The following is a 53686-nucleotide window of genomic DNA, read 5'->3' on the forward strand; positions in this document are numbered from 1 at the left end:
TCACCCCTCCTGCATCCCAACCCCCTACCCTGAGCCCCCTCATAGCCCCTGAACCCCTCCTGCACCCCAACCCCCTGCCCTGAGCCCCTTCCTACACCCCACACCCCTTCTGCACCCCAACCCCCTGCCCTGAGCCCCCTCATGCACCCTACAGCCCTCCTCTGCCCCAATCTCTTGCCCTGAGCCCCTTCCTGCACACCGCACCCCCTCCTACATTCCACACTCCCTCCTGCCCTGCATACAATTTCCCCACCCAGATATGGCCCTTGGCCCAAAAAGTTTGCCCACCCCTGTTCTAAAGGATTGGCAACAGTGTGATTGGTGGGTAAGATCTGACCTGTATATTGACCTGGGTCTAGGGCTTGGTCCTTTGGGATCAGGAGAACCTTTTTTCCTTTATTGGAGTGTTGGTTTTCATAACCAGTCATCCCCATGATGAGTGGCACTGGTGGTGATACTGGGAAACTGGAGTGTCTGATGGAATCACTTGTGTGACTTGTGGTTAGCCAGTGGGGTGAGACGAAAGTCCTCTCTGGCTGGTTGGGTGCCTTGGTGTGCAAAGGGACCCCAGCCTGGGGCTGTGACTGCCCTGCTCTGAGCAATCTGTCCTGAATTGGTACGCTCGGTTGAGTCCCACCAAGGGCAGCATCATTACAGCACCTCAGTCTCTCTCCTGGTCTGGGTTTAGACTGGGTAACTGGGTGAAAATTACTGGCCTGTGCTGAACAGGGGCCCTTCTGGCTCAAGAGTCAAGGAAACAATTTCATCCCCAAGTGCTTAGCAGAGGCAGGAATCCTTTGCACTGAAATGCAGCTGCCTCTGGGGTGGAGCGCAGCTGCTGTGCAGCAGCCTGCACCAACATCCCAGTGTGAGGTGGAGAAGGAGGAATCCTGCACCGGGGTTTCCCGTTTGCAAGGTTAAATGCAGACCGAAGGTAGAAGGGTGAGAACAAGGTTTAAATATAATTCAGGTAGTAAATTGTTATGTAAACACTGAGAGGCAGGTTTCGCCCAGCCCCAGGGCCAGAATCTGCCTGGAATTAAATACAGCAAATCAGAGCTCCCAGACTTCCGGAGATCAGAGAGATGCAGGCCCCCCTAGCTCAGCCTGTCCTAGGGGCTGACAACTCGCTGGGCAAGGAAAGTGCATGCGCCCTCCCAGGGGCCCGAGTGATGGGGTGTCTTGCTGGGGCAGCACTGAGTGTGAGGAGACAGCGCCCCCCAGTGCCGAGCTAGGACGTCGAGGTCAGTGCTGGAGGTGGGGAACCCCACCTCACTCCCTGCAGCACAGCACCCCCGGCCTCTGCCCTGGGGCTGGCACTGAGTGCATGGGGGCCCTCTGAGGCAGTGGGGGGGGGAGATTTGAAGATGCAAAGGGAGGGGCTGTCCAGCGGCAGAATCCCCCAACCCACATTGAGTCAGAGAGGAGTGACCCCCCGGCAGTAGCAGCAGCTGGGTGCCCCCTGGCTCTACCCCTCAGAGGCGGTGGGAGGCCATGGGGGGGTCTCCGGGCCCCCGGCCCTTGCTCTGCTCTTCCTTGTCCTGGAAGCTGGGGTTCCTCGTGGTCAGACTACCCTCAGGGCTCCTCTTCTCCGGCTCCAGCTGCGGGGCCTCAGCCAGGGCTGCAGCGGGGCTGGAGCTGGGCCCTAGGGTACAGGAGGGGCAGGTTAGAGCCGGGTGGGATGGCGGGCGCCATGGTTAGCAGCATAACAGGCAGCTTCCCCCCCCCCCGCCAACCATGATGCCCCGTGCCCTGCCCCCTTCCCCCCAGCTCCCACCTCTGGGGCAGGATCCCTGGGTGTTGGACTGCATTCCTGAAGATTTGTTCCTCCATGGGGCTGCATGAGGGGGTCCCTGGGGAGGAGGTTGGGGCTCGGGGTGGCTCCCCTCAGAGATGGAGCTGGGAGAGCATGTCAGAGGGTGGCGGGGGGACAGTGAGTGGAGCCGGGCTGTGAAGCATACTGGCAGAGCCTGAAGGGATGAGGGCAAGGGGTGCTGGGGAAAGCCAGGGGCTGGTGAGCAGGCAGGGGCACTGGAAGGGTGGGCAAGCAGCGAGGGGTGGCTGGGGTGCTGGAGGAGATGGGAGGGGTGCGGGGGGCCCTGGGGGGGATAAGTGAGCAGTGTGAGGGGGCTGGGGGGCCAGTGCGGGCGGCCGGGGGAGGTGGTGCTGGGGCAGGCAGGCAGCCGGAGGGCGGGCGTTGGGGGAGGCGGGAAGTGCAGGGTAATGGGGCGGGCGCTGTGGGATGCGGGCAGCCGGAGTGGGCACTGGGGGAGGTGGGCAGTGCAGGGTAGTGGGGCGGGCGCTGGGGAGGCAGGCAGCATGGATGGGCACTGGGGGAGGTGGACAGCACCGGTGGGCGCTGGGGGGAGGCGGGCAGTGCAAGGTAGTGAGGCAGGCACTGGGGAGGCAGGCAGCATGGGCGGGCACTGGGGCAGGTGGGCAGCACTGGCGGGCACTGGGGGAGGCGGGCAGCATGGGCGGCCGGGACGCAGGCGTCAGGCACCGAAGTAGCTGAGCAGCACAGGCAGGAAGACCAGGCCGTGCAGCAGGCCCAGCAGCGTGATAAGCAGGTTCAGGCGGAAGAAGAAGATCTGGATGAGCTGGGCCTTGGCGAATGCCAGCACCACGATGCCCGGCAGGTTGGTCATGGCCACGCCTGCAAAGACCTGCAGGGAAGGGGGTTGGTCAGAGATGGCCCTGGCCACCCCCACACTGTCCCTCCCTCCCCGGGGCTGGCTGGCCCCTGACCCCCCCTCACCTTGCCCTGCGGCCCCCCACTCACCGCGCTGCCCATGTTGATGGTGGCCTCCTTGGCCCTCTCCAGCCGAGTGGGCTGGGTGCTGACAGCAAAGGCCCGGGTCAGGTGGGACACGAACTCCACCGAGATGCCCACAGCCTGCAAGGGGCACAGGGCAGTTAGCGGGGCTGGGGCAGGCTCAAAGCGCCACCCCAGCACTCTGTGGTCCCCAGCACCTGCACCGTCTGCCCACAGCACCCAAATCCCATGCCTGGGATCAGAGATCCCGCCCCGCTAGACACAGTGGCAGAGGGCAGCGAGGGGTCACTGGGCCTGCTGGGTAACGGGTTCTCCATGCAGCACTGAATCAAGGACCCACCTACTCACAAAGTCCTATCCTAGCATGCAATGGGCTTCGGAGCATCACAGCCATGCCCTCCCCTGCCCTGGCTGGGTCCTGTGGGCATCTGTGAATGGCAGCCTGGGGCAGGGTTGGAGGATGCTGGGAAGCAGGCACCTGGGGCTGGAGGTTAGGTACGGGTGCTGGGAGGCGGGGGCTAGGAGATGGGGGCCCAGGAGTGGGATTGGGGGGCTGGATGCCAGGCACCTGGGGCTTGGTGTTGGGCTCCTGGTGATGGAGGCTGGAAGCTGGGTGCCCAGGTCTAGGTGCCAGGTGCCGGAGGCTGGGTGCCTGGGGCTGGGTGTCAAGGGCTGGGTGCCAGGTGCCCGCGGCTGGGTGTCCAGGGATGGGTGCTGGGTGCCCAGGGCTGGAGGCTGGATACCCAGAGCTGGGTGCCCGGGGCTGGCACGCACCGTCACCAGATTGATGAGGGAGATGGCATTGTAGCTGATGTCCCAGAGCGTCATGGCGCCCACAGTGTCCACCAGGATCATGAGGATGGTGAGCAGGTTGATGAGGCCCGAGCGCAGGTCCATGCCCAGCAGCACGCAGCAGACGGCGAAGGTGGGCACCAGGCAGAGCGCCAGGTTGAAGAGCCCCTCATTGACAATGGTGAGGTACTGCTCGTAGAACACGTAGGTGACCCTGGGGGCCGGGCACAGTGTGAGACAGGAGCTCCCCCCCCCCCCCCAGGACCCTCCCTGCCCTCAACCCCTTGGACATGGCCGTGACAGCCCCCCCCCCCGGACCCTCCCATCCTCCCCTGGACAGCCCCCTGACGGATCTTCCCTGCCTCCCCCCTGGGACATGGGCCCCTAGACAGCCCCTCCACCAGATCTTCCCCGCTTCCCCCCTGGGACACAGGCCCTTGGACAGCACCCCCCCACCCCCCGCATCCACCTGGGATGGCCCCCCGGGACCTATTCCCCTGTGCCTGGGACATGGCCCCCCAGGCTCCCCTTGGGACCCCCACCCATGCCCAGGACATGGACCCCTGGATGGCCCCCTGGACACAGGCTCCCCGGGACCCTCCCCTGCCTTCCCCTGGAACACGGGTCCCTTCCACAGCCCCCCGCCCACCAGACCTATCCCCATGTGCCTGGGACATGGGCCTCTGGACGGGCCCCCAGGACCATCCCCTCCCTGCCTCAGGGACATGGGCCCCATTGCGCTGCCCCTCTGTCCCTGCTCCCACTGGACTGGCCTCAGCCCCAATCCCTCCAGACATGGGCCCAACCAGGCTGCCCCCCACAGGGAACCCAATGGGCATCCCCTCCCCCTTCTCCTCATGGGACAAGGCAGAGACATCCTTATGGGAAACACCCTCCAGCGTGCCCTCCCCGACCCCAGGAACCCCAGACGCCCCCGACCCCTCCATGCCATCTGCCCCCTCACGTATAAGGGAAGACCCGGAAGTTGGGGTCGGTGCCCGGCACCCGCCGCATGGAGTTGGTGATGTTGGTCGCCAGTGCCCGTGCTGCCCGCAGCGCGGCTGTGTATTCCTGGGAGTTAGTGAGGGGGGTGTGGTAGGCCATGAACCGCGAGGCTGGGGAGATGTGGGGGTAAGACACTGCCTCCTGGCCTGGAGAGCTCCTCTGGGACCACCACCCCTCCCACTGCTCCCCTCCCCGAAATCCTGGGACCCCCTCCCCCACTGTGCCCTCTCCCCCATATGCTGGGACCCCCTTCCCCCAGTATGCCCTCCCAGTACCCTCCTCCTCTCCCCACCACCCACACTGGCTGGATCCTGCCTCCAGTGTGGTCCCACAGGGCCCCTTTGTGCCCACTCTTTCCCCAGCACGCGACAGGCAATGGGGCCGGACCCCCAGCGCTCTGTGGCGTGGGAGGGCAGTGCAGTCCCGGCGCCCACAGGGGGCAGAGTTCTGTGTGCCATGCCCCCCTCCCCTGGTGGCCAGGCCCTCCCCGCCCATCTCACTGCAGAGGGGGTCTCCCCTGCCCCTTGTGTGGGTGTCCCTAGTGAGGCTGGCACTTACCCTGGATCTCACCGTCTGGGCCCAGCTTCACAGCGGTGTCGTAGGCTCCCAGCCCCCTGGCGGGGACAGGAGAAGGGTGGGTGAGAGCGGGGAGGGGCAAGGCGAACCCCCCACTTCATGGGAAGCCCTCCCCCCACCTGAGTTTGCCGACAGCCTGAGCTGCCCGCTATGGGGCAGAGGGTGCCTGGAGAGGTCGCCAGTGGGGCAGATGTGGGGTCCCTGTGTGGGGCAATGCTGGGCGCCAGGGGGCTGGCATGGGGCTTTGAGTCCAGCCCCATCATCCAGGGTACATGTGTCCTGCACTGCTAGCCAGAGTGGGGACAGAGGGGTGGCTGGGGGGTGCTGCTAGTTGGTCCCAGAAAGGGCAGGGGACCCCCCCCCCCCTGAGGTGGTGGCTTCCCAGGGCAGAACGTCCCTAGAATGGCAAACTGGGGGGGAGGGGTCAGTTGGAAACATTTCCCCATAGGTCAGGCCAGAGCTCATGGCTAGCGCCCCCGGGTCCTGCCAGGAGCCTGTGCCCCACCCGCCCAGGACAGCTATGGGCACAGCTGAGGGCCTGGTGAGCCGCAGCCCCCTGGGACTGTCAGTTACTCTGTGTGTGTGTGAGACACCCCTGGCCAGCAGGGGACGCTGTGTGCCTGACCCCCTCACCAGCAGGGGGCGCTGCGCGGGTGCATGTATGTCTCAATCTCACCAGCAGGGGGCGCTGTCTGCCTGTTTGTCTGACCCCTCACCAGCAGGGTGTGCTGCATGTGTGTATGTCTCACTCTCACCAGCAGGGGGCGTTGTGCGGGGCATGTGCTGCACCCCAGTCCCAGCCCCTGTGCCCACAGGGCATGTTTCCAGCAGGGGCGGCTCCAGGCCCCAGCAACCAAGCACGTGCTTGGGGCAGCAAGCCACTGGGGGCGCTCTGCCGTCACCATGAGGGTGACAGGCAGACTGCCTTCGGCGGCTTGCCTGCGGAGGGTCCGCTGGTCCGGCAGCCTGCCTGCCGTGCTTGGGGTGGCAAAATGCCTAGAGCTGCCCCTGGTTTCCAGCCCCCAAGGACTGCCCCATGCCTGGCCCCTCCCCCGCTGCCCCTGCCAGCACCTACCCCTTGGGGCAGTTGAGGTTGGGCATGTCGTGCAGGAACCAGGGCAGGAAGTGGTTGAACTGCTCCACCGAGGGGCGAATGACCTCACTCAGGTTCCTCATACAGCTGAGCGGGCAGCTGGCGGTGGCTGTGGGGCAAGAGGCTGACATGGTGAGGGGGCCGCAGGGCATGAATCCTGGGGGGGGGGGGCATGGGGAGCTCTGCTCACCCAGAGGAATTCCCAGGGCAGATCAGACCTGGCTCTGCCCGCACCTGTCTCCTCTCCCACAGGGCCAATCCCAGGGACGTGCCAGATCCCCCATCCCATGGCTTTTCTGGAATCACCGGCCCCCTGGAACTGTTTCTCCCAGACCCCATCAGGCCAGGGCCGGCTCATGGCTAGGGGTGGGAGAGCTCAGATTCCTGCTGCTGCTTTATCCCTCCAGGGAGCTCCAACTGCTTTTGCTGCCCAGATCAATGCAGGGCTCTGCTCAGCTCTTGGCCTTGGAGATCTAGTGGCTGGGAGTTCCACAGGCTCTACTGGATTGAAAACCAGCGGATTGTGCCCTTTATTGCTTGCGTCTGATGAAGTGGGCTGTAGCCCACGAAAGCTTATGCTCAAATAAATTTGTTAATCTCTAAGGTGCCACAAGTACTCCTGTTCTCTTTGTAGGATGAGCTTTGCACCCAGCCGTGCCCTTTGCCATCCCACTACGGCCAGACTCCTCCCTCACCCTTTGCCTCTCACTCCCACCTCCCAAACACACACTGATCAGAACTGAGTCTGGCAAGCGCTGGCGAAGTCACTTTCGGCTGAAACCAGCTTTCCGGTGTGGCTGGGGAGCTGGCCAGACCCCACTGACCCTACCAGCAAGCTCGCTGCCCCAGTCTGCCCCCACCAGGATCTCACGCCGATCTGAGGGGAAATCCGGCTTTTCCGCCCTGCCCCAAACCCCTGGGGTTCTGGCCGGCCCCTCGCATTGGAATCGCCTGGCCGCGGCATTCAGCAGTGGCAGCCAGATGCCATTGGGGCGCGCAGAGCCCCTCTGTCTGAGGTGTGGTCCTGTCTCGCTGAGGGGCAAGCCCTCTTCTCCAGTCCTCCCCCTCCCCAGACTGCAGCGTCCCTGCCTTGCCCTGCCCCACAGGGGGTCCCCAGCCCATCTCTGACCCCTCTCTCTACAGTGACCACCTGTCCCCTTGGTTGGGGGGTCACAGTGCCACGCCTGCCGGGGGAGCCCTTTCTGTGCCCAGCTCTGGGCAGCACTGTCAGGTTAACCCCTCGAGCCCTACGGGCGAGACCTACTGTTGGTGGATGGGCAGAACTGGCTGTCGCTGGAGCTGATGCGGCAGCATCTCGACAGCGGGTGGAGCCAGTCAATGAAGTCATCCACCCAGGACGAAGCAGGGATGGCCAGGTAGGATCTGCAAGAGGAGCAGGGGCTGGACGATTAGATGCTGGGCAGCGGGGAGCCCTGCCTGCTGGGACGCAGTATGGAGGGGGCCTGGCAGGGGGTTGCAGGCCTGGCTGTAGGGCACCACGGGCCCACCCAGGTCAGGCTAGGGTGGCAGGTCAGAGCGAGGGCCCTGGCAGAGCTTGGGGGGCAGAGGCAGCGGGTTGGAGCGAGGGTCCTGGCAGAGTTTGGGGGGCAAGGGTGTCAGGGCAGAGCAAGAAGCCCTGCAGAGCCAGGGGGCAGGGGCTGTGGGTCAGAGCGAAGGCCCCGCAAAGCCGAGGGGCAGGGGCTATGGGTCAGAGTGAAGGCCTTGCAGAGCCGGGGGGCAGGGGCTGTGGGTCGGAGTAAGGGTCCTGCAGAGCTGTGTGTGGCCCCACGGCTGGGCACCCCTCTCCCAGCCCCAGGGGCACTCACACATTGGGGAATCTTGTGGCATACTGGATCTTCTGGGTCAGGGAGCTGTTGTCGCAGCCGGCACTGGAGCAGACGCCGTTCATGCCGGGACCGGTGGAGAAGTTGTAACCGCCGGTGGTGACGAAGTAGGTGGGCAGGCCCACCATGAAATATTGGTTCAGGTACTGGAAGTATTGCACCATGTAGGAGTCCTAAGGAGACACCGCAGGACCCGTCATGCCAGCTCCCTGTCTCTGCCACCCGGAGCGGTGGGGTAGCTAGGTTGGCTCGGAGACTGCACCACCCAGCCATGGCCTCACCCGCCATCATCTCCGCACCTCGCGCTGCCACCGACCTGGGCACAAGCCATGGCTAGCGTAACAGCCCCCTCCACTGGCACCACAGAACAGAAGGCAGTGCCAAGATGTGGCCTGCCCTCCCAGGCGCCCCCAGCCTGGGCCCCCCAGAGATGCCAGGCCCAGAGCACCCAGTGGGGCTGCAGCCCAGGAACCTCCTGCCCAAGGGCAAGCTGGTGTCTTTGAGCAGGAGATGGAGCAACCTCAGGGCTATGGGGCACCCCCCACATCCCTAGCCCCCGCCCAATCCACCAGGCGCCCACTTCCAGCCAGCCTCCTCGGAGCCCAGTCCAGGGCAATGCCCCCAGGGGAGAGCAAGCCACGCACGGCTGGAACCCACCCCGGTGCCAAAGGCACGATGGGGAGGTGCCCAGATACCCTGGTGATGGGGCAGCAGAAAGGCCTGGGCAGAGCAGGACCGAGCTGCCCTGTTGGGGCTCCTGGGAAGCTGCCAACATGGCCGTGGTGGGGCGTGACTGCCCAACGGCCAAGGGGCATCAGGGCCAGGCAGCGCTTGGACAGGGCCTGCAAGCAGCCCAGGCTACGGGCGCCCTGTGAGAGCCGTGCAGCCCGGGCAGATACTGGGCACGTGCAGGGGGAGGAGGGGTTCTCACCTTGGGCATCGCCAGCTCCTGGTCCAGCCCCACGGGCACCTGCAGCGCCAGGTAGATCCCAGCACAGAACATGAACAGGAAAAACAGCATCTGGGGGGTTGGGGGGCACTGTGGTGAGGACAGCTCTACCGTTCCTCCCCCCGCCCCTCCCCTCCCTGCCACAGAGCATCCCAGCCCCAACACAAGGGCCCAACCCCGCCTGCGTAGAGGATCCCCCACCCTGGCACCTGGGCCCTCTCCCCCAACCTTGGACCCATCACCCTATCTGCCCCTTCCCCACCCTGGCACCTGGGCCCCCTCCCCCAACCTTGGACCCAACACCCTCCCTGCCCCTTCCCTATCCTGGCACCTGGGCCCCCTCCCTTTCCCTCTCCCCCCACCCCACTCACCACCAGGGCCCTGACGGCACAGTTCAGCAGCACGGGGGTATAGATGAGCCGCATGAAGGGGCGCAGCAGCCCCTCACTCCGCGCTGGGCACCCCGCCTTGCTCAGGCGGTGGCAGCAGCAGAGGTCGAGGCGGGCGGCCTGGGGGCAAAGGGAGCGTCAAATCTACCTGCTTGGTGTAGATGGGGAACGGCCCCGCCCCCTCCATCCCTGTGCCCCCCAGCAGGTGCCCCTCCCCTCCTGCCCCCCAGCCCTGTTCCCCCCAGCGGGCACCTCTCACCTCCTGCCTGCGGGCATCAAGAGAGACCAGCGCCACGAACATGGACATCTGGAGCAGGAAGTCAAAGAGCACAGCCAGGGCGGCGTTTAGAGCAAAGGTGCGAACCGCTGGCATCCGCGTCAGGGAGCCTGTGGGCATGAGAGCTCATGAGTAGGGGGGTCCTTGTGCCCGGGGGGAGCAGCTCGTGGGTGTGAGGGACGGGCCCTGTGGGCACCTGGAGCCACCCTGCCCAGACTAGCATTTCCCGGGCACGGGACCCGACACCCCAGCCATGGCCTGGTGGCATGCCAGAAAGGGCACAAGCAGCCATGGTGCTGGGCACCCCCAGGTGCCCCATACCTGGGCCCAGCCCTCTCCCAGCTCAGGCCCCCTTGTCCTGCGCCACAGGCACTCACCCAGGAAGAAGCAGGTGGCCTCGGAGAAGCTGCACAGGAGCATGCTGGGTGCCACAGTGCCTAGCACCCGCCCGATGTGCTGTTCGCGCCGCTCGCCCGGCTCCCGCACTGACCTCTGCAAAGCACCCACTGGGGTGAGGGGAGGGATTGGGCAATACCCCCCAACTGCCCCACCCTGCCGGGGGCACCCCCACCTAGCACCCTGGCCCCTTACTGTCCTGCCCTGCCAGAAGCACCCCCACCTGGGCCCCTGTCTCCCATTGCCCTGCCAGGGGCACCTCCACCCAGCCTGCAGCCCCCCCAACTGCCTTGCCCTGCTGGGGCACCCCCACCTGGCCGCCTGCCCCTCAACTGCCTCGCACTGCTGGGCCCCCCCACTGTCGTGCCAGGGGCACCCCCACTCAGCCTGCTGCCCCTGAACTGCTTGGCTCCACCGGGGGCACCTCCACCCAGCCCCTGCCTGCCTTGGGCACCCCACCTGGCCACCTGCCCCCCAACTGCCCCACCCTGCCGGGGTACCCCCACCTGGCCACCTGCCCCTCAATTGCCCTGCCAGGGGCACCCACACCCAGCCTGCTGCCCCCCCACCTGCCCTGCCTTGGCAGGGGCACACCCCTTGCCTATTGCCCTTCCCCCATGTCCTGCTGGTGTACACACACACACACAGACCCTCCCCCCCACCCCGGCCTGGTTTTCTTCATTTATCACTTGCTCCCGCAGCCAGACAGGGTTGATTCCCCCCACCCTCACCCCTGCTGCTGTGGGAAGGGCCCCTCTGACCCCCATGTTCATGAATGTCAGACCCTGACCCCAGCTTCCTGAGCCGGGCCCCAGTGGGACACCCCAGCCCATGACTGATGGGATGTTCCCCAGCAGGCCCCAGGAGCCTATGGGATGCTGCCCAGTAGGATGTGCCAGGAGGGGACACTGCCCTGGGGTGTGGGCGATAAAAAGGATTCCATGGGGGGCTGGGTACTCTGGGGGGGCTGGGCTGGGTGTTGGGGGGGGCTGGGTGCCCCGGCTCACCTGGTACTCCAGCACAAAGATGAAGATGTTGTCAGCGCCCACCGCCAGCACGAGGAAGGGAACCACCTCGATGATGACAAGGGAGGAGGGCAGCCCCACATAGGCGTAGAAGCCCATGGAGGAGAACACGGCGCCCAGCACCACCAGGATCCCGCCCAGGCCCAGCGTCACCTTGGAGTCCACCTGCAGGGGGCAGTGCAGTGGCTCAGGGCAGCTGGCACCCGTGGGAGGCGGGGCCTCTCGGGACTGACACGGAGCCTGGGGGAGATGCTACAGAGACCTTCTAGGGGTTGCAGGGAGCGGGGTGAGGGGCTGAGCCAGGCTATGGGCAGGCTATGGGCCTGGGGCTGTGCATGGCAGTGCCAGGGGATGGCTGCGGGGTTAGTGGGTGGCCAGGGGTGGCTCCAGGCACCAGCACGCCAAGCGCGTGCTTGGGGCAGCAAGCCACAGGGGGCGCTCTGCTGGTCCCCGTGAAGGCGGCAGGCAGGCTGTCTTCAGCGGCTTGCCTGCGGAGGGTCCGCTGGTCCCGCAGCTTTGGCGGACCTCCTGCAGGCTGCCGCTGAATTCGCAGGACTGGGGACCTCCCACAGGCAAGTCACCGAAGGCAGCCTGCCTGCTGTGCTTGGGGTGGCAAAATGCCTAGAGCCGCCCCTATGGGTGGCGCTCTGCCCTGGTGCTCAGGGCAGGCTATAGGGCTGGGGTTGTGCGTGGCAAAGCCAGGGGGCGCTGGGCTGTGGAGCAGGCGAGCCGGGGCTCTGTGGAGGTGCAGAGTACATGCAGTGGACCTGGTCGTTCTGTGGCAGCTGGTTGAGTCTGTTCCAAGCTGGACAAAGGACCCAACCGGGTCTAGAGACTAAGGGTCCCCAACAGGCAGCCCCCGACTCTGCAGGGAGAGGGCAGCCCCCTCTCCAGGGTCCCCTCAGCCCCAGGGGGTGCCAGCGAGGGGTGGGCGAAGGACTGCTTCGCTACTAGAGCCTGGCATGAGACAGGCCAGCAGACAGGCACTGCCCTCACCACAGGCTCATGCCAGGGCCCCACCCCAGTCCCCTGCTTCCCAAAGCAAGCACCATAGCCTCCCACCAGCCCCGCTGCCCCCGTACCAAGATGCGCCTGCAGCTGGAGTACTCGCCCAGGGCCAGCGCGATGTAGAGGAAGATCACCAGGTAGCTGATGGCGAAGATGGGGATGTCCTCGGCCGTGGTGCGGTTAATCTCGTCTTCCAGGGAGCGCTGCGGGGGCCAGGAGTTAGACACAGGCAGTGCCACATGAGGTAGGGGTAGCGCCTGCTTCCCACTGCCACTGGCTGGAACTGTGCCCGCTGGAGCCAAAAGCTGTGCCCAGGGGCCTCCTATGGGGCTAGAGGACTGGGCTGTGCCCTCTATTTGCCCCTGCCCTGACTGTGGCTGTCACTTCCCTATCCCTTCCTGCTGTCCCCCCTCTCCTCCCAGCCCCAGTCTGGCATCAAGAAATGCCCCGTGCCTGTCCCCGTCTCCCACACATATGCCCCCAAACCAGAGCTTGCCCACTGTGCAAGCAGCAGAGGCTCATCGTTGGCCTTTAATGGGGCAAGGAGAGGGAGCAACAGGATGGGGGGAGTCACTCTGAGCTGGGTGCTGCTCCGGGCTGTGCAGTGTTGGGGGTCCCAGCTCCAGAAAGCAGTGGGGGCTGAACAGCCCTGAGCCATAAGAGAGTTCTTTGAGCCCTCATCGTGCAGGGCTGGCCCCCAGCCGGTCTCTGTGATGGCCTGGCGCTGCCCCCGGTACCTCGGCCATGTAGGCGATGGTGTAGGTGTGGGCATGGGTCTGCTGGAACTCCCCCACCACCTGCAGGAAGCGCTGCTCCCACAGCAGCACCCAGGCGTAGCGCAGGTCACTGCGCGGGTAGTTGTTCAGCGAGAAGGTAAGGATCAGTGCCTGGGCCTCCGAATAATCTTCACCTGGCGGGGGGAGGGCAGTGAGAGCCAGCAGGCACAGACATCCCCCTCCTCCCGCCAGCCCCTGGCAGCCAGCCTCCTGCCCCCGCCCACTGCAGCACCCGGTCCACAGGAAAGGAGCGAGTCTGATAAGGGAGATCATAAATATCCAGACTTTGCCACCCCGCCCCACCTGGGCACCTTCCAGCTCAGGATCGAGGGCCACTTCTCGAATCCCAGTCCCCGGGATCAGTGCGGGAGTGGCATGGAGCCTTCCACCATCACTGACAGGCAGCCACCTCTGGGTTGCAGCGCAGTAGCTGGCTAACCCCACCCCGCAACGCCTGATGACTGTTTAGGACAGGAAGTGACAGTTCTGTACCCAGCTGATACTTCCACAGGGTGGAGGGAGGTCAGGGAGGCAGGCTGGAGTCCCTGGAGCACTGGCCAGGATCCTTAGCACAGGGTCCTGGGATCTTCAATGGCCCCAAGCAGCCAGGGCCTCAGTTCCTGTCTCCTCTTCCAGACAGCACCTCCAGGAGCATAGCGCCCTCGCTGGACTGAACCAGCAAAGTCATGTGCCAGGGGCTGGGGGCTTCTCACCCACATGCCAGGAGCCCCGCAGGGCCGATGCTCCAGAGTGGACCTGGAGTCACCCTGGGCTGGACGGGCACAATCCCCACTCAGTCCCACCAGGCCAGATGCAGAGAAGCAGCTCCATGGCTCCCTGCTGCCCCCCACGCCAGCCCCACTACCAGCTACCCCATGATCCAGCCCTAGAACGGGGTTCCCTCGAGGCTCAGCCCTCTCCTGCTCATTCTTTCTGCAGACCATCTCTGGCTGGACCTTGGCCCCTCAGCGGCTGGCACTGCCACTGCTCAGACCTGCCCCGCTCGGACACTGCTGCTCCTCTCTGCCTCACACCTTCTTCGGCGCATCAGACACCCACCGCTGGTCTTCTCTCACTAGGTCCTGCTTGGTTGTCCCCCCTCTGCCCATCACTTCTCCTGCGCTGGCGAGCCCTGCTGTGCTTTGCCAGTCATGCCAGCTGGCACCGCTCATGTGGTACATGCCCAACAAATACCACTGGGCATCGGCTGCCCCTCACGCTGGGGAAAAGCTCCCTGCGAACATCCCCAAAGCTGCCTCATTATCCACCTTTCAGCCCCTCCATCACTGTGCCCCCAGCCGCAGTGCCATGCTGCTGGGGCGCTGTACCCAACACCTGCCAGGCTGACTCACCACATGCTTCCCTTGTGTCCCCCTGCCCCACAGAGCTGTGAACCAGTGGAGGAGGCGGGCAGTCACTGCCCGTGAAGCCGCAGGGCTGGGTGCCCACCTGGCACTGGTGCCCCTTACCTGTGTAGCCACCCACGGCCAGGAAGGGGAAGACGGGTGCGCCGTAGTCGGCCATGCAGCTCAGCTGCAGGTTGGTGATATCCTTGAAGGAGAGAGGCGAGCTGGGGAGGCAGAAGGAGTGAGTGAGGGAGGGATGCTTGTCAGGGGCTCTATGGGGCCCCTGTGCCCTGGTCCTCCTGCTGCCACGGTCCCATTGGCTCTGCGACACTTTGTCTGCGCACAGCGCTCTGCGAGCTGCAGCCTGTGCCAGGAGCTCCCCCTAGGGACGGACCCAGGGTGGCAGCAGAGAGAAAGGGGGGCTGGAGGCAGACTGCAGAGTGGGAGGGGAACTGCGAAGCGGAAGGGTGGAGAGATCAGAGATGGAGGAAGCCAGTGATAGGGGAGGAGCTGGCGGTGGGCATGGCAGGGGCTGCAGGAGAGGAAGGTCAGCAGCCTCTAACCACCCCCATCTTCAGCCTTTCTGCAGGGGGCGCCCAGCATGGCAGAGCTACTGCCCCACAGGGAGCTTCCCACCCCAGGACTGAGCTGCTGCCTGTCTCCCACGGCCCTCCAGGGAGAGACCGCCAGTGTAGATCCAGAGCCTCCCAGCACACATCCCAGCAGGAGAAGCACCCTGTGAGGAAGTGGGAATTTTTGGTAGTATTTTTGTGATGCCTACCTGTGACTCAGTTTCCCCCGTACTTTTCATGGCAACCCCATGGGGGCAAAAGAGTTAAATCTGCCCTTGGGGGTGGGCAGTAGCCGGAGAAGTGGGAGTGGCCAAGGCCGACCCAGGTCTATGGGAAATCCAGGCAGGGAGTGGTGTGTAACAGGCCCGGGGCTGGAGGGGGCAAGGGATGGGTTCCTCCAGCTCTCACCAGGGATGCTGAGCAGAGGCAGCTGGAGAACAAAGTCCCAGGGGCCTGGGCTGGGGATACAGAGCTAGCTTCAGAGACAGGCAATGGGGCAGCAAGGCAGAGCTTGGCAGGCGCCCATGGCCGCGTGGCTGGGGGGCACCGGCTTGGCCAGCACCACATCTCTGTGCTGAGTTCATCCCGGCCTGCGCCCAGCTGACCAATAAACCCTGCTCTGCTGGGACAGGCTGCCTGGGGTCCCTGCACACCCGGCTGGCTCGGTCACGCTCCTGGGCAGAGCTCTGGGTGCAACGCAGGAGGGCTGCGATGCCATGGCCCACCCTGAAGGATGAGGGGGACCGCTGGGAGGCTGGCAAGCTGAAGGGGTCCCTGGGGCTATTTAAAATTCAGGGTGCACCCATGATAACCCCCTCGTCCCCAACATTGGTCCAGCTACCCCCACTGCCATTGCCAGGCCGGTGCCCCCCACCAGCACTAGCCCAGTCTGCACCACCAGTCCTACCCACCCCAGGCCACCCCCGTCCAGGGCCCATCGCTCCCTCCCCCAGATGACTGCTTGAGCGCCCTGGAAGACCGCCATGCTCTGTGGAGACCTGGTGCCATTTCACGCCCTTCCTCTGGGTGGGCATCAGGGGGCAACAGGCAGTGGCACTGCTGGACTCTCTCCCCTCAAGTGCCCAGCCACACCGGGCATTTGTGATGTGGCTATTGGCTTAGGAAGTAACCATATCCCCATGAAAACCAGATGCCATGGCAATGCCAGCCTCAGGACCTGGTGCTCGGCGCCTGAGCACAACAGCAAAAGGAATGGCACCTAGACCAGCCTGGCAGCAAATGCCAGCCTGTTGGCCCCCAGTATGGACCCCATGGGGAAGGGGATTGACTAAGCCAATCCAGGTGACTTCCAGCATCAGACAAGTGGGAATTTTTGGTAGTATTTTTCTGAAGCCTGTGTGTGCCTCAGTTTCCCCTGTATGCTTTGGGAGAAAGGGCTGTGAGCTCTCTGGCAGGCTACGACGCAGGTGTGAATGGCTCCTAGCATCAGGGGAGCTCTGGAGAAGAGTACGCAAATCCGATTGCCTGGGCATGGAGCCCCAGAGACCAGCACTGCCCGCCTCTCCCAGGGGCTGAGCCACAGCTCAGGGAGCTCAAAGTGGTCTGTGGGAAGCAGTTGGGGCACCTGACCTGGGATAAAGGGAGGTCAGAGGGACGGTGCTGAGGGCTCTGGGCTAACCAGGATGGACAGGGCTGGATCTTTGTTTTCTCTCGGCTACCCAAGGCCTTCCTGTGCTGTGTCCAGCCGAGTGCCCACGCTGACTGGGTGTCCCTGCAGAGGTTGGTGGAGGGGCGTGTGCTGCTCCCCAAGATCGTCCCAGTCTCCCTCAGGGGCTGCCTGGGTGGGACTCGCTGAATGGAGCTCATGGTGGGAAGCTCGGGGGCTGACGGCCTAAAGAGGTGGTGAAGCTGCAGGGCTTGTCCAGGTGGAACCGCGAGACCACCGGGGGTCTGGCTCACTGAAGGGGGCCTTCCAGAGACTGTGCCACAGCTGGGGCCATAGCCTCGGTCTTGGGGATCCGTGACACTAAGATGTCAGGGAGCTTCCTCCTAGGGACGGACTGGGAAAGGAGAGAGGCACCAAAGAGCCAACACTGAACTGTCACTGGATTGACTGTGGCGTCTGACACTTCGCCGAACTCGGCAGCGCTGTAAGCACAAGCGGCGGCCAGACGGAGACATTAAAGGCAGAATAGCGAAGCCAGACGTGATTCGCAACCCAAACCAAATGCCACATGCTGGGCCCAGCTGCGTAGGATAAATCCACACTAGCAGACGGCCAGCAAAGCTCCCAAACGCAGAACCTGGTGGGAGGATGAAAAGGAAAGTGATGGGCCAGGAAATGCTGGGTGAAAACAGAGGTGGTAGAACATGTGTGGAGGGAAGAGCTGAGCCAGGGGATGAGGCAGGAGCTGGGCTGGAATCCCGAGGCTGACAGGCAACGGGGTGAACTGAGGAGGGCTTGGAAATGCACGAGAGAAGCAGAGTGGAAAGCCATCAGTCCTGCTCTGGAAGGAAAAGGCCACAGATGGGGAGTTGGGGGGGACATGGAATAAAGGGGCATCAGTCAAGTCCAAGTCTCTACAGACCATTAGCAGGTATGGAACCATGACCTTCTGTGTTGACTCCTACCCCCTGAGCCAAAGGGGAGAGCTGTGGCGGGGAGCCCAGGGCTGGGCTAGTGGGGGGCTGCAGATTGGGAATGAGGGGCATTGGCAGAGCCGTGCGGGAAGTGTGCACATCCCCTGTTCTCACTGTCATAAACAGATAGCTAAGGGTTAATGTTTCTTTTACCTGTAAAGGGTTAACAAAGAGAACCAAACACCTGACCAGAGGACCAATCAGGAAACAGGATTTTTCAAAGCTCAAGGGATGGAATTTGTGGGTGTTTTTTTTCTTGGGTCTTTGTCTTCTTCTGTTGCTCTCTCAGCTATGAGAGGATCTATCTCCAGCCTTTCTAAATCTTCTGTTTCCCAGTTGTAAGTACAAAGGTAGCAAAACAATAGGCTTTTATATGTTTTGTTTTGTATGTACATGTGTGTAATTGCTGGAATGTTTAAACTGTATTTCTTGTTGAATACGGCTGGTTATTCATATTTTTCTTTTAAGCAATTGACCCTGTATTGTCACTTTGATACAGAGATTAATTTTTTTTGTCTTTTTCTTTCTTTTTATATAAAGCTTTCTTTTTTAAAACTTGTTGACTTTTCTTTTTCTAGTTATGGTAAGGGGATAGGAATCTCAGTGCCAGGATTACTGTCTCTCTCAGGGAAAGACTGGAAGGGGGGAAAAGAAGGAGGGGGGAATGTAAATTGCCCTCTCTGTTTTGTGTTTCAAGGGATTGAAGCAGGGAAATCTACTAGAACACCGCCAGGGGGGAAAATCGGCAGGAAGTAAAGAACAGGAAGGGAAGGTTATTTCCCTTTGTCTTGAGACTCAGGGCATCTGATCTTGGGGTTCCCCAGGGAAGGTTTGGGAGACCAGAGTGAGCACAGCACTGATCCTGTCTGGTGGCAGCGATATCCGATCTAAGCTGGTAATTAAGCTGGAGGTTTCATGCAGGCACCATTTTTGACTCTAAGTTCAGAATTGGGAAATAGCTAGATACCCCACGACTGGAGCCTTGCACTACTTGACCCAGAGGAAGTGGCTTTCCATCCACCATGCCCATCTGCCCCCCTGTGTCTGGCTGGCCGTCATCTCCAGGCGAGTGGCGTGTTCTGGAAGTACTGGCGCAGCCGTTGACCGCAGCAGCACTGGTGCGGCATGAGCTGGGGTCCAGGGGGGCGTACAGACACTCCTTGAGTGTCACATCCTGCCGTCCTTCTCTCACCAACGCCTGATCCTTGCAGCCGCTCTGCAGGTCCAGCAGGTCCAGCAGGACAGCCATGGAGAGGATCCCGCTGAAGTTCTTCCTGCCTAGTAGGAGGGACATAGGTGTAATTGGGCCGCCCTTGGCTGTGAGGATCACCGTTGGTCTGAAGAAGTGCCACAAGTTCTGGTCATAGAACTCTCTCTCGGCCGGCCGCTGTCGGGCGAGACCAGAGCTCCAAACGGTCTGGTGAGTCTGAGATAAAGACCATCCCACCAGGAGAGCCTCACACCACCACAGCTGAGATCAAGATGACCGAGACTGGGTGGGAAGCCAACCAGGTGCCCCATCTCCTGAACATTCCCCAAGACGCGGTGGTGGCCTGGCTGAGCCTCTCCGAGCGTGTCATCTGTCCCTCTGGCGCTGCCGCCCTTGCCGCTGGCCTGCTTGGATCTGGAGATGCGCCCCACACCAGGAAGGCCCCGAAGAGCACGGTCAGCAGGCAGAAGAGAAGACAGCACACAAACAAGACCCCATTCGGCTGCCCACTCGAAGGCGGGGCTGGCAGTGGATGTGGTGATCTGTGGGCAGGACTCGCACGTCCAGGCAGGGCATGCGTCTCCCGTCAGCATGCCGCCTCGCCGCACGCGCAAGTCTTGCCGTTGATGGCACTATGCCTCCCACAAGACATTGCGCGGTCCAGCTGGACGTCGATATCCAGGCGGGGCTAGCCATTGCTGCTGTCCCCCTGAAGTCCACCAGCGCTGCTCGTGCACAGGTGGCACCGACTTGCCGCACATGGCAGTGATGCATAGCCACTCATCTGCAGGGATCCGGCCCTTGCAGAGTCGTAGGACTGGTCATCGAAGCTCGGTTTAGAAGCACGTACCCACCACGCCACTGCTGCCGTCCCAATGGGTATCGGTTGAAAAGCGGTGACAATGAAAGAGGCCTCTGGTTGGGGCTGCAGATGTCTTTCGGCAGTAGATGCTGCGACGTCTCGAGCAGGAGGGGCAGCGGTCACGGACACCTGGGAGATGCCAGCGACTGCAGGGCCACCATCTGGGTAGAGCAGCAGGCATATGTGGGTTCTCGCCTGTGTAAGCTGGGGCACAGCCTCCTCACTTGTTGAGGTGGTGTCTTGACAGCCGGCCAGGTGTGTTGGAGAGGGGCAGGCCAAGAACCGGTGACCACAGCAGCTCACGTGAATCTCGGGGTCCGCCCGCAGTCACCGTAAAGGACAGTACCCTGCTTTGTGGATTTCGTCAGCGCGCGCAATGCGGCCTGCTCCCCACAGGAAGAAAGAAACAGGTACGCAGACCGGCTGCGAGCAGCTGGGACGTCACGGGATGGACTCACCCTATAGCACCCAGCCCTATACCAGCGACATCCCAAGACAGACTGACCCCCACACCCAACTCCCCTGGGGACCCCACTTGTGACCTAACTGACTGTACCCTGACCCCCAACTCCAGGGACACGCCCACTGTAGCCAACCACCTCACCTGACACCGCAACTCAGGGACACCCCACTGTGAGCCCCACCTACACCCCACCCCCACTCAGGAAGCTCCCAGTGGATACCAATCACCTGCACCCTACCCCAACTCAGGGACACTCCCAGTGTGAGCCAACCACCTGCACCCTGACCCCCAACTCAGGGACACTCCCAGTGTGAGCCAACCACCTGCACCCTGACCCCCAACTCGGGGCCACCCCCAGTGTGAGCCAACCACCTGCACCCGACCCCCAACTCGGGGCCACCCCAGTGTGAGCCAACCACCCGCACCCCGACCCCCAACCCAGAAACTCTCCCAGTGGGAGATCAACACCCCCACCCTGACCCTCAACATGTGACTCTGACACAGTGCCTTGACAGCACTACATGACCCCTCCTAGAGTGCGACTGACCCCCAACCACACAACCCCCAACCTAATGAGACCATAGTCCTCACCCCAACCCCCATCACTGTGATCCCCCCAGCATGAGATCAGCACCAGGCCCTGCACCTGCCTTGCCCTCCCACCCCGCTGAGAGCTTTCACATCACCTGGCCAGCTGCTCCCACCGCCCCCTATTTCCAAACTGTCTGTGAATTCTTTTCAACCCCCTCAAGATCATTTTTTGACCCAACATCTTTCTGAACTTTAAAATGGGGAATTTTCCAGATCAAGCGAGTTTGAGTTTGGAAAACTGTCGGGTGCCCAAGCTGACCAATCAAACTGGCAGCGGCCCCACTGTGCCCAGCCCTGGACCTCCGGCAGGATTCAGAGGGAGCTAGGAGCTGGCCCTGGCAAGGTGCTTAATGACTTCTTTGTTTCGGTTTTCACCAAGAAGATTGGTGGTGATTGGACTTCTAGCACAGTGAATGCCAGTGAAAATGAGGTAGGATAAGAGACTAAAACAGGGAAAGAACAAGTTAAAAATTATTTAGACAAATTAGATGCCTTCAAGCCACCAGGGCCTGATGAAATGCATCCTAGAATACTCAAGGAGCTTCCTGAGGAGATATCTGAGCCATTAGCGATTATCTTTGAAAACTCATGGAAGATGGGAGAGATTTCAGAGAACTGGAAAAGGGCAAATATAGTGTCAATCTATAAAAAGAGAAACAAGGAGAACCCGGGGAATTACAGACCAGCCAACTTAACTTCTGTACCCAGAAAGATAATGGAGCAAATAATTAAACAATCAATTTTTAAATATCTAGAAGATAATGAGGTGATAAGTAACAGTCAGCATGAATTTGCCAAGAACAAATCCCGTCAAACCAACCTAATAGCTTTCTTTGTCAGGGTAACAAGCCTTGTGGATATGGGAGAAGCGGTAGACGTGGTATATTTTGACTTTAGTAAGGCATTTGATATTATCTCACATGGCCTTCTCATAAACAAACAAGGGAAATGCAGCCTAGATGGAGCTACTATAAGGTGGGAGCATAACTGGTTGGAAAACCGTTCCCAGAGAGTAGTTATCAGTGGTTCACAGACAGGCTGGAAGGGCATAACCAGTGGGGTCCCACAGGGATTGGATCTGGGTCCGGTTCTGTTCAATATCTTCATCAATGATTTAGATAATGGCATAGAGATTACACTCATAAAGTTTGCAGACGATACCAAGCTGGGCGGGGTTGCAAGTGCTTTGGAGGATAGGATTAAAATTCAAAATGATCTAGAAAAACTGGAGAAATGGTCTGAAGTAACTAGGATGAAATTCAATAAGGACAAATGCAAAGTACGCTTGGAAGAACAATCAGTCGACACACCAAAATATTGGGCAATGACTTGCCTAGCGAAGGAGTCCTGCGGAAAGGGATCTGGGGGTCATTAGTGGATAACAAGCTAAGCTATAGAGTCAACAGTGATGTTAACGCTGCTTGCAAAAAAGCGATACATTCATTTGGGGCTGGATTAGCAGGTGAATGTTGTAAGCAGACACAAGGAAGTAGATTCTTCCACTCTACTCCACTAACTGATTAGACCTCAGTTGGCAGCTATTGTGTCCAGTTTGGTGCACATTCAGGAAATTCATTTGCGGACAAATTAAAGAAGTCCAGAGAAGAGCAACAAAATGATTAAAGGTCAGAAAACATGACCCTATGAGAGAAGATTGACAAACTGGTTGTTTAGTTGGAGAAAAGGAAGACTAAGAGGGTGATATGATTAGAGTTTTCAAGTACATAAAAAGTTTGTTTAGGAGGAAGGAGAAATTGTTTTTCTTAACCTTGAGGACAGGTAAAGAAGCAATTGGGTTTAACCTGTTGGAAAGGGAGGTTTAGGTTGGACAATTAGGGAAAAGTTCCTAACTGGTCAGAGTTGATTTGAGTGCTTGAATAAATTTCTCAGGGAAGTTGTGGAGTCTCCATCCCGGAGATTTTTGAGCAGGTTTATTACAAACACCTGTCAGGGATGTTCATAGATAATACTAGTTCCTGCCATGAGCAGGGAATGGGATAGACTGGCCTCTTGGGGTCCCTTCCAGTCACTAGCATTTCTATGAATGCACCCTCCACACACAGATGAATGCACCCTGCCACAACATCCTCGCGATGCCAGCGTTAAGTCCCATTCTGGTGCTGGGGACAATGCCAGGTCCCAAACAGGGCCAGAATTGGGCACCCCTTAACCATGGAAGCAGGGGCAGCACGGCATTGAGATTGCCCCTCCGCACCGCACCCTCGGCCCATTGCGGTCGGAGAGAGATTCCCACTGGTGGGCAGAGGGCAGGCATCTTTCGGCCCAGTGGGCTGTGATTCACCCCGCGCCGCAGACTATTGGGCTCAGACCTGCTAGGGGACCCCTCAAAAACTCCGTCAGACCTTTGCACACTTGAAAGCATTGGCCGGATCGAGGCCTGTTTTCCCCTATGAGGGAAAGTCCCCATGGTTCCCTCCCCTGCCCCCCTTAGCCAGCCGTCCCTGCCCTGGGGTGGATCGGAGCCTGCCCGTTCCCTGCCATCCTTGAAGCTGTCCCAGACTGGCACAATCACCTGTTTTTGGAAGAGGACCAATGCCAGAGACACCAGCCCAGCCAGTTCATGGGTGCTCCAGAGCGGCCTTTCCAGCAGTGTTTCTGTATAAGGAGTTCCCTGCCCTCCCGAACTCCCCAGATCCCGCCAACAGCTGTGGCAGTGGGGGAGTGACTGGCATGCCCAGGACTTCACTCACAGGCGAGGGTTGGCAGCAGGACCAGGATGATGCGGGAAGCGGCCCCAGCATCCTTTCAGTGTCACCAGCCTGGAGGAAGCAGGTGGCAGTGGGAGCTCGAGCAGGTTGCCCACCCCCACGACCCGGCATTATTGCACGCTCTGGCCTGCTATTAGCCCGCTGGCCTGAATTGTTCAGAGAGCCAATCAAACTGCACCACAGCTGTAAATCCACTTGTATCATTAACTTGGGGGCCAGGTCGTGCTTGGGCCAACAGGAGCTGCTGTTACACATATTTTTAAGGGGATTTTTTGAGGGAGGGGGAATGTCTTTAAAATAACAAACTAGAAAAACTAGAAATCTTAGCATTGTGGGTCATGTTGACACCTCTGGGTTTCACAGCAAGCTGCACCTTCAGTTCTCTGAACCTGAGCTAGCTGCTCAGGAAGTTGACAGCAGTAGTATGGTTGCATCCTCTGCATTGGAACCAGCACTAGCAGTGGACAGTGACAACACTCTGCCATGGGGTTAACAGTTTTTTGCTGACAGCAGTTAGGAAGTGTGAGACTCAGGACTCTTGGGTTCCATTTGCCAGGTCTTTTGGAGGGGAGCGTTCTGTAGTGGAGCACTTCTGCCATTTCTCCCAGATCAGTTTTGACCTCCTGCCCACCCTCCCAACTTGTCTTGGCCAGTCCTGTCTCCCCGCCCCGCTGACTCATGTCCGACCCGCGTCTTCCCCGTCCATTCAGCCGACCCTCAGGGAGAAGCCCAAACAACAACTAACTGACGAGCACAAGGGACGCCTCGGGCAGCAATTGTTCCTCGCGTTTTTCGCGGTTCCACATTAGGTTGAGATAAGGCCATGCTGCTCTTTCCAGCTAGCTTTGCATCAATCGAAATCCCCCCCGGTGCCCTGCAAAAATTGCTCTGGGGATCCCTTGCTCATCACACCAGCTGTCCTGCCCCAATACAATTTGGCTTGGCTGCTTCATCTTCCGACCCCAGGGATCTCTTGGGGGAATACTGCAGCGTTGGGTGCATGAGCTTTCGCCATTAGTTGTGCTTGAGGATTGCAGCAATTGCCGGGAGTGTGCCAGTTCCCCAGGCAGAGGAGCTCTAATTAGCGCCCTGCCTCCTGCGCCCTCCCATCCCAGACTCCTTGTCCCAGTCTGACAGGCAGAAGCAGGCTCCTTGGCCTGCCCTTCACGCTGGCCACTACCGAGGGCGGGCAGGATGGGGGTGGGTGGTTGTGGTGGCCGGGGGTAGGTGTGGGGCTGGGGATGCGCAGTGTGTGTGGGGGGTGTGGTTGTGGTGGCTGGGGGTAGGTGTGGGGCCAGGCATGTGCACTGTGTGTGTGGGGGTGAGTGGATGTGGGTGGTGTTGGTGTACGGCTGGCAGCTCCCCACACTGCTGAGGGATTCAGCGGCTGAGTCCCCGGGCGCTTCTCCCCTCTGGTGTCTGTACAGAGCCGCAGCCTGGCATCCCGTGGGGTCCCCAGCACATGCACGGCGTGTGAGCCACCTGACCTGATCGCACAGAGCATGTGAGCCCCTGCGCTGACAAGCAGCCTCCCCGGTGGCCGAGCACCATCTCGCAGAGCATCCTGGGGCCCCCGGAGCACCCGGCCAGATGTTTTGCACAGAGCCTAGCCTGTCATTGCTCTTCACTTAACAGCGAACCAGAGAGATCACCTGAACCTGCCCCACGCAGGGCCCCACCTCGCCCTGCTTCCCTGGGCAGCGTGGGAGGGCCAGGTGTGACCCCCTCCCCATCTGGCTCCTGCACTCAGCATGGGCAGGGGAGAATGGCTGAAGAGATGGAGGCCCTCCAGGCCCTGCCACTCTGGGACAGTCCCCACAGATGTCCTCCTTTTGCAACCCGGCTCCGCGGTTACATTGCAATGGGCGAGCACTTAACTCAACGACTCTCTCTCGTTAGCCCTTTGCCACCGGCCTTGGGGGTCTCCATAGGGTTGCCAGGTTTCTACTTGCACAAAACCAAACACCCTTGGGCCAAGAGGTCACCTGATCTCTTTGTTCACCTTTAACTATCCCTATTTGGAGGGTGGAAAGGGGATCAGGGCAGGGGGTTGGGGCAGGGTCTGGGTGCAGGCTCCGAGTGGCGGTTACCTCAAGCAGCTCCCGGAAGCAGTCCCTTCTCCGCCCCCCAGTTCCCAGCCAATGGGAGCTGTGGGGAGAGTGCTTGGGGCGGGGGCAGCATGCAGAGCCCCCTGGCTACCCCTATGCACAGGAGCTGGAGTGGGGACATGCCACTGCTTCTGGGAGCCACGCAGAGCCACGGCAGGCGGGGAGCAGGAGCAGCAGCAGGAGACCCGCTGCTGACCGGAGCTGCCAGGGTCCCTTTTCGACCAGGTGTTCCGGTCAAAAACTGGAGATCTGGCAACCCTAGATCCCCATCCAACATGGAGCCCCCTGCCCCACATTCCCAACAGGGTTTGCCGCTTTGGGGGGTCCATATAATGCGTTCACAATGGCCCCCGTACAGGTGTGGGGCTGGAGGGATGGTTTGTTGTATGGTGTGTGCGGCTATGGGAGGTTGGTTTGTTGTATGGTGGGTGGGTGTGGGGCTGTGGTGGGACCATGTTGGAGGGTGGGGGCTGGTTGCCCCTCTTGCCCAGGGCTCGTCCTGGTCTATGATTCATGCCCCTCCTTGGGTGTGATGCACTGCAGGGCCAAAATAGGACATTCTGAGGCCCTAAACTATGTCAAGTGTAAGAAGGCCCATACTGTTAAAAAAATCATCATAATTTATTATTTTCACAGAAAGGACATCAAATATTTAAACACGAAGGCTTTACAGTAGCATATATACAAAGGCAAAGTTGTAAAAATAGAATAATAATCAAACTAAAACACGTCTTGCAATATTCCTGTTTGCATTATAAAATAGTTTCAAATTAACGTATTTTCATCTATGATTTCTTAATTAGTAGATATGAAAACTTTATAGGTACAGCAACAACAAAGCAGTTACAGTTACACAGACCAGCTTACTTAAAGAAGGCAGGACAACCTGCAGGATGTCTGTTTGCACATCACATTCATTTTAATACTCACTGTAATGGAGTCCCCGGGCGATGCTCTGAAGCTGCTCCCCACAAAGCCAGTCAGGACTTTGGGGAGCCTCCTCTCCCTTGGAGCAGACTCTTCAGGGCAGGAAGCTCACACGGATTCACCTCCTGGGTCTCTCCTTGGAGCATTCAGCATATGCCCCTCCGTGCGCTTCCCACAGCGAGTCCGCCCAGGCGGGGTCCCGGGGAAGCCAGAGGGTCCTGCACCCCCACTTCCCAGTCAGACGTGACTCTCAGCCAGCCAGTAAAACAGAGGTTTGTTAGATGAGAGGAACACGGTCTAAAACAGAGCTTGTAGGTACAGAGAACGGGATCCCTCAGCCAGGTCCATTCTGGGGCCCAGCGAGCCAGACAACCCCATCTGCCCTCACTTCCCGACCCCAGCCAGCTCCAAACTGAAACCCCCTCCAGCCCCTCCTTTCTGGCCTTTGTCTCTTTCCTGGGCCAGGTCACCTGATCTCTTTGTTCACCTTGCAGGGTGGAAGGGCCCTGGCCATTTGTTGCTAGGAGACAGATTGTCGGCCATTTATGCACACTGGAGACTTAAGAAATGCTTAAGGGAAACTGGGGCACCCACACAGTATTCAGAGGAAACATTAAGAACAGTCCCACTTTGTCACATCTCTCCCCCCTTCGAGACTGAACTGAGCGAGGTCACTGTTTTCAGCGCTGTGGCCTGCAAGTTCCCTCTGCTTTTCCAAGGAGGGATCCTTCCACAGCTCAGTCTGGAATTCAGCTGCTGGGGAAGGGAGTGGGACCTGTTCCCTCTTGCTGGCTGGGCCTGGGGTCACAGCCCCCCTCAGCCCTGTCCCTGGTAGCCCCCTCCCTGTCGCGGGATCACTTCCCAGCAGCATGTCTGGACCAGGCAAACCTGGTTGGCAGCCGACCTGCCCTGCCTGTGTGTCCCCCCACTCAGCTGGGGTCTCAGCTCCCACCGTGCTCAGCACTGCCCTGGCTGTTCCCATGGGGGCAGGCAGGGAGCTCTCTGCTCTGGTCACAGCATCAGAGCCAGCGTGAGCCCCCTATCTGGTGTGCAGAGAGGTGGGGAGCATCTCTCCATCCCATTCAGCCCCAGGGGTCTGGTTACAGGTAGGCAGGTATCCTGAGCCCAGCAGCCCCTCCCTCCTGTCAGCCAGGTCATTTGCATTTTCACTGACTATTTCCATTTTAGCCAGTTGGTTCCCTGGATTCATTCCTGATATATTTCAGTTGCAAAAATTACCTTTCTCCTGAGCAGTTTGTGACTATTGGACTAAAAAAAGCTTCAAAATCACTTCCAAAAAACAGTAAAAAAATTAATTTTATATTATAAATATTGAGATTTATATATCTATACAACAACAAATAATATCTTTATTAATATATCTATATCTATCTATCTATCTATATATGCCCAAAAGCTGTTGTTTTACCAAGATATTTTTGTGAAAGTTAGTGCTATTTTGTCTATGTTCTCACAGGAAAACAAGAGAGGATATATCTCTTTTTTTTTACACCATGAATAAGGAAAATTATCCTTCTTTTAATATGAATAAATTTAAAAAAATTGATTAATTTTATTATAAACTTTATCCAGACTCTCTATAAAATATATTTACAAATGTTTATTCTGATTAATTTTCGCTATGAAACAATGAATTGTTGGGATTTTTCTTTTGCCATATTATAAAAATACAATGTATTATGCATATATGTGATTTATAAGTCTATATATGAATTTTTACATAACATACTACCTATAATAAAATTTTATCTTGTGTGCTCCAAACCTGCTGAGCAGAATATCCCAGTCTTTTTTCTAGGCAGACATCTCTCTTCTCCTCCAGGACCACTAATTAATCTTGAGTAAACACCTCAGACACACAGAATTTACCAGAAAAAAGACTGGTAATCTCTAGTCAGGCATTGAGAAAGTGAGGAAAAACTAGCCTCTATTCAAGCAAATATAATGAATATTTAATAGCCTGTAAATCATATATACACATAGTTTGAAATAACTTGCTCAGAATATTTTGAGTTATATGTATATCTGCCTTCACTTCTCTCAAAACCCTCTATTTATCCTTTCATCAGCACTCTCTGATATTTATTGGGAAAGTTCCAGAAACTGATGGAGGGAAGCCAACACAAATTTATCCTCCTCGAGATCCACTTGACCATAGTCCATAAAACGATCACCTGCAAACTCAGTCACCTGAAGCCTGGCTAGCACATGGAGCAGAAATCGGCATGCACACTAAAACACACAATGGTGTGTATGTACAGACCAGAAGAGGAACAAACACACTAACATTTATGAAAATGAAGAAAAACAGGAGCGAAGACACTGTATGACTGAGCATGCAGGACCATAAACAAAAGATGGCGGCCTTCTGGCTATCACCAGCTAAGGGGGACGCTATACGTAACGTTACTCCTAGGACGAGTCCCATACAAGTATGAGCTTAGCAGGATTGCTACACGACACTGCTGTCTCCGACCTCACGTTTTTCCCCGATTTTATCGGCAGTGAGATTATTTATTTAAATAAGTTCTGAAAGCACGGTCAGAATTTCACCCGTAGCAGCTGGCCCACAAAATGCTGCCGTAGGAGACGGATAGCAGACTTACTTATAGAAATACTAATGTTATACGTGCAGTTATGGCTTTTTTTCCTCAGTCCTGGCCTCCTGGCTGTCAGTAATGAACAATTAGTGAAGGGTGAGGGTAAGGCAAGGGTATTTGTGCCAGATATGTAAATTTGTGTCGTATTTGCATGAAAATGTCTGTATTTAGAGAGAATCTTCTTTCCCCCATATCTCCTTTAGTTATCAACCGATTTTGAGGAAATTGGAAATGGAGTCAGGTTTTTCTTGTTTTGAGGTCCCAAGCTTAGTTACTTTATGCGTTAATCTGGCGCTGCGTGTCAGGGACTGTGGGTGCCCTCTGCCCCATCCTGTTATCACCCGGCTAACCGACGCCTACGGCCTTGGATCACAGTCCCAGGCCCCAATAAGGCTGATGCAGCAGCAGATATGGGGAGCCTGGTCGATGTACCAAGGACACCTGCTTGCTCTGTCAGGCAGCTTATGAATGTAGAGGCAAGGGCCCTGGGCAACCCTGACCCCGCCCTCCCGTCCCCCAGGTAACGGGACCCCACCCTGCTATTCCCCAGGCAACCCTGACTCTACCTCTCATTCCCAAGGTAACAGGACCCCATCCGCCTGTCCCCCATGTGACTCCAACCCCACCTTCGTGCCCCCAGCACACTTACCCCCTCTCTCCCACGAGACCCATTGCTGTCTGGAATAAGCTGCAATATGGACTCAGAAACCCCCACAGATCGCCTGAGCCCTGGTGTCTGGGGCCGTTAAGCCCTGCCTAGCGCTTGCACCGGAGTGCCCCCAGCCTGAGCCCTGGGTTGCATGGGGCTGAGCCAAGCCACAAAGCCAGCACATCCCTGGCACAGGCAGGGACTTTCCCTTGGCAGAGAGGGACCCGGAGGATGCTCATAGTTGATGAGAAGCATCAGAGGGGTAGCCATGTTAATCTGGATCTGTAAAAAGCAACCAAGAGTCCTGTGGCACCTTATAGACTAACAGACATATTGGAGCATGAGCTTTCGGGGGTGAATACCCACTTCCTCAGACGCATGGCAGTTGGTGAGCTGGCTCCTCCCCCCATGGACACCCGCAGGACAGCGCAGGGCGGGGCCCACTTCCAGGAAGCAGAGCTCTTGCTTTCCAGGCTGCAGTTGTACTGGCCACCCCAGGGAAACACCCTGACCACAGAATCCCCAGCAAGACAGTGCCTTCACCTCGACCCCCAGCCCTGCCCAGCGAGGAACCAGGCCCGGGGCCTGCTCAGAACATAGGGCGCCTGCTGGGATCCCAGATGGGTGCCCCCAGCCTCTCCGTCTAAACCAGGAGAGTGAAATAACTTGGCAATGTGGCCCTGGGGCATTAGCCCACCCTATGCCCACGGGCCCTGTAGGCCTGGATTGATGCAGGGACTGGGGCCCTGTCAGCGTGGGTGGGGACAGGCAGCAATAATTTCCCTGAGAGCAGCATGGCTGGGGGCACAGAGAAAGGCCAGGCAGAGCAGATGGAGCATCCCATCTAAACTTCACAGAACACTCCCCAGTCTCTATAACCGTATGAGGTACCCGCCTATCCTGGGGGAGCATGGGATGCGCATTTTCAATGCAGTAGGAACAGCAGCCCCCTGCACAAGCCAGAGAACTGAAAGGTTCAATGCCCTGATTGCCCCAAGAAATCCAGCTCAGCTCCAGCTCCCCCAGGTCCGCTGGCCTGCCGCACAGGTGAGGAGAATCTGGCTCGTTCCTTCAATCCCAGTTCTTGTTCCATGGCAAGCAGGGAAGGGGAAGGACAATGTAACCAGAGGGCCTGGACCCTGGGCACTGAGCACAGGGGTCAGTTTTCTCATGAACTGATGGCTGTATTGGGGGTGATGGCACTGACCGGCCCAGGGGAGATACAAGCACCTGATGAGTTTCTGACTTCGAAAGGAGAAGAGAACTTGCTTTAAAAGGTGTGGGGGGTTAGGGGGGCAATCTCTAGGGCCACACAGAAACACATCCTTGGCTGTAACTAAACGTGGAATCCTCCCTATGGCTCATGGCTGTCTCCTGTTGGAGGCTGTCACAAGCAGCCGAGGACCTGAGAGCCCTGAGCATTGGCTCCTTTGCCACCCCCCAACACCAGGGCATGAAACCCGAGGCCACTGTGCAAAGTGGTTTTGCCAAAGCCCCCAGTGACATGTGCTGCTGGACACTGCCACACCAGTGTCCCCTGGAGGGGCCAGCATGTGCATGAGGTTTGAACTGAGCCAAGCTCCAGGCAGTCCCCCCGTGCGAGTCCAAGCGAGCCGGCCGGAGAGCCTTGCACTGTAACTGGGAGCCAGACACGGTTCCACCTGCTATGGCAGCTCATGGGATGAGCATTGGCACTCACAGCTAGGCAGAGGGGCCAGCACTGCACCTGGCCTGGCTAGACACCCTGCCCCCCAACATTCACATCCAGCCTCCACCCCTCCAGCCCAGCGTCCAACCCAGAGCAGGCCGGGGGTGAGAGGACGGAGCAGTTCCCCCTCCTCCAGGCTGCTCAGAGCAACCCCCAGCTGTGCCCTGGCCGGTGCCTCCATGGGAGCAGGGGGCAGCCGAGCCCCAGAAGAGATCCAGCCGTGTAGAGCCAGTACTGAGCTTTATTGGGGTCAGCTGCCGTCTACAACCCTTTGGCCACAGCCCCCGCTTCCCATAGTCTCACACAGGCTCCCGGGGCCTGGCACTGAGGCATGGCTGACAGCGGCAGCAGCAGCAGATGCCTACGCCCAGCCACAGGTGCCCCATAGGACCCCTGCTCAGAGAGCGGAGCCAGGCCAGGGCAGCAGGGTGCAGCGGGCAGCATTTGTCTCCTCTTGGCCCAACGGGGGAATCAGCCCTAGCCACACGGGACATTGCCCATTCTGAGTCCAGCCAGGTGTTGTCGCTGACGGGGGCCCACGGCTCAGGACGTCCTCCCCTTGCTAGCTGGGCGACGAGGTCTCCTCCCCATGTACTGGAAGCTCCGCAGAGGGTTGCGGCCCCCCCGGGCCTAGGAAAGAAGCAACGGGGGTTAGGGGCAGCAGCAGCTGGGAGTCGGGGGGGGAGGGCTCCACCTCCCTCCCCTCGCAGGCTGCCTCCCCTGCATTGGGGCCCCATTCCCAGGCAATGCAGTGGGGCTGGCTCCCCAGTGATCCCTGCTGGCCGAATGTGGCTCTGCCTCCCCGGATCAAGAACATGGGCTGTTGCCACCCACTCGCTCTCAGAATCTCCTACTGTCTTGAGTCCATCCGAATACTCCCCCACCCCCTACAATGTGGGTCTGACCTCCAGCCCACCCAGCACATGGTGGTGCCAGCTACTGAGCCCCTAGGATAAGGCCCCCTGGGGCTGGGTGGGCACCATGACAGCCCCTCCCCTTCCTGGGCCCTCTGCCTTGGCCTCAGCTCCATGCTGGGGACCAGAGGCTTTGTGGAGACCCCTCACTCCAGCCATCACCCCCCCTCCAGCCATCAGTGCTCTGGGGCTTGGGGAGGAGCCCCGCCCAGACACCCACCTGGAAGCCCCCCCTGGGGCGGCTGCTGCTGGGGGCCAAGTGTTTCCGTCGCTTGCGTTTGTTGAGCAGGGGCTGGGCAATGGCGCGCAGGGTGGGGGGCACTGCCGGGGGAGAAGACAGGTCAGGAGTTGTGGCTGGGCCCTGAACCTGGGACTCCCTTCCCCACCCAGTGAGGCCAGGACAGAGCTGGGGAAACCCTACACCCTGGATATCCCTGCTGCAGGGCCAGGCCCCCCCCAATCCTGCCCCAAACTGGCAGGAGACTGTGCCCTGGGGCTAACTGCCCCTGTGCCCCACCCCAGATGGGCTGCGACTCGGTGACTGGTCCCTGTATAACCAGCTCCCATGACCCACTCCAGAGGAGCCGGGTCTCAGTGCCGGGTAAAGGGTCACTGTATAACCAGCCCCCGGAGCCTGCCCCACAGGGGTGCATCTCAGCACCGGACAACGGGGCCCTATAAAGGGTCTGGAGGACCTTTGGGATCATGCTGGGTGAAAGGCGCTAGAGAGGCAACAAGGGACCCCGGAAGTGCCCCTGTCCCTGTTCCTCTCCACCCCACAGCTGGAAACCTGCGAGCCCAGCCCTGGTGGGTTGCACTGACCCAGGTACTCAGGCACATTGCGCAGGTGCGGTTTGACGATGGCCGGGTGCAGGGGCCGGTCATGGCGCAGCAGCCGCAGGTCGTGGGGATTGTCCTCGAAGTACGTCTAGGGGGAGGGAGAGGGTTGAGCCCAGACCCAGCTGCAGAGAGACAGGGCCCCTTTGAACTGCCCTCCTCCCCGCCCCAACCAGCCTGCCCCGTGCTTCAGTGCCCCCCTGCCCAGAGCCCATCACAGGAGTCAGTGTCCCCCCCCACCCCAAGGGTTCCATGCCCCCTCTGCAGCTCACCCCGCCCCTGGGGTTCCGTGCCCCCAGCCCCCGCGAGCCCCCAATGCCTGCTCCTTTCAGCAGGAGTCAGGCTCTGGCGCCCACCCCCCAGGCCAGAGAAAAGGCCATGTCTAGGCACGCCCCACTGCAGCCAGCCCGTCTGTGCGCACCGGGGAGCCAATCCCCCAGGGCAGTAGGGTTCACTCCCTGCAGAGGGAGGGGCCGCACTCAGCTTCGTTCCCAGCCCCCTCACTGCTGCCCCCCACCTTCAGCTTCTCCGAGTTGAGTAGCTCCTCCTTGATCTCTCTCAGCCGCGCCTCCTTGATGGCCTGCTTGGTGACGGAGCGCATGGCGTCCTGGGAGATGGCAGAGAGGGAGGGGGAAGGTCAGAGCCCCCAGCACAGACAGGGCCAGAACCTGGCCCCTCAGGCTCCAACACGTCCCTCCCCCACAGCTCCGGCCCTCCAGTGGGACTTCAACCCCATAGGCCCTGGTAACTCCCCCAAACTCCCAGGGCCTGACACCAGCTCCAAGCCCCCCAGCTCTGGCCAAGCTGCCTTGGGGCCCACTGTCCCTTCCCCGGCACTGTATGGGGAGGATCTCCCAGATGCGGGGGACCCAGGGGGAGGGAAAGGGGTGTTTCCCACCCAGCCCCTGGCTACTTGGCAGGCTGGGTGCTGTTTTGGGTTGGTGGCTCTGCCCGTGCCCATCTCCCGCCTGCCCCCCTCCACTGACCCGGCATCTGTAGCGGAGCCCCTCGACTTCCTCCATCCGGAACTGGTAGGGGCGCAGCACAGGCTCGGTGTTCTCTGTGAGGACAGAAGGGGCCTGTCAGGGACGGGGATCTCGGCACCATGGCCCAGGAGGGGACCCGCAACCCCCAACATCCTGAGGAGTGGGGGCGGCGCTGGGGAAGGACACAACCTGTGTGGGAGATACACGGAACCCGCCCTCCAGCCCCCACCAGACTGGCTCTGTCCTTCCCCAAGAATGGCTCAAACCCTTTCCCAGCCAGGCAGCCAGTCGAGCCACGTGCTCAGATCTCCCCACACCCATAGGACCCCAGCCCCAGCGCTCACTGACCTCCTGCGAGAGCCTCCTCAATCTCGGCCAGCAGGGGGCACTCTGGGTGTGTCACAAAAGTCAGGGCTGTGCCGGGGTTGTCAGCACGGGCCGTCCTGCAGGCGGTAGAGGAGAGAGCATTGAGGGGTTCTCCTGCCATGCCTGGGACCCAGCAGCTTCCACCTGCCCTGCTGCACAGAGGGGCCCTACCGCCCTGCCCCCCAGACCCATGGGTGGGCAATTGGCCCCAGGGGCTGGGACCCGGCCGTGGAAGGTACTGAGGCCAGGCCAGGGCTGTGCCCTCCCCATAGCACTGTCCCGGATTGGGCCTGATTAGCCGGGTGTCCTGGTCTCGCTGATGGGATGGGGCAGGGCCTTGGTCCCAGGGGACAGCCCCAGGGACTTCAAGAGGCCTTAGCGCTGGCTCCCAGCTCCACAGGCCTCCCTGATGTTCCCCCAGCCCCACCTGACCTGAGAGCCTAGAGACAGAACCCCCTGACTTGGGGGCTGCTGCTGGCGCAGCCCCAGTGAGCTCAGTGCCAGCCAGGTGCCCTACTCACGCAGGCACCGCAGGGAGAGCCGGAGGAGCACAGCCTGGTGCCTCTGGCTGGAGGCCCAGCCATGGGGCAGTGCCCCTTGGAGACACCCTGGGGCTCCACAGCCAGCCAGCTGGGTGCTAGCAGCCCATATGGACCAGAGCAGAACCTCCCATCCCGAACCCCTACCTGCCGGCCCGGTGGATGTAGGATTCGACCGAGGGGGGCGGGTCGAAGTTGATGATGGTGGCGACGTTCTGGAAGTCGATGCCCCGCGCCACGCCGTACTCTGGGTCTTTGCCCCTGCAAGGGAAGGGGAAGGGGCACCTCAGGGCACAACCAAACCCACCAGCCCAACCAGAGAGCTAGGAGAATAGCCAGCACTGCCAGTGCAGGACAGCTCCCTGGAGCTCTTCCTCCAAGGCAGGGCTGGGATTGCAGGGAGCGAACGGCCCCGGCAGTGCTGAGGGGCAGTGCTCAGAATAAGGCAGGGGCAGTATGGAGAAGTCAAGTGCCCCCTGCTGGTGATAGAGGCTGGTGCTGCCAGGCCTGCTACTACAAACACAGACCAAGTGCCTGGTCTCTGTTGCCAGCGCCAGCCAGCCCGGGGGTCCCAACAGGTCCTTACTTCTCTGTCTTGGCACCCTTCCTCCTCTTGGCCCGCACCGCGGGCTCCGCCAGCCCCTGCTCGTCGGTGGCGACGATGTAGTCGTAGAAGCCTCGGTTGAACTGGCTGATGATGTGGCACCTGGAGTCCAAGGAGAGGCGCCGGTGAGAGCCGCAGGGACTCGCCCTGGAGGGCAACAGCCACTGCCCTCACTTCTTGGGGGCTCGCCCAGCGCTATTGGTGTCCCCATGGGTCTAGCAGCAGCTCGGAGCTGGCGAGCGCTAACCCTCAGTCAGGGCCTGTCGACGCAGCAGTGCTAGGCCGGGCACTGCACGGCGTATGCGGTTCCTCTGGGGATGAGGGAGGGCAGAGTGCCTGTCCCCTCCGCATGGACTGCAGGGACCACCCCCCAATGGGCCATCCCTCCCCACTCCGTGGGGTCATTCCCAACCCCCAAGGGCTCTTCCCCCCATGGATTGCATGGATGCCGCCCCCCTACCCAGATATCTCCTGACCCAATGAGTCACCCCTCTCCACCCCCAGGACTCCTCCCCCTCCCAGACTGCATGGACCTCTCCGCCCCGATCTCTCCTGCCCCAATAGGTCACCCCTCCCCACCCCCAGAGCTTGTTCCCCTGCTCACCGGGACTGCACGGGCAGCTCGGAGTTGAGCACGCAGGCTGGAATGCTGAACTGCTCCAGGAAGAGCTTGAGGCGGTAGCCGCGCTCCACGGTATTGACAAAGAGGATGGCCTTGCCCGGCACCAGCCCCAGCTTGAGCAGCGCATAAAGCAGCAGGAACTTGTCCTCCTCGCCCGCGCAGCGGATCTGGTACTGGCACAGCTGGGCCGCCTCCGGCAACTGGGACTCCCGCAGCTTCAAGGTCACCTGCGGGCGGGGCAGAGCTTAGCACTCAGTCCAAACCCTGCCCCCTGGGGAGGAAGCCCAGCCACCACGCAGCAGTGGGGCTGGGGGATCTCATTCCCCCCTCCAATCCCAGGAACCCCCAGGATGGTTCAGTGAGGAGCCCGCCCCAAGGCCGCAGACCAGAGCTGCCCAGAGCCATGGGGGAAGACGCCGAACCCACTGAGCTGCCCCCAGGTTCCCCCTTACCGGGTTGTGCAGCACCAGCTCCTTCAGCGCCTGCACCTCCTCGCTGAAGGTGGCCGACATTAGGAAGCTCTGGTAGATCTTGGGGAAGTGGCTGCCAAGGAAACAGAGACCAGCTCAGAGCCTCCCCCCGGCCCTGGAGCGACACGCCCCAAGGGCTCCAGGAGGGGCTGGCCACCCTGCTGCCGAGGGCTCTGTCCACAGGCCACATACGAGGGATATGATCCTCCCCACAACAGCAGTCGCTGTCTCCCAGCCTTGAGCCTTAGCCAGGACAGGGGAGCCTTGGCTGGGCCTTATAGTCAGTATGGACCTTCGGGCACCAGACAGCAAAGCAAATCTTCCCTCCTCACAGCCCCCTCCCCAATCAACCCCACTCATTGGGTCCCCGCTCCCAGATCACACCCTGTCCCCAAGGACCCCCCACCCTCCCAGATCACACCCACTCCCCAGGGCCCCCTTGTTCAGGCTGGGAGCAGGGCTGACCAGCCCCAGCAGCTCACCACAGCAGGTTCTTCAGATCCTCCTCGAAGCCAAAGGAGAAGAGTAGGTCGGCCTCGTCCAGGACCAGCACCTCCAGGGAGTGGCGCAGGCTCAGGCTGTGGCCCTGCAGGTGAGCCAGGACCCGTGACGGCGTCCCCACCACCACATCCGGCTTCTCCATCAGGATGGGCCTGCCAGGGGCACAGAGCAGCATGAGGGGCTGGGCCACACAGGGACGGGAGTGTCACCACCAGGCCAGGTACACAGTGATCGCCAGCACCTCCTATGCGGTGGGAGGGACCGGAACTATCCATGGCCACACAGCAAGTCAGGGAGAGCCAGGAAGAGAACCCAGGAGTCCTGCTCCTTGTTCCCTACCCCAAACACTAGATCTTGCAGCCTGCCTGCAGGGTTCTAATACTGCAGCATTCCCCAGAGTGCAGCCAAGAGCCAGCCAGGGCACACACGCCCTCCCCCCCGCGCACAGGCCCCCGGGCACACATGCGCCCCCTGGCCCTAGCTCTTAAGGTTGCAAAGAAAACCTTGCAGCCCAGGATTCCACTGCAACTGGGACAGCAGCTGCCTGGGTCCTGCTCCTTTCCCGAAGGACGACACAGCTCTCAGGGCCTGGCTGCTCCCCACAGCCGGCCAGAGAGCAGAAGGGGCTGGAGCAGAAGCAGTTCCAGGCACTGGTAGCCTCTACCAATTGGGGGAGGAGGGGGACATGGAGTAACTGCCCCAGGGGCTCAGCTCGCAGGAGCTGCTGGCCAGTGATCCTCACTGAGCAGACAGGCTGTGCCCCCAGCCCTGCCCCGAATGGAGCTAGTCCATAGCCTGGGCTAGCTCAGCCAGGTCCATGCTGGTCCTGGTAGCCAGCCTGGCTTGGATCACAACTGGGCTTAGCTAGTCACTGCACTGCAGAACCCCTACCCCCAACCAGGGAGGTGTCCCTGAAACTCCTTCACGGGGAGTTTGTGAGCCTGCAGAGCTCCCAGGGCTCCTGCCTAAGGGGGAAGGGAAGGGCAGCGCCTCCATCAAGGCAGGAAAGGCCAATCCATGTGGACAGCTTCAGCCAGAGAGCAACTGCACCCAGTGGGGGCCCTGCCCGACGCATTGCCACTGGCTCACGGGGCTCTCTGGGGCAGCAGAGCCCTTGGATTGGGAGAGTCCAAGAGCTCCCTGTCGTGTATCCCCAGACATGCTCCAAGCCAGCTGGCCCTTTGGCTCCATGGTGCATCGGGTCCCACGAGCGGCTGGCACTCGGGGCACAGGCTGCTCCCAGGGAGCAGGCAGCTTTGATCACTGACTATGAGTGGGCACCAGGCCCCCTAAGTCCCTGTCTTCCCCCACCACAGCCCCCAGCCCGCTCCCCCTCCTGTCTGCCCCAGCCCATCCCTTCTCCCTGGGGCTCTCACCTCTGTGCAGACATGTCCACCTGCCCAGAGACATCGGCGACACGGACATCACGGGAGCAGTACGCCGTCAGCTGCCGGATCATCTGTAGCACCTGCTGGCCCAGCTCCTTGGTAGGCACCAGGACCAACCCACGCACGGCCTGCTCCATCACCAAGGGGGACTGGAGAATAAGGGTCAGGGTCAGACATCAGCTGGGCACCCACGACCTGCCATGCGCTCAGGGGGATGTCCCGGGGTATCTCGCTGGAGCGGATACAATGCCTGTGCTCCAGGGATGGACACTGCCTTGAGCCGGGCACTGCCTCCATTCCAGGGCAGCCCCCCCGCCAGGAGCTACCATCTCCTGTTACACAGCAATGGCCTTGGGGCTCAAGAGGGCACCAAGCTGCTGGAGAACCAGGTTCTGATCCAATGCACTAGGGCCCTCATGCTGCCCGCAGCTGAGACAGTCCCCATCCCTCCACCCAGGGCACCTTGGCATGAGCAGCAAAAGGGGCCCATGCAGGCTGAGGGGCAGAAGGACCCCAGCTGCTCTGCCCAAGCCAGTGGGGCTCCTAACAGGATCAGGCCTAGACCCAGTGCAGTGAGGGGCTCCCCCACAAAGGGAGCCCTGCCCGAGTCATTAGTTGTGCCCCTGGGTGCAGACATACCATCTTCACTTGGAGCAAGTGCTGGATGAGGGGGATGGCATAGGCGGCCGTCTTCCCAGAACCAGTCCTAGCCCGGGCCAGCAGGTCCTTGCCCTCCAAGGCCAGTGGAATGGCCTTCTCCTGGATCAATGTGGGCTTGGCCCAGCCCAGCTCAGCGATGGCCTGCGGGGAGGGATGGAGGAAGCCTGGTAGGAACCCCAGAGAGCAGCCAAAGCATCTGGGACACAAGTGGGAGTGGGGAGTGGCACTGCAGGGCCCTTCCAGCCCCTCGGTTGGCTGAGACTAGAGCACTCAGTGCCCTGGACTCTTCCCACTGGGGGAGTAGGAGGGCACACAAGCAGCCAGGCTCTATGCCCAAGTCTTGAGGTCCCCACCACAACCAGCAGCTGGCAGCCGAGATTGCACAGAGCTTTGCCAAGGGGATGAATTTCACCCCGGCCCCATCACCCCATGCCACAGAGTGGGGGACACACCCCCAGCTCAAACACCTGGGTGGCAGGGCCAGGAACAGAAGCCCAGCACCCTGACAGCCAGGCCAGCGCTCTAGCCACTAGGCCATGCTCCCCACAGCACAGCTGGGGGGGATGCCAAGAGGAGCGGGGTCACATCATCACCCCCTCACACACACACACCCAGGGCAGCAGCTGGGTATTGCCAGGGGACCCAGGCACCGAGGGGGATGTGATTGGTGGGACGCGCCTGGTCCCTCGCTGGGACACCCCCCACGGACACAGGGAGGGCGGGGCGGGGGTCTCCTAAGGCCTCTGCAGGGAGAAGGGCCTCCCGGCTTCGTGCCTCCCACCCTGCCCTGGCTGTACCCCATGGTCCTCTCCTGGCTCTGCGAGGGGCAGGACTCCTGGGTTCCCTCCCCACCCAGGGGCGGGGGGAATCTAGTGGTTAGAGCGGGGGGGGGGGAGCCGGGAGCCAGGGCTCCTGGGTCCCCGCCCGGCCCAGGGGCCGGTACCTGCAGCAGCCGCCCGTCCAGCCCCATGTGCGCGAAGCTGAGCTGCGGCTCCATCTCCAGCCTGCGCTGCCCGCTGGTCCGCCCCCGGCTCAGGGCGCATGCGCCACTTGAGGCGCGGAAGCACCATAAAGGCGCAACCACGCGACTAGAGCGTCCCCCCTCTTCCGTCTGCTGCCCCCTGGGCAGGAGGAGAGTCCTGCACCCCGCGGCGAGGAGCCCCACCCTCACGGCCCGCCAGCCCGTGCCTGGGGCGGGAGGAGGCAGGACCAGAGTCCTGGCGAAAGCCCATTGGCCAGGGAGGGGCAGCGCCCTGCTCTGACTCCTGGCCCCCGCTCCCCTCCCAGAGCCAAGGGCAGAACCCAGGAGTCTTGGCTCCCAGCCCCCCCCCGCCTCTAATCAGTAACCACTAGACCCCCTCCCCTCCTCCCTCCCCGCGCTGGGATAGTGGGGATTAGCCCTTCTTGGCCTCAGTCCCCAGAGCAGGGCTCAGGAGACAAAAGGGCCATTAATGACCCTTTGGCTCAGGCTTTGACATCCAGGGGTGCTGGGTTCCACCCACCCATCTAGCTAGCCAGGGCAGCATCAAAGGCATTGCTACAAGCCAGGGGCCGCGCAGGGAGAAATCACAGGATGTTTGCTGGTTCCGATGCCTAGCTCCACTCCACGGGGCCAGTTCCGATGCCCGGCTCCACCCAGCAGCTCCCCGGTGCCAGTTCTGACCCAGCTATCCAGGCCAGTTCCGATGCCCAGCTGCAGCACAGCCACTCTTCACTCCTGTGTTGCCAACTCACAGCAGTCTGGTGATACCTGATGTTTAGTAAAGCACCTGCTCCTGGAGTCAGGTGATTGTGTAAGTTTCTACCAGTCATGTTGGTAGAGAAAAGCTGGGAAATGCCTTGCCTAACAGCTCAGAGACATGAAGGCAAAGAAAAAGAACCAGTATAGAGCCTTTTGGTTAAGCTGGGGCCAGATTCATGGTGTTTAGGCACCATGGGCTCACTCCACATGGATCCAGGCCATTTTACAACTAGTTTACTTGTATTGCGGCAGCACCCAATGCCATTACAGATTAGGGCCCCCACTGTTTTATAGATTTCAAGGCCAGAAGGAACCAATGTGAGCAGCTATGCTGACCCCCGCATAACCCAGGCTCTAAAATTTCCCTGAATTAATTCCTGTTTGAAGTAGCGCAGATCTTGTAGAAACACATCCAGTCTGGATTTAAACATTGCCGGTGATGGAGACTGCACCATAAGCCTTGGGAAATTGTTCTAGTGGTTCATTACCCTCCCTGTTAAAAATGTGCATCTTATTTCCAGCCTGAATTTGTCTAGCTTCAGCTTCCAGCCATTGCACTGCTACATCTTTACCTGCTAGATTGACAAGCCCCACTGAATATGTTCCCCACGTAGGTGCTTATAGACTACGATCCAATCACCCCTTAGCCTTCTCTTTGTTGAGCTAAATAGACTGAGCTCCTTGAGTCTCTCATTACGAACCGGGTTTTCTAATCCTTTAATCATTGTCTTGGCTTTTCTCTGCCCCCGCTCCAATTAATCACCATCCTTCTTGAACTGTAGGCACCGGATTCCAGCTGCACTCGCACCAGCGCCAGATACAGAGATAAAATAACCTCTGTGCTCCAGATGTTTATGCATCCCAGGTTCACATCCGTTCTTTTGGCCCCAGTGTGTCACTGGGAGCTCATGTTCAGCTGACGCCTCCACAAGTCCTTTTCAGTCACTGCTTCCCAGGATGAAGTCCCGTCATGTAAGTTTGGCCTGTATTCTTCGTTGCTAGACGTAGAACTTTATATTCACTCATTAAAATGTGTATTGCTTGCGCCCAGCTTACCAAGAGATCCAGCTGGCTCTGTATCAGTGACCTGTCCTCTTCGTTACTTACCACTCCCCCACCATTTGGGGCACCTGCAAACTTCATCAGTGATTTTATTCTTTTCCAGGTCATTGATGAAAATATGAAACAGACCAAGGCCAAGAACTGATCCCTGCAGGACCCCACAGGAAACATGAGAGAGTGATTCCCCCAGGGGGAGGATGTACTCTAGCATATACCTCATCACATACCTCTCTTGCTGTTCTTACTGTGTGTCAATTGTGAGCGATTCACTCGGGGTCACTGTGGCTGCGATTGTATCTACATTCTGGGGTCATGTCCATAGGTGAGCACAGGCATCTTCACTGAGAAGTCTGAAGGAATGTCTAACATAGTGAATGTTTATGGGAAAGGGGTAAGTTTAGAAGATAAAATAAAAAAAGCACAAGTTAAAAATCACTTAGAAAAGTTAGATGCCTGCAAGTCACCAGGGCCTGATGAAATGCATCCTAGAATACTCAAGGAGTTAATAGAGGAGGTATCTGAGCCTCTAGCTATTATGAGCCGTCTAGGCTACTTATCTTTGGGAAAAGTCATTGGAGAAATGGGAGATTGATTTTCCAGAAGACCTGGGAAAAGGGCAGATATAGTGCCCATTCTATATAAGTGGAAATAAAAACAACCCCAGGAAACTACAGACCACAGTTAGTTTAACTTCTGTGCAGGGATATGATAATGGAGCAAGTAATTAAAGAAATCATCTGCATAACACCTTGGAAGGTCGTATGGTGATAGGGGAATGATGCCAGCATGGATTTGTAAAGAACAAATCATGTCAAACCAATCTGATAGAGCTTGGGTCTTGATAGGATACGAGTCTTGTCTGGATAAGGCGAGAAGCGGTGGATGTGGTGTACCTAGACTTTTAGTAAGGCATTTGATACGGTCTCGCATGGATATCCTTATCGATAAACTAGGCAACTACAATTTAGATGGGGCTACTATAAGGTGGGTGCACTGAAGCTGGCTGGCATAACCATGACTCAGAAATGGTAGGTTATTAGGCTCCCCAATGGCCTGCTGGAAAGGCTATAACAAGTGGGGTTCCCCGCAGGGGTCTGTTTTGGACCGGCTCTGTTCAAATATCTTCATACAACGACTTGATGTTGGCATAGAAAGTACGCTTATTAAGTTTGCAGACGATACCAAACTGGGGAGGGATTGCAACTGCTTTGGAGGACAGGCGTCAAAATTCAAAAATGGAATCTGGACCAAATTGAGAGAAATGGTCTGAGGTAAAAACCGGATGAAGTTCAATAAAGACAAATGCAAACGTGCTCCACTTAGGAAGGAACAATCAGTTTCACACATACAGAATGGAAGAGACTGTCTTAGGAAGGAGTATTATGGCAGAAAGGAGATCTAGAGGGTCCATAGTGGACCACAAAGCTAAATATGAGTCAACAGATCTGTGATAATACTGTTGCAAAAAAAGCAAACATGGTATTCTGGGATGCATTAATACAGTTGTGTTGTAAACAAGACACGAGAAGTCCATTCTTCCGTCTACTACTGCTACGCTAGTCCTAGGCCTCAACTGGAGTATTGTGTCCAGTTCTGCGGCACTCGCACTTTCAGAGAAAGATGTGGAGGAACATGGATGAGGGTTTCAACTGGAGTATTGTGTCCAGTTCTGGGCACCGCATTTCAAGAAAGATGTGGAGAAATTGGAAAGGGTCCAGAGAAGAGCAACAAGAATGATTAAAGGTCTTGAGAACATGACCTATGAAGGAAGGCTGAAAGAATTGGGTTTATTTAGTTTGGAAAAGAGAAGACTGAGAGGGGGCATAGATAGCAGTTTTCAGGTATCTAAAAGGGTGTCATCAGAAGGAGAGAGAAAACTTGTTTACCTTAGCCTCTAATGATAGAAGAAGCAATGGGCTTAAACTGCAGCAAGGGAGATTTAGGTTGGACGTTAGGAAAAAGTTCCTGTCAGGGTAAACACTGGAATAAATTGCCTAGGGAGGTTGTGGAATCTCCATCTCTGGAGATATCAGGGATGGTCTAGACATTATTTGGTCCCGCCATGAGGGCACGGGACTGGACTCAATGACCTCTTGAAGTCCCTTCCAGTCCTAGAGTCTATGAATCTCCTCCCTCTTCCCACATGCTTTGTGGGCTAGCTGTTGAGCTCAGAACAGCTCCTGTTGTGACCCAAGATCTTCGGAATGGGATTGACAAGGGGCTTACAGGTATATCCCGACTGATCTGTACATGCTGGTTCACCAATGGATGTCAGGTGAGGTTTCATATGAAAGCCAGGGTCACACTGCTCCTTAGCATTGGTGTGAAATGTACACCTACATAGCCTGTTAACAAGTTATGTACATAGACTGAAAATATGTTGTCAGAGTCTGCATCAAAGTATGAGACACTGGCAGAGGTGAAAAGCAGGTTTTCTGTCAGACAAGATTTATTCTCCTCGATGGCTGCCGAGCTAAATGCACTCAAATGTTGACAAAGTGATGTGAAGTCAACAGGAATGGAGCAGGCAAGGGTGAGTGGGGGGGAGGGTTATCCTGTCCATAAGCAAAGACAACTAACTTGGGGTGGGGAAGGGGTTTCTAGAAAGCGGAGAACACCCTCCACCCGGAAAGTAAACAGACTGTGCAGTTGCATTCATGAAAACTGGCTCAGCCAACCTTGGCTGAAACACTGCAGAGGGCTTTGGGTGAGATTAACTTCCTCTCTAGAAAAGTCTATCTGATGGGAGGCTCGAGAAAGCAGGTTATGATTGTGTTGTGTGTGTAACCATTTGTTCACTGTCACCTCAATCTCACGTTTTTGATAAATTTCGCTTTAGTGTGAAAACAAGACCATCTTTACAAAACCTAAATCCATTTTCTTCACAGCATGTTGGGGTGGGGCTCAGTGCTATGCTCCTGTAAATATGGGCCTCCCCAAAGAATTTACTGGGGTTGTTTTTCTAGGGTCTCCCCCATTTCCCCAGCAGTAGAAACAGCCAGACAGAGCTCAGAAACTGGCCCCAGTCCAATAACCGTCCCCGAGCACACGAGTTACCAGAAGAGGTTTTATTTCACTCCAAAATTGTAACAAAGAACATCTGTTATGAATTCTCCCTGCAGCATGGGTCTGGGCCCAGACAGAACCAACCCAATTCGGTAGTACCATACGGGAAGGAGAAAACATCAAACTGCATTTCAGATTTACTGCATCTTAACTATACCAGGGGGGCCCCACACCCATCTGCCTTCACCACCATAAATACCAAAAGGGAGGAGAGTGTCCACTGACACTGGCTGCTTCCCCCTGCCACGCAACAAAGCTGGGAATTAACTCAGGGGAAAGCATCCACTGCAATGTACTTCACCCCCCCCCCCCCCCCAGTAGATCCAGCGCCAACCCAGCTGAGGGAGGGTGCAAGGAGCCTGGGATCTCAGACGAAACTGAACAAGTCACGTGCCGGGGGTGAGACAGGCCGATACAGCTTGGCATGGGGCCAGCCCCAGAGGGCTAAATTCAACTCTCCCTTCCTGAGAGCGCCTGGCCACAGTCAGAGCATCTCTAGTCTCTTATGGGAGACTGGAGCAGATGACCTGGGAAAGAGGAAATGGAGTCTGGCCTCCCCTGCAGATAAGGGGCAGGGCGCCAGGGGAAAGAAGAGGCCGTGCCACTGTCCTGGGCTGCAGTTATCAAAATAGATTCTGGTATAAAATAGCGGCTGCCCCTCACCTCTCCTTGCACCCAAGGGCTGAAATACACACGCTGGGTGCGAAGCCGCCGACCAAACACACCAGACGCACTCCACTCCCTAATGTCTCAACTATCAACCACAGGTGGGATGAACCAGAGCAAAACAGGTGCCAGTAGGGTAAAGGACAGGGCATCAGGGCCCTAACAACTGGAGAGAGAGCAGCATGAACGGCACCCCTGTGCAAGGACAGAGCGACCTCTGCCCAGGCTGGCACACCCCTGATGCCCTGCCAGTAGAAAGGCAGATCGGTGCCAAGTCCCCAGGAAGAGCTGCTACCACCTGCTGGCAAAGACAGCCAGGATCTGGCCTCACAGCAAGATGCCTGGTGACCAGGCTGGCTAATCATGGCCCCCAAGGGATTTGGGAGCATAGTGCTGCAACAGACAGCAGGTACCAATGCTTCCCAGCTCCAGTGCGATTCAGTGCCTACCTATGCCCAGAGGGGGAGGGGCAGCGAAGGGCATGCCAGCGTGGGGGGATCAGGGGGAGTGGAGAGGGGAGGGCGCTGCAGTGGCAATTGGGGAGGCTGGAGATTAAACCAGTTTCTTGGCCTCGAAGAAGCTCTTGAGATGTCTCATCTGCCAGATGCCAGTGAGGATGAGGATGATGGTCTGGGCAATGGACCACCACAGCACCCGCTGGTTGGTGCTCTCGCTGGTCATGCGGAACCGCTCCTCCCGGTACTGTAGGGGGAGCACATGGGAAGAGGAGTCAGAATGGGTGGGGAACCCTCCCCAATCCCTGCCCCCCAGGCACACCCCCCCCCCCCCTCGGTAGGCCCCTCTCCATCTCACCCAATGGGATCACTGCCCCTGCTACTGCGCAGCCAGCATATGGTGCCCTCTTCACGTGCACAAGCAGGCACCCCCACACTTACTGCCCCCCACCAATGGCTTCCAAACCGGGCAGGTCTCCCACATGCACACTTACATCCCCTGCCAACAGCTTCCAGATTAGGCAGGCACCAACCCACTCAGTCCCCAGTGGTGCTAGGTGTGACACAGACCAGGATCAGGTGAAGCAGAGGGGGCAGACACTGCCATTCTATGCCCAGCTGCCTCATGTCACCCCTACTCCTCATGAATCCCACCTCACCCAGCCACAAGCCGAAGCACATCTCGCATTGTCCCTTTGGCAGAACATGAGGCCAAGTGTGTGTTTTCAGCCTGTACGTCCCCCTAACGAGCCCTCTCTGCCATGACACTGGGCTGGCTTTCCTGCCACGGTTCCCTATCCCAGTCCTATGCAGATTCCAAGAACGCCAACCAGCACTATGTGAGATGTCACAACCCAGTACTCGCTGGGGCGAGTTGTGGGGGGGTTGGACAGCCACCTCAGTAACCCTCAAGAGCCCCACACGCACATACCCTGGGGTCCCTTACCCTTTGGTAGTTCTGCTCCTTCTGGATCTGCTCCACTTGGTCTAGCAGCTGCCGGGCTCGGAGCTGCAGCTCTGTCAGCTTGTCTTTGGCTGCAATCTCGGGGTAGTTGTTGGTATGCTCTCCGACCTGGATGTCCAGGTGCACGCGCTGCACATGGCACACGTGGGGTCAGAGGCACAGGGCTTCCAGCAACATGGCACATGCAGTTACAGGTTACGGCCCCAGAGAATCTGGCCTTCAGCTTCCACACCCCCTCTGGCCCCCTCCCTCCAGCATCTGAGAGCACTTTACACATATGAGAGAGACCCACTTTCCCTTCCCACAAGCAGTAGGTATTACCTCTATGCTACAGCTGGAGAAACTGAGACACAGAGAAGGCAGGCAATGGCCCATGGTGATCATCCTGGGAGACAGTGGCAGAGCCAGGACTGGAGCCCAGTCAGGCATGTTAGACAGACAGCCCTTCCCCATAGCCAACTTGCAGTGTTTCAACTGCTCTCCCTCAAGAAACGGACAACCTGCACCTTAAGCCCTCCACCCCACCAGGTTCAGAGGCAGAGCCGAGGTGAAGCACTAATGGGATTCTCTTACCAGCTTGCCGCCTGCAAAGAGTGCCATGCGCGTAGAGTTGGAGTGCAGGCAGATCTGGTGCTCGCCCGGGGTGTGCGAGGTGAAGGTGAAGCGGCCCTCTGAGCCATACTGCCGGGATAGAACCACCTGGAACCGCCAGCGACAGAGTCATGAGTGCCGAGCAAGCCCCGTCATCCCACCCCACAGTGCCAGCATGCTGCTGATGCTACTTTCCTAGGGCAAGGGAAGCCTTGGGCTGGTGAAGCCCGGAGCCCCTCAGATCTGGCCCCAAAGAGCAGAAGAGGCCTTACCAAAGGGAGGCACCACGACCTGGACAGCAGGAAGGAAGAGGGCACATGAAGGTGCCCCTGTGCAGGATAACTGAGCTCTACCTGAAGCAGCAGGGCAAGTCCGGGCAGGAGGCACAACCACCCCCAGCGTTACCTTTCCATCAGGGTCCTTCACTTCCACATGCATGCCCAGCCCCGGCGTGGAGGGCAGGAATGACTCTGACTGCTTGTCCCACAGCTGGGTGCGGTAATTCCCTGCATGACAGAGACGGGGATCAGAGCAGGGCCTGCCCTCATACACCCAGATGGCCCTGCCCCCTACTCCATTACCCTCCACTGCCCTGCACTACTCCACCCCCCATCACTCCCCATTGACCTGTCACCCCAACTCCCCCGCCCCAGCTGCCCATCACCCCAAACACCCCGCCCCACATCAAACGCAGCCCACTCGCCCCCAACCCCATGCCACTCCCCTTGTGTCAACTCCCACCCCCTCCTACCAGCCCCCCATACCCTTTACCCCATGTCAGCCCCCCCCCATACCTTCACCGGTTGGTCTCGCCCATCTCCCCCCCCGCTCCGGCTGGTCTCGCCCCCCCCCTCACCGATCACCATGGTCTCGTCTGGGATCTCCTCGATGAAGCAGCGCTTCCCTCGGTCTCCCCGATGTGAAAGGTAGAGCGAACATGCGCCCCCGACCCGCCAGCTGCGCCAGCAACACCAAGGCGCGCACTTGTCCGCAGCATCCCGGGCAGCCGCTCCCCCACCGCGCGCCGGCCATGGACAGCCCCACTCCCTCTTCTCGCCTAGCTGCGCATGGCCCTTGTCAAGGCACCACGCCTGGGATTAAAGGACAAAACTGCGCATGCGCAAACACTCGGACGCCTGGGCCCTGGAGGAGAAACTGCGCACTCAGCGCCTTACCTGGGAGCAGGGCTCTGGAAGCCATAGCGCAGGCGTACAGCCGCACCACTCACGCAAAGACCACAGCGCCACAGGTAACGGTGGCGCGCGGGGATGCGGAGCGTTCCTCTAACAGCTCCGCCCCTAAACTGTTGAGTGGAGGGGATTTGCGCATGCGTAGCATCGTTCAGCCGGGCCTGAGTTGTAATGAGCATGCGCTCCGTCAGCCGCGCTCATTTCGGTCGGGGGGTTTTGAAAAAAATTTTCAGTGGGCCCCCCCCCCTGTTTGGGCCACACGCTTGCAATGGGGGAGCTAGAGGTTCGAAGAACGTGGTGCTATCGGCCAGGGTGGCTTGGTCCCAATCCAGTCTCTGCTATTGCTCTGTAGCCTGCTATCAGCGTGGTGGCTTGGGGGTGAGGGCAGAGTTAAGGTGTTCCTATTCTGGAGAAGGTGTGTCATCAAGCAAGATAGGCTAAGGGTATATGTTTCTTTTACCTGTCACAAGGGTTAACACAGGGAACCAAAACACCTGACGCAGAGGACGCAAAATCAGGAAACCGGATTTTTTCAAAGCTGCAGGGCAGGGAATTTTTTTGGGCTTTTGTCTTGGTCTGGCTCTCAGCTATGAGGGGGGATTTTTTCTTTCTTCTATCTGTAAGCTTTCTGAATCTTCAGTTTCAAAGTTGTAAGTACAAAGGTAGAAAAACCAATAGGCTTTTGTTGTTTTTTTGTATTTACATGCGTGGAGTTGCTGGAATGCCTTAAAATGTATCTCTTTTTGTCTTAAGTAGCTGTTTATTCATATTCAATGTCTTTCTTTCTTTTGTATAAAGCTTTCCTTTTTAAAACTTGTTTGGGAGGGTTTTTTTTTTCTGGTAGGCTAAGGAACGGAGGGGAGGGGGAATTCTCTTTGTGTTAGATCTACGGAGGGTAAAGCTGCAGCACCAGGGAATTGGTGGGAGGGGAAGAGAGAGAGAATCATTTCTGTTCCTTGTATTGGTTGTCTCTTTGTGGAATAGAGGATATATGCTTCTTGGTATTGTGATGTAAAGAGTTGCATCAGTAACTCTCAGGTTAGCCCGAGAGGAAAGTCTGGGTGGGAGAGAGGAGGGAGGGTGGAGAGTGGGTATTTCCCTCTTTGGTTAAGACTCAGGGCATCTGAGTCTTGGGGGTTCCCCAGGGAAGGTTTTGGGGAGACCAGAGGGAGCCAAGACCCTGGAAATTCTTGGATGGTGGCAGCAAGATCAAATCTGAGCTGGTAATTAAGCTTAGAGGGGTTCATGCAGGCACCCAGATTTCTGGACGCTAAGGTCCAAATTTGGGAAAGCTTATAACAAGGTGCTTGCTGCTCACTGATTTCCCTGCTGTTTTCATATCCTGCCAGAGTCCAACCAATATTCCTGAGCACTTGGAGCCAAACGAAAAGGGGGGTGGGGGCTCTGTTTGGGATGTTCTTCCCAAGGTTTTATTGACTCAGACAAAGCCCCTTGGCTGAGAAACTCTGATTTTGATCTTCCTGGCGAGGGACGTTGACCAGGACTGGGGGAGGGTGTGTGGCCCAGTTAAAGTCCACAGGGGCTGGTGCAGACTTTTTGAAATACACGTGGCCCAGGAGAGGCTCTGCTATACATTCTGCATGGCCCAAATGCAGGTGGGTGGAATTAACACAGGACCAGCCTGGAAGGAACCAGAAGAAAACTAGCTTATAGGAGGCGCAGGATTGGAACTGTACAGGCAGGAAATTGTTACATGGAGGTTGGGAGATTTCTGGAAAGGAATGGGTTCAATCCAGCATGGGTCCTGCATGGCTAACAGTCCGCTAGGATCTCTGAGTGAGCTGGAAGATGTAGTTCATGGGAGGCAGTGGGGTGTCCAGTGCCTGATCTTACAGCACTTGAATGTTCGACTCTGGATGACCACAAGGTGCTGTTGTCATAGGTTTTAGATACATGGACACAGATGTGGCTACATGTCTCAAACACTGGATCTCCCACTGGATCTCCTAGGGAGCAAATTAACTCTCCCCGTCAGTGGATGATGAGGCTGAGATGATAGGCACAGTCACACAAATAACTCATAAAAATCTTACAGAAAATTCCCATCTCTGTCACACAGGGACAAGTCAATCAGGCTTGTTCTGGGTGATGCTGGGACAGGTCAGGCAGTATCAGTCCAACCCCCTTCTCAAAACAGGACTAATCCCCAGACAGATTTTTGTCCCAGATCCCTAAATGGCCCACATAAGGACTGAACTCACAACCCTGGGTTTAGTAGGCAAATGCTCAAACCACTGAGCTATCCCTTCCCTCAGCTCCTGTCTTAACCCAAAACGCCTGCCCTGGCCTCCTCAGGGCCAAACCCTAACGGTACTTTAGTGGCCAGCCTGAGTTGAACATTCATTTGAGTGCAATATCCTTTGTCCTGGTGCATTTCCCATTGGTCCTATTGTCTTTCCTGCAGCAACGGCTCTCTCCATGGTTCTCTGAGCAGCTCAAACCATGGTGAGAATGGCCAGATGGGGTGATGGGAGTGTTCTGTGACATGGAAGCTGTAAACATTGGGTGTCCCTACCTGGGTAAGTAGGGCAAGTGCAGTAAATATTGGCACTGGTTTCGCAGGCCATGGTGATTCTGGTGTGGGTAACCAAGCCAGAGGACCCAGCTGCTACTGGCGTCCTGAAGGTGTCCAGCCCTTATGCTGCTTACCTGTTTGCTGCAGTGGCATGGGCCCAGCACGTCACAGAGTATCATGGGAAATCCTCCTATGGTGGGGGAAGAAACAAGACTGCCTTCCCTAGCAGACAGGGTCATGGAGGATCTCTATGCAAGCTTCTTGGAGATCTCTGAAGATGACCCAAGAGACACCCCTGTTCAGACGAACAAAGCGCTCCACACGGCACCGTGTGTCTGGCTCAACAAGCCAAAGAACTGAAAAATGGATGGGGACCCTACCCAAGCACAGGACTCTGTGCTGATGTGGGCTGTATAATCGGGCTGCCATCCTGCCCTTTCTGAATGTTTTCCCTAGCACTTCAGGGGTAGCATGAGACCTGTAAAGCAATCCAAACTCAACCCCTCTGTGATAAATGAACAGGGGTGGGGAGCTCCCTTTTATGGACCCAGCCAGCCAGTAGCTATAAAATCCCTCTTAGTAGCTGTTCTCTAATTGCTTTTACCTCTAAAGGGTTAAAAGGTCTCACTGCTTTGCATTAGTAAAAGGAGGTGAGTGGGAACCTGGCCAAAAGAGCCAATAGGAAGGCGAGAACTTTTTAAAATTGAAACAAGACTCCCCTTTGGTCTGTCTATTGGTGTTTTCCCGGGGAGAGGCGGCCAGGGCGGAGCCATGCTGTAAGAAACTTGGGCCAGGTATGAAAAAATCATCAGTATCGTAACTAGAAACTACTCATTTAAAACCTCAAATACGTAAGTAGATCAGGAAATGTCTCGGAAGACACAATTAGGTTTCAAGTATCAGAGGGGTAGCCGTGTTAGTCTGGATCTGTAAAAGCAGCAAAGAGTCCTGTGGCACCTTATAGACTAACAGACGTTTTGGAGCATGAGCTTTCGTGGGTGAATACCCACTTCGTCGGATGCACCCTCCTGCACCCCAAATCCTTCATCCCTGTCCCCATACCAGAATCCACATGCCCATCTGGAGCTCTCACTCCCCCCTAATGCCCCAACCCTTGAACCAGCCCTGATCCCCCTCCCACCCTCTGAACCTCTTGGTCCCAGCCCGGAGCACCCTCCTGCACCCCAAATCCCTCATCCCCAGAGTCTGCACCTCCAGGCAGAACTCTCACACTGCCACACACACCTCAACCCCCTGCCCCCTCCCACATCCTGAACCCCTCATTTTTGGCCCCATCCTGGAACCCACACCCCCAGCCTAGAGCCCATACCCCCTCCCCTACTCCAACCCACTGCATCAGCCCAGAGCTCCCCCCATACTCTAAACCCCTCATCTCTCCCCTCAGTCCGGAGCCCCCTCCTGTACCTCAAACCCTCATTCCTGACCCCACCCCAGGGCCCGCACTCCCTCTGACACCCCAACCCACTGCCTCAGCCCATAGCCCCCTCCTGTACCCCGAACTCCTTATTTCTGGCCCCACCCTGGAGCCCGCACCCCTCCTGCACCCCAACCCCCTGAACCAGCCTGGTGAAAATGAGCGAGTGAGTGAGAGTGGGGAGAGCAAGCGACAGAGGAAAGTGGGGATAGCAGGGGCAAGGCCTTGGAGAAGAGGTAGGGCAGGGGTGAGGCTTCAGGGGCGGGGCAAGGGTGTTCTATTTTGTGCAAGTAGAAAGCTGGCAACCCTATTCATAACTGATGCCAGGTGTCCTTTCTAGGCAGATCTTGGAGGACTACATTCACTGCTCTTTTCCGTCCAAAGGACATCTCCTTAGGGCAGGGGGTGCCAAAGCACCAGAGCCTCCCACGGGGGCTAGCCAGCGCCTGCTCCACCCTGTCACAATGTCAACTGGGCCCTCACAGCTTGCGTGATCCAACTGTTGCAGGCAGATAGACTGCTGAGGCAAACAACAGTGGTAGTCCGTGCCCGGAGTGCTTAGCGCCAATAAACGCACTGAGATGGAGAAGCAGAACACAAGTTTATTTGGGATCCCAAAGCGGTGCTGGGAGACTTAGTACGCCTCAGATCCAGCCCAGCTAAAACAAGCAGTCTGTTCCTTTATATCCGTGAGAACTTTTCTCGCTGACTAGCAAGCCCCCGTTTCCCCTCCCTCTTCTGTCCGGCTGCAGCATTCTTTTCTCACACACTTCTTTGTCTTCCCCCTCCCTCTCCCCCTT

General features: G+C 58.4%; 3 protein-coding genes across 4 annotated transcripts; all 3 read right to left on the bottom strand.

Moving 5' to 3' along the window:
- Positions 1-1475: 1475 nt before the first annotated feature.
- On the bottom strand, positions 1476-19287 carry LOC116830721 (NPC1-like intracellular cholesterol transporter 1). Its single transcript, XM_075063390.1, is given in 22 exon segments — positions 1476-1645; positions 2504-2666; positions 2783-2896; positions 3551-3782; positions 4533-4683; positions 5132-5187; positions 6225-6351; positions 7507-7625; positions 8069-8259; positions 9018-9107; positions 9407-9544; positions 9684-9811; positions 10079-10193; positions 11105-11287; positions 12205-12333; positions 12868-13040; positions 14376-14476; positions 18417-18498; positions 18501-18539; positions 18542-18816; positions 18818-19177; positions 19244-19287. Coding segments are annotated over 22 exon segments (3180 nt in total).
- Positions 19288-31518: 12231 nt separating this feature from the next.
- DDX56 (DEAD-box helicase 56) lies at positions 31519-40230 on the bottom strand. Of its 2 annotated transcripts, none has more exons than XR_012655275.1 (14): positions 40124-40230; positions 39160-39321; positions 38509-38669; positions 37114-37284; positions 36614-36704; positions 36144-36388; positions 35522-35641; positions 35083-35196; positions 34379-34473; positions 34031-34104; positions 33562-33651; positions 33030-33169; positions 32428-32528; positions 31519-31923 (listed from the first exon to the last, which is right to left on the bottom strand). XR_012655275.1 is itself a non-coding variant. In XM_032790342.2 (14 exons), the coding sequence occupies exons 1-14, from the start codon at positions 40175-40177 to the stop codon at positions 31837-31839; spliced, it is 1671 nt and encodes a 556-aa protein (XP_032646233.1). In that variant the 5' UTR covers positions 40178-40230; the 3' UTR covers positions 31519-31836. The 2 variants fall into 2 exon arrangements, 1 of the variants encoding a protein (XP_032646233.1); XM_032790342.2 differs by having other exon boundaries at positions 33030-33135.
- A 5952-nt stretch (positions 40231-46182) lies between these two features.
- Positions 46183-48737, bottom strand: TMED4 (transmembrane p24 trafficking protein 4). Its single transcript, XM_032790359.2, is given in 6 exon segments — positions 46183-46417; positions 47117-47263; positions 47708-47833; positions 48131-48231; positions 48582-48627; positions 48630-48737. Coding segments are annotated over 6 exon segments (663 nt in total). The 5' UTR covers positions 48723-48737; the 3' UTR covers positions 46183-46267.
- Between the last annotated feature and the right edge of the window lie 4949 nt (positions 48738-53686).

This window comes from Chelonoidis abingdonii, chromosome 2, assembly GCF_003597395.2.
Source record: "Chelonoidis abingdonii isolate Lonesome George chromosome 2, CheloAbing_2.0, whole genome shotgun sequence".
In the NCBI taxonomy this organism is placed as follows: Eukaryota; Metazoa; Chordata; order Testudines; family Testudinidae; genus Chelonoidis; species Chelonoidis abingdonii.

Bases quoted from the DNA above. Each gene is read 5' to 3' on its own strand.
- DDX56 (XM_032790342.2), bottom strand. From the start codon at position 40,177: ATGGAGCCGCAGCTCAGCTTCGCGCACATGGGGCTGGACGGGCGGCTG. The intron at 33,136-33,561 runs GTGGGGGGCAGC...CCCTCCCCCTAG, and splicing joins TCAACTCGGAGAAGCTGAAG to ACGTACTTCGAGGACAATCC. The intron at 32,529-33,029 runs GTCAGTGCAACC...CTCCCCCGGCAG, and splicing joins CAATGTGCCTGAGTACCTGG to TGCCCCCCACCCTGCGCGCC.